At 47.2% G+C, this 63,361-nt stretch overlaps 1 protein-coding gene and 3 long non-coding RNA genes across 8 annotated transcripts; 1 reads left to right on the top strand and 3 right to left on the bottom strand.

The window, feature by feature from the left end:
- Positions 1-5,149: 5,149 nt before the first annotated feature.
- On the bottom strand, positions 5,150-7,917 carry LOC117088649. Its single transcript, XR_004439260.1, has 3 exons — positions 7,518-7,917; positions 6,098-6,184; positions 5,150-5,638 (listed from the first exon to the last, which is right to left on the bottom strand). It is a non-coding gene; the product is annotated as an uncharacterized LOC117088649 (long non-coding RNA).
- Positions 7,918-14,152: 6,235 nt separating this feature from the next.
- TFAP2A (transcription factor AP-2 alpha) lies at positions 14,153-37,444 on the top strand. Of its 5 annotated transcripts, XR_004438544.1 has the most exons (8): positions 18,757-19,265; positions 23,853-23,906; positions 24,050-24,287; positions 27,324-27,375; positions 29,421-29,652; positions 31,554-31,672; positions 33,552-33,693; positions 35,413-37,444. XR_004438544.1 is itself a non-coding variant. In XM_033216182.1 (7 exons), the coding sequence occupies exons 1-7, from the start codon at positions 14,763-14,765 to the stop codon at positions 35,699-35,701; spliced, it is 1,302 nt and encodes a 433-aa protein (XP_033072073.1). In that variant the 5' UTR covers positions 14,153-14,762; the 3' UTR covers positions 35,702-37,444. The 5 variants fall into 5 exon arrangements, 4 of the variants coding, with proteins under 4 accessions (XP_033072073.1, XP_033072072.1, XP_033072071.1 ...); XM_033216182.1 differs by lacking the exon at positions 18,757-19,265 and adding an exon at positions 14,153-14,795 and having other exon boundaries at positions 23,853-24,287; XM_033216181.1 differs by having other exon boundaries at positions 18,758-19,265; positions 23,853-24,287.
- LOC117086713 lies at positions 18,101-21,600 on the bottom strand. The gene is made up of 3 exons (XR_004438546.1): positions 19,155-21,600; positions 18,832-18,925; positions 18,101-18,664 (listed from the first exon to the last, which is right to left on the bottom strand). It is a non-coding gene; the product is annotated as an uncharacterized LOC117086713 (long non-coding RNA).
- LOC117086712 lies at positions 32,045-35,881 on the bottom strand. Its single transcript, XR_004438545.1, has 3 exons — positions 35,758-35,881; positions 33,707-33,837; positions 32,045-33,390 (listed from the first exon to the last, which is right to left on the bottom strand). It is a non-coding gene; the product is annotated as an uncharacterized LOC117086712 (long non-coding RNA).
- Positions 37,445-63,361: the final 25,917 nt, after the last annotated feature.

Here is a 63,361-nt window from a genome sequence, read left to right as displayed (position 1 = left end):
TCCTTGCGGGCTTCATGAGATGGATTCCTGACTACTTTGCTGTGAATTGAATAACTCATACAGTAATGTAGTTTCACAAACAGCTTGAGAAGCACGTAGGCATCGAAGCACGTAGGCACGAAGGGACACTTCAGAAATGTCCCTGACTGCTGCCACCTCCACTGTTTTGGATGACGAATTTCTTAATGGCCTTGTCCTTGGGCACACATAGGGCACAGTTTGTGCAGTGAATAGGCTGCACATGGCCAAGGCACAACCGTTGTTCCTTCTTTTCTTTGTCATCTGGGAGGCACGGACCAGAGAGAGGATTATCACATTGTTTTGTTAGGCATAGTTTGCTAGTGTATGAGTATTCTGGCACAATTATATGATATTGAAAGTAGGAATCATAAACATGAGTAAGATTTGGAATCCTGTGTATCAAGCGGCAATGAGTACATTAATGATGAAAATGACAGCAAAAGCTAAAAGTAAAAAAGAAGGCCTTAAAGTGCAGTTTTCAGCTCTTTTTTTTTTTTTAAAGTAGTGACAGGGTCTTGCTGTATTGTCCAGACTGAAGTACAATGGTGCAATCATAGCTCATTGCAACCTTAAACTCCTGGGCTCAAGAGATCTTCTCGCCTCAGCCTCCCAAAGTGATGGGATTACACCATGGGTATGAACCACCATGCCTAACCAGAACATTTAAGTCACTAAAACTAAATGTTAAAAACGATCATCCGCCAGGCTCGGTGGCTCACACCTGTAATCCCAGCACTTTGGGAGGCCTAGGTAGGTGGATCACCTGAGGTCAGGAGTTCGAGACCAGCCTGGCCAACATGGTGAAACCCCGCCTCTACTAAGAGTACAAAAAATTAGCCTGGCATGGTGGCACACACCTGTAATCCCAGCTATTTGGGAGGTTGAGGCAGGAGAATTGCTGAATCTGGGAGGCAGAGATTGCAGTGAGCTGAGGTAGCACCACTGCACTCCAGCCTGGGTGACAGAGTGAGACTCTGTCTCAAAAATAAAAAATAAAAAATAAAAAAATCACAGGGAAGATGGTGGTAGTAAAAATAACATTAAGAATTATACATATTATGACAGTTTAGGGATTAAGTTTGTACATATTCTAAGAAAAATTTCCCTTCTTTTTAGGTTTAATCTTATTCAGGTAAAATAAGAAATTTTCCTGGCTGTGTGTGGTGGCTGTAATCTCAGTACTTTGGGAGGCTGAAGAGTGCAGATCACTTGAGCTCAGGAGTTTAAGACCAGCCTGGGCAACGTAGTGAAACCCCAGCTCTACAAAAAATAAAAAATAATAAAAAAAATTAAAAAGTTGGGTGTGGTCTGTAGTGCCTGTAGTCCCAGCTACTTGGGAGGCAGAGGATCACTTGAGCCTGGGAGGCAGAGGTTGTAGTGAGCCAAGATCACTCCACTGCACTCCAGCATGGGTGACAGAGTGAGACCCTCTCTCAAGAAGAAAAAAAAATTCACTTATAGGTTATCTCTGCCCCAGTCCTTATTTTATATTTACAAATAAATAATGAGCTTTAATTGGAAGACAGAAGTGAACAGAGTAATATACCGAAATTATATCCTTACACTGTTGTTTTTTTCTTTTTTTTGAGACAGAATTTCACTCTTGTTGCCCAGGCTGGCGTGATCTCGGCTCAATGCAACTTCTGCCTCCTGGGTTCAAGCAATTCTCCTGCCTCAGCCTCCTGAGTAGCTGGGATTACAGGCATGTGCCACCACACCCGGCTAATTTTTTTATTTTTAGTAGAGATGGGGTTTCTCCAGGTTGGTCAGGCTGGTCTCGAACTCTTGACCTCAGGTGATCCGCCCGCCTCAGCCTCCCAAAGTGCTGAAATCACAGGCATGAGCCACTGTGCCCGGCCATCCTCACACATTTTACTGTGGAAACATGTATACACCCACACAAAATCCCACTTATAAAACATCCCTATAGGACACTAGCAAAATCCCATGGGATCCCAGGGGTTCAGGAGCATAGTTTGAGGAACCCAATCAAAAATCTTTGTGCTGGAAAGGCGCGATGGCTCATGCCTGTAATCCCAGCACTTTGGGAGTCCAAGGTGGGCAGATCCCATGAGGTCAGGAGTTGGAGACCAGCCTGGCCAACATGGGGAAACCCCATCTCTACTAAAAATTCAAAAATTAGCCGGGTGCACGTGGTGGTGCATGGCTGTAGTTCCAGCTATTTGGGAGTCTGAGGCAGGAGAATTGCTTGAACCGAGGAGGCAGAGGTTGCAGTGAGCCGAAATTGTGCCCAGCCTGGGCAACAGAATGAGACTCTGTCTCAAAAAAAAAAAAAAAAACTTTATGCTTACTTTTTTAGAACTACCAGTGTTATCAGTTAGAATGATTTTGGCTCCAATTATATGTCTTTCTTTTTTTTTTTTTTAATTTTTAATTTTTTTTTTTTTTTGTAGGGACAAGGTCTCACTATGTTGTACAGGCTGGTTTTGAACTCCTGAGTTCACACGATCTTCCTACCTTAGCCTTCCAAAGTGCTAGGATTACTGACATAAGCCACCACACCTGGCCTTCCAACTATATGTCTTTCACTCATATTCTTTTATAATAAATCCTGAGGTAGGACAGCTATAGGGTCACTTAACTCAGCAGCTTAACAAGACCATCAAAGATGGAATTCTTCCCATCTTTCCACTTTGCCATGTGGGAGCTTCTTTTATGTGGGAGCTTCCTTCATAGTCACAAAGTGGCTGCAGCAGCTCCAGACATCACCTCCCTTATATCCCCACTTGGTAACAACCAAAGCCTGGAAGACACAGTAAGGACCCAATCTTCTGTTCCTTTGTAAGAGTGAGGAAAATGATCCAGGAGTCCCTACTTCCAGTCAGATTTCCCCTTAAATCTCATTGGCAAAAAAAGTTATATTACATACTCATTCCTAATTATCAGAGAGGAAAATGGAATTGTGATAATGACTTAGATAAGTGATTCACAACCCAGGCTGCTCACAGCAGCTGTCAAAGTCTAAACCAATTAAATCTGAATCTTTGCAGAGGGGCCTGGGCATCAGAGTTTTTTGTTTGTTTGTTTGTTTGTTTGTTTTTTCCAAGACAGAGTCTTGCTCTGTTGCCCAGGCTGGAGTGCAATGACATGATCTTGGCTCACTGACACCTCTGCCTCCCAGCCTCAAGCGATTCTCCTGCCTCAGCCTCCCAAGTAGCTAGGATTACAGGCATGTGCCATCACACCCAGCTAATTTTTGTATTCTTGGTAGAGATGGGGTTTCCCCATGTTGGCCAGGCTGGTCTCGAACTTTTGACCTTGTGATCCACCCACCTTGGCCTCCCAAAGCACTGGGATTACAGGCGTGAGCCACCATGCTTGGCCGGGGCATCAATATTTTTATAGAGCTCCCCAAAAGATTTTGATTAACAGTGAAGGGTGAGGACCAGTGACTAGTCTAATTCTTAGATGAATCAAAATTCACCCCCTTGGGCAAGGAAGGACCCAGCCTTTCTTTAAACATGTGGTTGCCTGAGAATTGAACAAATCTGAAGTAGGGAGAGAATGGCTTTGCCATGCCTATCATGGTATTGTGGAGATTTAAGAACTAGTGGCCGGGTGAGGTGCCTCATGTCTGTAATCCCAGCATTTTGAGAGGCTGAGGCAGTTGGTTCACTTGAGGCCAGGAGTTTGAGACCAGCCTGGCCAACATGATGACCTCATTTTTACTAAAAACACAAAAATTAGCTGGGTGTGGTGGTGTGTGCCTGTAGTCCCAGCTGAGGCAGGAGACTTGCTTGAACCCAGGAGGCGGGGGTTACAGTGAGCTGAGATTATGCCACTGCACTCCAGCCTGGGTGACAGAGTGAGACTCTGTCTCAAAAAAACAAAACAAAAAAAAAACTAGTCAGAGCTGTTGAGGTGTTGAGGCACCTGCTACTGATACATACTATAAACATGGAAGATGATTTTCATTTTTATAGTCATGAGCAGGATACTGTATAATGTATAATCGTTGGACATTAAAGAAAACAAATTCCTTCTTGTCTCCTTAGGCTCAGAGCCACTCAGACATTGGAAAGCAAGTTTGTCAAGATGACAGAGAACCAAGGTAATGGATTCGAGTGATGAAACAGGAAATTCATGAGTTTTTGGCCACACCTCCCAAGTGATGACTTGGCCAGAAATGGGATAACTGGATTTCTCTACTTCTCTTTTATCATCCTCAGTGAGAGTGACCAAAATATTAGAGCTAGATGGAACCTTAGTGAAAATCTGGCTACTCGCCCCGTCCCACCAGCCTGCCACCCATTTCAGATTTGAAGAGACAGAGACACATGGACCTTACGTAATTACTGGGGATTATCCCAGGAGTCTGTGGCAGAAGTCAGCTTCTTCCCTCCCTGCTTCCCCGCCCTGTCTCTGGTGCTTTCTACAAACACCAGGTTGTTTCTATGATCATACTTAAGCATACCTAACTTGTGAATGCTGTATAGAAGGTGATAATGAACATGATTTAGCTTTAACACTCAGTTTCCTAAAGGGACACGTGGGGGCAGCAAATGTTTAGGAACAAAAAATTGCAGTTCTAGTCTCTACTGTCTAATATGTGTATACATTTGGGAAACGTTTGGGAAATGAATATTTGAGATCTTCTTTTTCTTTTTTGTGGTTTACTTATTTGATGATATTGAGATTGTTTCTGAGTCATGTGCTTCAACATCGGATTGGGGATTTCAGAAAAAGTTTTAGTCACTGTGATTCAATTTAGCTTCCAAATGTACCTCTGCTAAGAGACTATTAAAAGTACTCATAAATAGGACGCGTGTCTTCTTTGCAGTGTTTGTTAATTTTGAGTCACATCTTCTTTTTAGAAATTCATGAGACTTGGTGTCACAGAGACTGGAATAAGTATAGTCAAATTTATTGGTGAAGATTTCCTTTAGCTGTTTTCATAATCCATTTCCATTGTTATGCTTATTGATGAATAAAATATTTTCTTTTGGTAGATACTTCTTTTTTTTCCCCCACCTTGATTTAATATTTCCACTCTTACTGTCAAGTTTCTTATTACTCCCCAATAACTCTCAATAAAATAATGATTCCTAGGAGATTATTCCTGCTTTCCTACTATCACCTGTTGATTTGAAAAGGCAAAACAATACTGTAGAAGCTTCACTAATGCATTGAAAGATAAAATGATAATACTAGATACTAAAATACAAAAAGTGATACTAAAAGTGGAGTCCTGGAACTAGTTTTTTTTTCTTTTTTTTTTTTGACTCTTTAAATTTTATTTATTTATTTATTTTTGAATTTTTTAAAATTATACTTTATGTTCTGGGATACATGTGCAGAACATGCAGGTTTGTTACATAGGTATATACGTCTGGCACTAGTATTTTGTTGCCACAAAATATCAAGCATGTATCCAAACCGCTGAAGACACATTAGAGACACAGGTAATTTGTAGGCATATTCAGGCTTGCAGTTTGCATTTTTTGGCTTTCTTGTGGCTTTCAGTGTAAGTTGAGGTAATTCATGGGAAACAGTCACCAAAGAAATGTCAGTATTAGAAATCCAAGAGCCATTTCTCCAGCTTCTTCCAGATTCAAGACTTTAGAGGTAATTTCTATCAACACTGGACATTTTCTGTCTACAATTAACAATGAACACATAGCATTATGTTTAACTGCAATCTGTTTAAAGCAGATTGGATGCTAAGGTTTAAGAACATTCTTCAGTCAAAAAGGTCTTTTAATCAGGTTTTTAATCCTGTGCGCAGTCTAGGACACAGCATCATAGACTAACTCATTCGAGAATAGGTGTCATCATCTAATCCTAACCACCCCCACTACCAACAAGCTGAATAGCTCTGGGCTCAGTATATACATTTGTACTGGGCTCAGTATACACACCTAAGCCAGGTTCAGTATATGCCGCTTTATAGTGAGGGGCATTTTGTAATGAGAGCTCTAAAGCTCTAAAATTCTGTGTTTCTGCTAGTTTCTTCCTCAAGATAAAACCGTGGAACTCATAGTGAATTCCCTCTCTTTGAGTGGTTTGAGCCAGGCGGCTATTTAATCACAAACATCACAAGTCAGAGTTTTCCTACCTAGTGTTGATAGTGGAACACACCAGAACTGCTAAGGCCAAGGAAATCCCATTTTTCGAAGAGGCTTTCCTTTGTTAGCTTCTCTTTCTAGTAGTAAAGGTAAAAGAAAAAAAGATGTTAAAGAAGTAAATATCTTAGGGTTTTTTTTTTTAGTATAAATATTTGAACACAATAAGAATATGTAATGTAAACTGGATATGTATTTTTTACATTTTACTTAACCTGAATTTTACACAATATTTGCTTGAATGCTCCAATAATGAAAGGAGAAAATATGTATTTAAACAATTTTTAAGTATTTATTATTTATTCAGGACACTTGAGTTTCATCGAGCTATAGTTTTAAAATGTAAAAATGCTGTGAAATTAAAAGCAGTCAAATGCTTTTGTCTGAGACTTTGTTCAAGGAAGTAGCTTAGATGACTTTGCCTTAAAAGTTCTTGAGGCAAATGAAAACCAGTTTTTCAGAATTAGAAAGACCACAATTAACTTAGTATCCTATAACTTTGGTATTTTAAAAAGTAATTCTCAAAGGGGTGAGTCAAGTCAGAAAGGGAACTGTGTGTATAAATTGTCAGGTTTTGGCATTTGTTTCCAGCCATTTCCAGAGAGAAAACTTCATTTTTATTCTTCTCAGCACCACATTTCAAAGGAAAGTTGTACAATTCTTATATTCACAATATCACAGCTAAAATTATCTAATCATAAAGACTGTACAATTTACATCATAAGATTCAGAAAGAGCACATTTTGAGTTTGAAAACAAATGAAGTGATATGTGCTATGTCATTTTCTTAAAAAAAAACCTCATATACTTGATCAGGCCTTATTAAATTGTCAACATAAGTTTCTAATGCAACTTCCTGTGTTGACATAAATACAGAAAAAACAATACCATTTAAACAGTGCCTCCCCAGGGCTCCAGAGCCTGGAACAATTTAATAAAACAATTAAGTACTGTGTTATTGGGGGCGGGGGGTTGGAGGGTAGGAATGAGCTTTTAAAACCAAACCAAAACAAAACAAAACAAAACCTCTCCAGACTGAGAATCTTTGAGTTTTGAACATGTGATTGGAAATCCAGAGGTAGCTTGTCTGTCATTTTGAGATCTTTGATAAGTAATCTTGCACAGCCTAAAAAAACTGATGGGCACGACACTTTTACTGGGGAGCTCTCCTTTCAGCAACACGTGCAAAAATGGTAAGGTTCTACTATTAAGACATTACCAGCGATTAAAACATGGAAATCTGACAAGTTTTAATAGCAATCGAAGTGTATTCTTTTCAAGTCTGTGGTTTTGAGAAAAAGCAGTGGAGTCTGGAGTCTACAGGTCCCGTTGAGCACACCAAGAGGATGTGCTTCCTTTAGGAAGGCAGGAAAGGCAAAGAGAGTGTCTCCACTTTAAAAAACACGGCCTTACCTCATATTGCAAAATTAAAGTGACAAATCCTGGAGAAAATCTCGGAGCACGCATTACAACCAGTCCCGTCATTAGTCAATTAAAACAAACTGAATGTAAACGGAGCCTTGTCCGAGTCTATCCGCGACCCTAGGCCCCTCCAGGCAGTGGGAAAACCGGGCGGACACTTCCGGGCCTGCACAAAGGGAACCAGGACCGAGCCCTGGCCACTAGCTGGGGCTTTGCGTGGCAGAAAGTTTCGAGGCTTCCCTCCCAGACTTTCAGGAGACTTGCATCCATTTAGGAGACTCTCTGTCTCCACCAGCCTCTAAATTCTGAATGGGAATAAGCCCAATCGGCTTCCCATCCCCCGGCCCGCCCGGGTTTGGCGCCAGAGCGCCCTCCCGGCAGAGGCCAGAGCGAGCGGGAACCGCCAGCCCGGCGGGGGCGCACTACACTCGGCACTGCGGTCCCCGCCTCCCGCCGCAGCCCAAGGGGGCAGGCCTCGGAGCCACCCAGCTGGGCCACCCGGGAACTGGCTGGGTCCGCAGAGCAAAGGGGCGGCGGCGGCGCTGACAGCTGGAGCGCGCTGCGAGCCAGCGGCCACCGCACTGCCGGGGAGCGACGCCCACCTGTTAGCTCAGCTATTGCCATTTCCAGGCCATGACACCTGCACCCTGAATGGTGATCAGCCTCCTTACCCGCGGCAAGACCGAGCCCCGGGGCACACATCCTCGGGTCGACTAAGTGGCTAGAGGGTCAGCAGCCCAGGCCTCCAGCTGCGTGCGGAGCCGCGAGCCCAAGGCGCGCTCGCCTGGCAGTGGTGCCTGAAGCTGGGGCTGCTGCAGCTCCCCGAGGCCCGCTCCAGGAAAAGACATCCGAGCCTCTCCACCCAGCGACTCAGGGACCTTTATGTACAAATGTAGGACACTTGCCTCTCTGGTGGAGAAAATGTTGGAGAGGGCGCTGCCATTGGGTGCGTACCTGGTCAGCGAACTTAATCTAGCGAGTTTGGGATGGAGAAGTAGGATGGAGAGGAGAGCGAAATTTCACTCTCTCTAATTTAGCAGGAAGAAGTCCATGATCGAGGATTCCTGGCTTTCCGGACTTGAGATTCAAAGAACAAGTCCCAGGCGCATGGGCTTAGCGAACGAGACTGCGAAGTCAAAGTAGAGCGCTAGGAGTTGGGAAGTGGGGAAAGAAAAGGCAGAAGTGGGGAAACTGGAGAAAAAGAAGCCCAGAGGTGGAGTGAAGTTATGCCCGGTCCAGAGTAAACTTTATTCTAACCTAGAGGCTGTCTCGATTTCTTAGATGTAAAGACACCCTATACTGTGCTTCTAAACCAGCGTCCCAGGCAAAGAGCCAATGCCGCCAAGAGATGTCAGGAAACGCTGAGTTTTTAGGCTCTTGCTTAGCAGTGCTGTTGGACTTGTTCTTAAGTTGGCTAATTCGAATGCACAGCAGTTTGAGAGGTTTAGCTTTGCATACCTAGGACTGAGACACGCCCTGTTTTTCAAAAGGGGGACTGATAAAGCCAGGGTCTCAAGTTTTTCACAAGGCCAAAGATGAGGAGTGGCTGCAGTTTAGAAAATCAGTCTCAAAACTCTGCTACAGATCGAGGCAGACTTGCCCTAAATAATTCCCAAATCTGGGTTTTACTCCCAGATATTCTAATTTCTTTGTTGTATTGAGCCGCTCAGGCATCGGGACTTTACAACCCTCCAGCTGACTCTAACACACAGCAAAGTTTAAAGGCCACCGCGCTAAGTCACCCATTATCCCCAGGAAAGGTTTTCTGGAGAAGGAGCAGAGACCTCCTTCCATTTAGCTCTTGGCGATTGTGCCAGCTTTGGAACTAGCTCCCTAGTCATTGAAAAGTACAATCCCTCATCTTACAAGGTTGTTGTTGTTGTTGTTGTTGTTTGCACAGAGACACAGCAAAACATTGACTCTCCACTGGCATCAGCCATATAGGAATGATGAAGGATGAAACCATCTCCCCCAGGCCTTTAATAAGTGCAGTGATAACTTAGCATTGAGAATTCTGCCTGCCAGTTACAAGGTTAACTGGTAGCTCTTTTCAGCCACCCTGACTCAGGATATCCCATTAGGAATCAAAGTAATCTCTCAGGGCTAGTGATTGCAGACTTTTCCAGCTGGTGTTAAGGAAACTGAGAGTCTCAAATTCAGGCTGGATCACATGCCCTTGCATCCAGACTCCCCCAAAATGGATCTGCTATATTAAGACTGGCTGCAGAAGAAGCCTGGCTGGTGTCTGGAATGTCCAAGAGTGGCGCTGGGGAACTGAGGGGCGGTATTGGATGTCCAGGATCGCTCATATACAAATCTAAAACCTGGTTATATTAAGTGGTGAATTACTGATACCAAGACTAGCAAACTAGCCTCTTTTCAGCCGACATGGAGGGGAGGATAGTTCTCTTGGCCTTTCCTAAAGGTAACTCCAGAGGCAGAGGCACCACAGAGGACCACCCCCCTCCCAAACCCACCAGGCACCCAGCTGTGCTTGGACTTGGCTGCCTAAAGCGTTTATCACCTTACTTTATACAAGGCGGGACCGGAAAACAGATAACCCCCGGTGGCTGGGTCGGGTCAGGGATCACTTATAACTTCCTAGGGTTTCATCCTCTCTCTCTCTTATTTCTGCACCATTTCTTTGCAGTGAGAACTGCCTGATACTTCCTTAACCTCCATCTCTCCAAGAACAAGTGCATAACATGGGGCTGCGGGAAGACAAGGGATTGGAGAGAGCAAAACCCCCTCCACTGGTCAGGAATTCCCTGCACACTCCAGTTGTTGAGGATGCGAAAAGGGACCTTACAGTCTTCAAGAACTAGCTTTTTCACTCCCCTACCTTCAAAGAGTATCTTCAAAGAGGCTAGGAAAGTAAACCCTGGAGTGGGGGGCTGCAGATGTGCCCATTCTAAAGATCCAAGACAGCCATTCTACACTCTTCCAGGCCCAGCCCTGGACAGGCGTCCCTGTCACATCCCAGCTCCACAGCTCATGGTACCCTCCTTCTTTCTAGGCCGGTCCCGACACGACGCGTCCCAGCGATTTACTCTGCAGAAGAGTTGGGAGAGTCCCCTTTCCTCCATCCCCCCTCCCCCAACACACACACACACACACACACACACACACGCACGCACACACCGCAGTTCTCCACTAGGGTTTCCCTCCAGGGCAGATTACTTTATGACAGGGTGTGATAAGTGGTGATTTTGTTCCTCTTTTGATAGCAGGATTGCTTTGTAAACAGAAGGGCAAACTCGTTCCGATAGTGGTTCCGCACCAGTGCTCGGCAGCCGCCCTGGCACAGCGGGCAGCAGAGACAGCTGCTGCACCTGTCGCCTAAGGCCGAGAGGACCGGGATGCCGCTCTTGGAGAGGGCGCACTGACCGGTGACGCGCTCCTCCAGTCTCCAGGGCATCTTTAGCTTCCCAGTTTGCTGCACACCTCGGGCCTGTACCCACTGCCGTCAGTTGAAAGCGTGCATTCTGGAGAGCCACAGTGAGACACGCCTAATGCACACCCTCCCTTCTTCACCTTCTCCCTGGACACCTTTGCTAAGAGATTTGGCTAATTTCTTCTCCTGTGGTTGCTGGTAATCCTACTGGTAATTCCTTTGCCCTAATCCAATTGGAGAGTCATGCCACTCAATTTCTCTCACTTTTTCCTTCGAGTAGCCCAATTTTCCTTCTTCCTGGTCCCGACTCTGACGGCCAGTTTACCATTCCAAGGGGGACCAAGAAGGAAACCAAGTTTGAGTTAGGTTTGCTCTGCCAAGGGCAGGGAAGAGCAGCCACTGTGGGAGACAGGGGAAGAGGAGAGAAGTGCAGCCAGGGGTCACCCCACCTGCCCCGGGATCTTCAACTCCCCAGCGAAAACGCGAAGCCGAGGTTATCACCCGAATGAACTCATTGCTCAGACTTGGGTACAGATATCCAAGTTCATTTAAAGAACGTTGGGCGAAATCGCTAGGGGTATGGTGCTTGATGGTAAGTGAAGCGGTGGAGTGAAAATGAGGCTCAAGCAGGGCTTAACCCTAACGCAGAGATTACTCCCTCAGAAACTTTGGGGCTGACGGCCCTGGGAGGAGGGTTGTTGGCGGAGAATGGGTTCCACCGGAGTTTCTGACACCGTAGGCCTCAGAGAGCCTGAGCTCAGCATTACCTGAAGCTGGGAGCTCTGCTCAATCCAACACCAGGTCATCCCGCCCCTTCCCGCAGCACAGGCTTCCCTCACTGAGTGGCGCACAGAAAAATTTGTGATACGGCTCAGTGTCCCAGGCCCTGTTAGCTAAGGAACCTGCTTCGTGGTGGCAGCGCCAGGAGTGGCTGGGGAACTTCCGCGGCTCTCCCTCTCCCATCCCAGGGAGAGGAGCGGGGTGCCGCTGGTCTCTGATTCAAAACAGCCCCAAGGCCGCACTTTCCGGGCCTCTTGGACGCAGAGGTGGGTCGCCAAGTGCAGTTAGTGGCCTTGGGCCTGCCCGCACTGGGAGTAGCTGGCTCTCCGGAACGATTGTCTGGAACCCGGAGAGCGGATGAAGCTGGGAGGCATCCCCCATTCCCCGCCAATCATGGCACCCCCGGAGGTGGGGCAGTCTCGCTGGTGCGGAGCTGCGGAGGAGGTACGGGTGGGGAAAAGCTCTGAGCGGTGCAGCAGGTGTTTGAGGAGCAAGGGAAGGACGTAAATCTGGTAGAACTGGGGTTGTGAGGAGAAAATTGCGGGAGGTGCAGATGACCAGTTCCTGGCTGCGGTGTGTCTAAGAAGGGCAATGCAGTTTACATCATCTTGAATTGAACAGGTCTTGGGCGCTGTGAACTCATCTTGGACGTGGGGCTATGTAGACCGTCCTGGACACGGCTCAGCAGCCTTTCTTGAAAGCACACTGTTGGCCAGGAGCTGTGCTAAGCGTTTTGCGTACAGTCTCCTATTGAATTCCCACCAATTAGCCACTTTACAAACCAGGAAACAGAAGTTCAGACAAGGTCAGTAACTTCCCCAGGATCACACAGCCCCTACACGTGTATATATCGGAGCTGAATGTGGACCCCAAGTGATCTTACTGCAAACCTAAATTCTAGCTCCTGCATTCCACGTCCCTCTGCCTCTCTCCCACATCATCCTCCCGCTAGGATGTGCACAGCTGCCGACGGTCCTCTCTCCTAAGGCCCGGAGTGCTTCGCTTCCAGCTCACCCTGTCCATTCCCACCCAACCCTATGCAGCGCCTTAGCTTCGCGCTTAACTCCGCTCTCAGCTCTGCCTCCCGCTTTCTGCACGCTCAGGTTCCCCACCCCAAAAGTACCGAGGGTGAAGACGGCGCTCCGCACTCCCCACTCTGGCCCTGGGACGCGCCCGCCAGCCCTTCCTAGGCTCGGCCCGGCCTGTCCGGCTGGGCCCGAGGTCGCCTCCAGTCAGTGTTTCCCCCGCGCTGGCGAGGCGAAGCGACGGCAGGTTGAAACCGCCGCTCACTTTTAAGAGAGCACAGCGACCTCCGCCTGAATCCCGGAGAGGTGCAGGAGCTCCTTTCGTGCGTGTCTTCCACTCTGAAAAGTTAGTCACCGCCCTATTTCCACCTTCTGGAAGCAGCCAGGGAAAGTGCACTTATTAGTTAAAAACGTCATCTAATTTATTTAAATTCTCACCAAAACAAAACAAACCAAAAAAGCTACCCACAGAAACCCCCAGAGGTGAGCAAGATTCTAAGGCAGGTCCCAGAAAGTTTTGAATCAACTAAAGGATGGGTACTGGGATGAAAGTCCTATAGTCCAGGGATGAATAAAATGCGGGAGCGATAAGAGGACTCCAGGGAGAGACCCCTCCACCCCACCCCTGGGAAAGCCCCCTGGACAGGGCCCGGGGGTCGGAGGTTCTCGGGCACGGTTAGAAAGGGGAGGCTTTGGTGCCTGGGGGACAGGTCTCTGCTCCACAGCGTGGAGCTGACCTTTTACACGTATTTGCCTGACATGTCAGAGAAGACGATTTAAAACTGGTTCTTTGTTCGTCTCCAAGTCCCAGCTACAGCAGCCTGGGAGGGTAACTGGGCCTGCCCCAGAAGCCCCAGGCCCAGACCCAGGACAATTCGATCTCATGGCCGAGGGAATGGGACTGGCACCGTCTCTGGGAGAGTGTGGCCCGAGGCCATTCTCCTCATCCTCACCTCCCTGCCGGCCAGGTGCGGCTCCTGAAGGAGGGTAGCTCCAGGAGCCCCAAATCCTGTGGCTTCTTTTAAAGCTCCCCTCTAATTAGAAGCAGCGCTGAACTCACTTCAGTGATTTTATCTGTCATGGGAAAGCAAACCCTAAACCAAACCTCAGTTGCCCATCCCAGAGCCACCAACACCCCCATTCTTCCTTTCAATAGTTCTAAATGGAAAAGAGGGAGAGGGGAAGAGAACTGTGAAAGTGGGAAGAAGCGGGTGGATCTTTGTACAGAACTGCTAAGTGTGAGTGTGTAAGAGAGTGTGTGAGTGTGTGTATGTGTGTGTAGAGTTTCTCTCTCTCTCTCTCTCTACGATGGGAGGAGACTAAACCTAGAAGCCAGAAGTGACACAGAATCTTGAACGTCTTCACCTATTGAGCAACAGTTTCACGTGGAATCTAACGCTGAAGTGGCCCCGGGGGTGGCAGAGAAGGATCCGCTAAGGCCAGTCGTGCCCTGCACCTCGTGGGCGGGTGGGGAGGCGGGGACCGCGACCCATCCCCACTGTGTCCAGGTCCGCGGGGATCATCGGGTCTGGACGCTTCCACCGGTCTAGCCCTTCCCCAACCCCCGACCCCCACCCGGGAGTGGAGACTCCCCCAACTCGAAAGTTCCGAGGGGAGGGAAGCCAGGGGTCGAGCTTGTCGATGCCCCCACCACTGGAGCGCGAAAACACACTCACACTCGCATCGCACCCAGCACATCCAGCAGTCAGTCCGCTTCGGTTCCCGGGCCCGGGACTGACCGGGAAAGCGGGTTGGGGCTGTTGGGAAAAGCTGGAGCTGATGGCAAGATTGCCGCGGCTATAAATCCATCACTTCCCAGGTCAGCTCCGTGAGGCGCTGGGACTGCAGCTGGCGGAGTGAATTCCTGGGCCAGCGCGCATGCGTCGGCAGGTAGCAACCCAGCTCTTTATGACCAGGTGAGATGTTGGTGAGCAGGTAAAAAAGGAGGATTTGCCTAAGCGATTCCAGGGAGCGGGCCCGGCCGAGCCCTCCAGCCCATGCCCGGCGGGGACCAGTCGCCAGGAGCGCCGAGCCGCGATGTCCATACTTGCCAAAATGGGGGACTGGCAGGTACGGGGGCTTTGCCTTGGCTGGGGCTGAGGTGGGCTGAGGTGGGCGGAGGTGGAGTAGGGGAGGGGGCCGGAGTGGGGAGGAGGAAAGGAAGCGCCGTGGCCCAGGGCACGGGAGTCGTAGGTGAAGCGCGCGTGGCAGCGCCCAGGAGAGCTCCCAGGAGACAGTGAAGACAGGAAAAACGAGCGCAGGCAGCGGCTGCGGTGCTGGGGGCAAAGCGCGCCGCCCGCGGGGCCAGGCGCCGGGGAAAGTCCGGCGCACGCTCCACAGGTGGCCTGGTGGGTCACTTGTGGTTTGTGCTGTGGCCGTTTCCCCCACCCCCTCCCACCTCAAGCAGAAACTTGGGAGGATGACTATTTCGGAAGGGGGGAGGACGCAGGCCTGGGGTTGCGGCGCGCGGCGGTGAAGGTTCTCAGCCCCCTGCGCCTGCGGCCTCACCCTGACCTCAGCGTTGAGTGGTGGACAGGTTCTGGTGCATCTGTCTCTCTCGGTACCCCCAGGTTTCGGAAGATGTAGAATGTATGAAGAATGGAAAGGGGGCCGGATGACTGGGTCGCGGAGGCAACATGTTTCTTTGGGAGATAAAAAGTTTGCCCGAAGTTTAGCTACCAACTCTCTCCACTTCCTGAAATGGGTTTTTGCCGCCTGGGCTACAGATGAGGGAGTGTGTGAATAGTGGGTGAGGAGGCAGGGGGATCGCGAATTTGCCAAAACCAATGCCTGCGGAACTTGGCCCTGCTAGGCCGCGAGCACCCCAAGGCGTCCAAGGTTTGGCTCCTGTCCTTCCTGGGCCCGGGATTCCGATCCCGGCCAAGGAAGCATTTGTCCCGCGGTCTCCTTCCGACTTCCAGACATTTTCCCTTCGGGAAACAGTACGGCTCTGGCCAGGTTGGTGGCGGTAAAAGGCTCTGCCTGTCGCCGATTTCATCATCAGAACAGCGAGGCCCTGTTTTCGCCCCAACCAAGAGGCCTGGTTAGGGTGAGATTCTGTGTGCCCAAAAGCCCGGGGGGACAATTTGAATCTAATGCCCCGAACTTCCCCCCTTCCCCCGCCAAAAAAAAAAAAAATCTGAGGCCTTGCTACTCCTGGTCGAGTTCTTTCTCTTGTTTCAGATTTAGGCCATTAAAAGTAAAGTTCTGAGAAGTGCAGTCTTCACTAAGCTACCTGGAGGTGGAGAAAGAAAGGCCTTTTGCATTCTGTACTTTTTTCCCTTGCATTTATTACTTTTATCCAGAGTGAACTCTTTTATATTCTTCCCCGTAGTTAATCCTCACTAATGGTATTTCATCCGCGAGGTTAGAGGAACCTGTGGTTGAAGGACGCAAATCCGGGAATCCACACCTCTCCCTCCCTGCCCCTGTGGGCTGAAGGCCCTTTCTAACTCTCTTACTTGGAGGCTGAAGACTGGGGGAGTCCTTTCGTAGCAGTCTTCGGGTTTTCTCCTCAAATTCCAGTGAATTTCGCTGGAGAACTCCTAGGCAGTGAGAAGGTGCCTGTTGAGTAGGTTTGACCTGGGACTGGGCCTTCTGTGGGTTCCACTAAGGTTTGAAAGCCGCGAGACTGCCGCAGGAGGAGGAAGGAGGGAGCCGCGGGCCTGGCTCCTGCGGGCTCAGTTAGGCAAGTGGCTGGAGGCCTGGATCTCGGGTGGGGCGAGCGAATTTGGGGCCCGGAGGGGCCGAATCTGCTGGGCTGGGCCTGTTGGGCTCCCGGCTCCCACTGGGCATTGGCAATTGGAGAAAATAGAGTCATTCTGGCCTCTCGCTGTCTCTTTCTCTTTGTGACTCTGTCTCTCACACAAATACTCCCTGTTCCCCCCGACGCCCTTTTTATGCCCCTCACATCAGGCCTGGATCTCCGACGCCCAACCCCAGGCCTGGCGCTGCTGTCCCGGGGTTCTGGCCCTGCCGGAGCATTGACATGCAATGAAGCGACTTAGTGTGGTAATGACGCTGGCACAAATGCAGCTCGGCTGGCTCCAGAGGCGACCCTGGCGCTCGCCCGGGCCTTTCATCAGCGTCTACACCGGGGGCGGCAGTCCAGAGTCGACAGGTCCCAATCTGCACCTCAATGGCGCCCTCAGCGGGAATACAACAACAGTTTAGCAACCCGGCGGGTGCGGAGCCAGAGATCTGTCCTGCGCAGGGCAGCGGGGATGTGGGAAGGGGGTTGAAATGGGGTTGCAGAGGATGGAGTGCGGCCTTCCCAAGCCCGCAGAGGGCAAGAAAGCGAAACTTGGAGTTCCCTTACGCACACCGCGGCGACGTCTACGGAGTGTAAAAACCCATGCTCTCAGGCCTAGGATTTGGCCTGCTCAGGCTGTGGCTGCTGCTGGGAGGGTGTCGCTGCCCCTGGCAGCCCAGATCCTGACTTCAAACCACTGCACTGGCGACAGGCTGGGACCGCCCTGTAGGGTCTAGCCCTGGAAAGTCGACCATTTTCTGGACGGAGGGCGGCGCCAAGCCTCCAGTCCGGTTCAGCCGAGGGATTGTGCTCAGTTCAGGTGGGGCTAGGGAGTGCCCAGAGCATGGGGAGGGCTCCCTGGGGCCTCTGAGGCCCCTTGCCAGCTCTGGCTTCTCCCTAGCTTTTTGGAGCCTTCTGCTTACTCTGCTAGGTTTGGGGAGTTCGCTGGGGTGTCTGGAGGGAGAATTCCCCTTCCGCAGCTTTGGGTGGAATGGGGCGTTCTCCCAGCTCCTGCCTGCCTTCCACCTGTGAGGAAATGCTCCCATCTGCCACAGTTCCCCTTTTAGGGACGCCCGGTGGAAACCTGGGAGACCTGGAGGTTTTCGAGAAACAAGCCCAGATGAATCAAAGGTCCTTACTAGAGCAACTCTGAGGTGGGACCTAGTGTAGTTACGAGTTTGCACATACAGCAGAGAGAAAAGACAGAGGTAACTTTCTTTGGAGGACAAACGAGGAAGCTCAGCCAGGAAAATTAATTACTCTGCATTTCATAGTGTCACACTAGGTCCTTTTCTTTTCTTTTTTCTTACTTAAAAAAAAAATCCCAAAAACGAAAGGGATAAAAGCCCCAGAGGAGCCAGCAGGCTCCTGTGAGGAATCCAAAAGCCCGGACTGACCAATCTGGACGAGGAGGTGGCTCCCAGGCCTCCAGGTTGCGCGGCAGCCGGGCTCTGCCTCGCGAGCACGCCTGCGTTAGTAGCATCACCAAATCATGAAGGAACTCTCCCTGCTTTAATTAAAAAGGGGAATCTTGGGAAAACTAGAGCAGATTAACACAGCTAAGAGTCGGTTCCCGGTGATTTATTTTGATGCATGCATGAGACGGTATCTAGACTTGCAGGCACACACATGTCTGTATTTCCGCTCAACTTTAGAAGCGGGTGTGCAGTTCCATAGGAGTTCTGTATTCGTGTCCAAGTCGCACCTAGGAAACCTTAGCCTGAACACCAAGTTGAACTGTCAGTTGGCCCTAGCTTCACACAAATGGAAGGAAAATTGTTTAACCCCCGGAGCTGTCAGGTAACCTCTTCAGGGTACAACTTTTATTTTACACGCCGCAATTAAGGGATTGCAAACCCCAGCAGAGCCACCGGAGTCGCTTGGCAGAATCTCCAACCTGAGGGAAAGCTCAAAGCCAATAAAACTCCCAAGGCGCTGCGGCCCGAGGGGGTGGCTGCCGCAAGTGGAGGCGATCCCTTGTTGGGCAAAAATTTTGGAGTGACTTCGCCGGTCTTGGTTTGGTGGTTATGTTTAATTGCGAAAGGGATAATGATTTCTAATAAAATTCCACGGGGCCAAAAGAGCAGCTCGGATCGTGGTAGTAGGGTTAAGGGAGAAGTGCTAGAAGCCGGGCCCCAGGAGTGGCGGCTTGGACTTTGAGCAGTGCCGGGCTTTGCAGAAGGCATCTCTGGAGAAAAGGAAGCGGAGATAGAAAGGAAGGGGAATGTGGCGGAACTGGGGTAAGAGAGGTGGTGCTGGGACAGGGGCTCGCGGCGGAGCTCAAGGGAGGTTTTATCAGTTCGCAGGCTGGGGTGCGCTCTAGAAGCAAGTTCGTGGGTAGAGAGGCCTTTATACCTGTGTCAGAGCGGCCGGCGGCAGATTGTGGTACTGGCGAGCAATTGGACTATTGTTGATATGCTAATGAGGCGATTAGGCTGTTGGTAAAGAGCTGGAAAAGGGAAAAGTTTCTACCATTAGAGGGAGATCTCCGAGCGCACACGGGAGCTCTTTCCCTTCTCTCCTCCTCCTCGCCCTTCTCCTCGCCCTCCTCCTCCTCGCCCTCCTCTTCCTCCTCGCCCTCCTCCTCCTCCTTGCCCTCCTCCTTCTCCTCCTCCACCTCTTCTCCCTCCTCCTCCTCCTCCTGCGCTCACCGCCGGCAGCCAGCACTTTGCGCTTACCCAGAGAGTCGCTCCACTTGCGTGCGAGACGGAGAGGGGCATATCCGTTCACGCCGATCCATGAAAATGCTTTGGAAATTGACAGATAATATCAAGTACGAGGACTGCGAGGTAAGCGCGACGCCGGCTCGATCATCCGTGCGCCCACAGGCTCCGAGCTCGACCCTCCCTCTCCTCCTCCTCTCCTTGCAACCAGCTGCGAAACGCGGGTGGGACAAACTTTCCCCAGCGCAGCGCCCGCCCCTCGGATTCGCCCGAAGAACGCGGGGGAGAAGCTGGAGAGGGAGGACGTGGATGCTCCCTTCTTTGGCTTCCCTACTTTGAAGCCCGTGTCCCACTTTACTCCCCTTTCTGACCAATTTTGGCTGTGCCTAAGAGTGGGGCGAAGAGAAGAACATGGGCTTTTGAAGCAATTGCTGGCAACTGGGCACTTGCCCGTGCACTCCTCGTGTTATCTTCATCGAGATTCTGAGGGCCCAAGTCAACAGGAACAGAAAGGAAAGAGAAAACTCTTCTCTCTTCAACTTCCTCTCCGATCTTTAATATTCCTTCTTCTTTCTATTCATTCATTCTTTCTTTCTTTCCTTTCCTCCCCCCACGCCACTTTCTAAAGCGGTTCCCTTCTCGACTTTAGAGACGGGCCCCCACACGTCGCTGTGATCTGGGCTGCGCCTTACTGTAAGCGGGTTCAACTTAAGACCACTCTTTCTAGCTGCGGGGCTCGCTCCAGATCCTCTGTGCTTCAAGAAGTTCTAAGTAGCTTCTCCCTCTAAGCTACAGGATCGACGCACCCCACGGGGGTGTGTGGGGGTGGGGTGGGGAGATGTGCCTCGCCGAGCCTGCTGGCCTCTGGGTGCTGGAGCACCAGCTTCTGCCCCAGCCCAGAACGACCGTGGGAATCCTTGCGCGGCTGCGGACCACCTCTGGTGCCGCGAGCCCGCTGGGCCGACAGAGCGCGCCGCTTTGGAACCCATTTTAAAACCTAGAGTCCCCTGAGCTCGCCTTCTTGAGGCAGCAAGGGAGACCCTAGCGCTACCGGTCCACCCGCAGGAGGCGCTGGGAACGGTTACAACCATCACTGAAATGAGCAATGAGTCCGAGAAAGGGGTTGGGGTGTGTAGGGCTGGAGATTACTTAAATAAATAGGTGGCAGTCCCAACTTTTGCTGTTTTTTTTTTCTTAGTTTTTGGCATTTGGAGCTGAGAATCTTAGGCAGAAGGTGTGCAGGCGCAGGGGCGGAGATCTTGACTTCACTGGAAACCAGAAATTGGGTTTCTGTGAACGATGTGTCACCCGCTCCCTCCTCCCTTTTCTTTCTGAAGACTATTTTAAATCTTTCTCCTTTCAGGACCCCCACCCCGGTAGATGGGGACGGGGTGACATCCCACGGGTGCCGGTTCTTCTCTGGTGGGTCCTGTCGCGCTGGGGGAGGGGCGCAGGGACCCCACGTCAGACCAGTAGCTTTGTTTTCGAGGCTGGGGGCGAGCTTTACGGGCAGGGAGGAATGAAACTAAGCCCCTCAGTCTCATAGGACAGTTCATACTGTACTGGTCTGGGCTTTGGCCGGAGGCTCGGGCATTTCACTTTCGCAGAGGCCGAAACCCAGCTCCAGGTGTGGGCGCCCTCGGCGGGCGGGGTCCGAACCTCCGCTCGGCTCTAGGCGCCGACTGGATGGGGTGGGTGGCTAGGTGGGGGATGAACTTGCACCCCTAGAGGGATCCTGTGGGGGCAAGTGTGAATGCGTGTGTAAGCGAGACAAAAAAGATAAGAAAGGAGAGAGAGAGGAGAAGAAAGTCAAAGCTGTTTCCACAACTTTGGCGGCGGCGGGCAAGCGCCGGAGCGGGGATTTCGGGTTTCGGAGTTGGCTTGGGGCAGTCTGATTGTGCCGGGGCTCTGTAGGGACACGCAGAAGACGAGGTGCCGCCTGTTCTGACAACCTGGTGGGTAGACTGGCAAAGGCAGCACGCCGGGAGAGCTAGTCGTGTCATTCGGGGGGGCGTCAGGCGGGAGTGGCCCAGCCAGTCGGACGGGTTTTTGCCGGGAGCCGCGAGCCCGTGCCAGCGGCGCCCGGGCTGGGCCGCCTAGCGTCTGTGAGCGCCCCGGCCCGCATCCCGGCTTCCGATCCGGAATCCCCGGCCCCAGAGAGCCGAAGGCAGAGCGACGGTGGCCGGGGAGCGCACGGTGCCCCTGTCCGAGGAAAGCTCAAGAGGAGGCCGAGGAGAGGGCCAGTGCAGCGAGAGGGCCGGTCCCGGGCGGGGCGCGGGGTCATGGAGGAGCCGCGCAGCAGCGGGCAGCTGAGTCCGGAGTCCCAGACTCGGCTGCGAAGCGGCAGAGCCCGCGGCCAGACAGGGCCGGGAAGCGCCTGCGGCGCGGAGAGCCCCACGAGCGCCCGGACGCGGTCCCCAGCAGCTCCTGCCCGCTACGCACGACCCTCGCTGCATCCCGAGGTCTGCCCCAGCCTTTTAGGTCTGATTGTCCTCGCTCGCTTCCTCTCCCCTTCCCCCTCCCCCGCGGCCTCCCCCTCCGCGCGCTCTGGCTGGGCCCCCTCCCCCTCCCTCCCTCCACCTCTCCCTTCCTCCCTCCCTCCCTCTTTTCCTCCCTTCCTCCTCTCGGGCTCTCCCTCCTTCCCTCCCTCCCCTCTCCCCACCCCGGGCTCGTCTCCCTCGCCCACACTTTCTTTCTCACACACGCACGCAGACACATTCTCCCTCTCTGCGCTCTCTCCTTCGGTCTCCCTCTGCCTCTTTCTCTTTCACTTTTGCATGCCCTGCAACCTTTTAAAATGTTGCCCCTTCCCTGTGATTCGCCAGACGCCGCGCCGCGGCCCCCCGCGCGCTCGCCCGCTCCCTCTCTCGCCCGCTTTTTGTCTCTCGCGCTCCCTCTCCCCACTCCGATTTGCTACACTGAGACTCCGGTCAATGGACTACATTGAGAGCAGGCTCCGGCGCGAGTTGCCTCTCCGCTTCACGCTCGATTTCCAGGCATTCTTCCCTTATTAAGTATTCGTGTAATATTAATAGTCATGAATATCTGCTATTAGGAGGCTCCAGGAACGCTGCCCAGCGCGGTTATTAGAAGCTCAAGCGAAGCCGCCGCTAAGAAAAGAGGGGGAGACACGGATTAAGGAACACGCACGCACCCACACACTTACACATACTTTTTCCTTTTTCCTTTTTTGGGGTTTTTCATTTTTAAAGAACTTTGAATCATAACCAGTCGCGGCAGGATAGAGACCGTGGGTTCGACCAGCTGAAGGCGCCGTGCGAATCGGTGGTTCAAGTTCGGATGGATCCGAGCCGGGCTCCCGCGCTCCGGGGAGCGTCGGCGCCGTGACTGGAGTCCTGGGTCGCGCGGGGCTCTCGGCGCCTTTTGTGTGGGGCGCGCTCGGGCGGCGGGGCAGCCGGGCGCTCCAGGCTTGCTTGTTTTTTTCCACCCTGACTCGTTACCCCAGACTCTTCGCAGATGTTAGTTCACAGTTTTTCAGCTATGGTGAGTCCCACCCCCACCCCGTTCCTGTTTCTTTAGGAATTCGATTCTGGAAACCTGGTGCCGTGGAGCTGCCCGAAACCTCGGGTTTCACGCCCAGCTTTCCTTCAGGACACCCCCTCCATTTGCATCCCCCACCCCACCTTCCGCCTTTCTCTCGTTCTTTTTCTTCCCTAAATCGAATGCATTACCTCCTACCCCAGCCCGCGCTCGACCTCTCCGAGCACGCAGACCTACCTCGCCGCTGTTTCCCAAGGCGTGTTTCTCCCCACGTTCATCTTGATTTCCTTGCGTCTTCACTTGTTCCCGAGATGTTCTCAACATTTGATGCTTAATCTGTCTGCAGGGAAAGTGCAGCCCGGTGTGCCCCCTACCCTCGGGGCCTGCGGCTGAACCGCCGAGGGTTCGCCGTCCCTGGAATCAACTCTGTTCGCTTGTTTTTCAAGCGAATTGCAATAGAGAAACCTACAGTCAGGCGTTTCTTCTGCCCTTTGGGGCTGAGGTGGAAGGGGCGGGGGGCCTCCGCCCCGGGGTGCACCTCTCTTTTAAACCCAATAAGGCTGAATCTTTCTATTTTAAATCTTGACTTGACCTCCCCCTTTCCTATCCAAACCATAAATCGACTCTGTCGAGAGAAAGGCTCCTAACTGAGGAAGCGGAAAAGACAGACCCCGATCCTGCAGTTAAAACCTTCTTTAAGCTGGTAATTTAAACGTGTGTTTTCGTTACAGCCCCTCTGCGAAATATGTTTCTGTTTAGTCATGAAACGGTAATAGTCTTTGAACGTTTATGTTTTTTTCTCTCCAAATAAATGCAAGATAATAAACAATAACGCAGTGGCAGACAGGTTCAAATAGGGGGAAAAGGCCGCTTCTGCTGTTTAGTATTTAGGAGGAATTTTAATTTTGCTTGAGAGGTTTCACGCTGCAGTTTAATGGGCTGTGTTCCAGGAGACCCTTTTCTAGCTCTTCCCCTCTTTGAAAGAAACGCCTGAATAGTCTCTTGTGCCCCTACATATACAGTTCCTCTGCGTTGTTGGAAGGGTCTGTTGAGGGTATTTCCTGAAAAGAACTTAGAGCTGATTTTTTCCCGGCGGCCAGCCAACGGGAACGGGGGATTTCCCACGCAGGCTTGTCAAGTGGATTTTGTGTGGATAATTGTAGCTCGACGCCTGATTCCTTGTTCTTTACCTTTCCTCTCGCTCTCTTCTAGGACCGTCACGACGGCACCAGCAACGGGACGGCACGGTTGCCCCAGCTGGGCACTGTAGGTCAATCTCCCTACACAAGCGCCCCGCCGCTGTCCCACACCCCCAATGCCGACTTCCAGCCCCCCTACTTCCCCCCACCCTACCAGCCTATCTACCCCCAGTCGCAAGATCCTTACTCCCACGTCAACGACCCCTACAGCCTGAACCCCCTGCACGCCCAGCCGCAGCCGCAGCACCCAGGCTGGCCCGGTCAGAGGCAGAGCCAGGAGTCTGGGCTCCTGCACACGCACCGGGGGCTGCCTCACCAGCTGTCGGGCCTGGATCCTCGCAGGGACTACAGGCGGCACGAGGACCTCCTGCACGGCCCACACGCGCTCAGCTCAGGACTCGGAGACCTCTCGATCCACTCCTTACCTCATGCCATCGAGGAGGTCCCGGTAAGAGGCCGCGCGACCCGCGCGGGAGAGAACACAGCCCCCTACTCACCTACCCCCCAAAAGGATACCTGGAACATACAGTCGGTGGGCCCGGGTACTCCCCAATATTTCCTTTTAAAAACATTTTATTCGGGGGCGGGGACGGGGGGACGTTTTGAGGAACCACACAAAGTAGTTGCGAGTGCTGCCCCAGAACAATGGTTCCTAGAGCTCCCTCAAACAATGCCTGCATTACCATTTCTACCAACACAGATAAATCAGACGAATGTCACCATTAACAATATCTTCCTCTCGACGACAGTAAACTGTCTCAATTGCTAAAAGATCTACTTCCACCCCTGAGTCTGGCGTGGAGATCTCTCCCTGTCCTGGGAATGATGTTAAATGCAACCAAAAGAGCTCATTAAATGTCCTCAAAATGTAAAAGGAAGTGTAAAAAACCTACTAAGATCATTTTAACCGGATTTTATAAACACAAGTGAAACCTAAAAGTTATGTGTACACCCTATCCTGATTAAAGAAAAACTAAGTAGCAAATCCAAGTAGAGGGACATTAAAATGCAGCCTTCTTCTCTTCCTAGGGGTGCTAAGTGGTGACCTCATAAATCATTAGCTGGGTTCCCAACGCCTATCAGAACCTGCTACACCCCATATTAAATTAAATGTTTTGAGACTATTGGGTAATACATTGAGTTCTAATTTAGTTATCAATAAATGCAGTTTAAAATGATTTCTAAATAAGCATGGCATTAGCACATTTACTACTTACAATGCAAACCAGGCTATTGATAATTCGAAAATACTTTCTGGAATTAAACTTAAACCAGTACCTCTGCTTCAATTCTATGTATTTATGGTTTCCTCACAACCTTCCTGAAATGGAATTAGAGCAAGCCAATAATTTTATTAAAGCTGTAAAGGCTTCTGTTAAAGCTGCTTTTCTTTGGAGAGGAAATGTATCTGGATGTGATTTTTGCTAAAATGCTATTTCAAATTACTGCATCAAATATTGCAGCAGTATGTCCGTTGACAGTTTAATGATTACTACATTAGATTGTAAGGAAAATGGTCAGATGAACTTACCTGCTTGCTTGGTGAATTTAAAACATTATTTAAGTTCCATAGGAAAATAGAAAATTTATTACATCTCTCATTTGGCCCAGTTAGTCACTGAAATTTGTTGGTTATGTTTAGCAGCCCTTGCATGGAAGGCAGGAAAGTAGGCACTTGATCTAGTATAAGGTTTAGTGAACATTGTATGTCTGTATGTGTGTGTTCATACTTACATGTTTTTAGAAACTGATACTTAACTGCATTTTTTGGAAGTGAGAGGAGCACTAATTTATATAAGAGCAATTTAAACATGAAATGGGAGTTATGATCGTTTTAGTTCCCTTTCCCAAAGCACTCTGAATCTTTTCCTTGCTTATTCTTTGAAAAGATATGAATTGCAAAATAATGTTGCAAGCTTTTGGAACTACTGTGAATTAGAATTGCTCTACTTTGCAAAAATTTCAAGGTGAATTCTTAACACCTGTATACTCACTCTTTGTGGCAAAATTGGTCAGTACGAGAAATTAACGAAAAGACAAGATAAAAACAAGGAAACCCAGTTGGTGTTCTTCCCTCTTCCTCCCCCATCTTTTAAGAAAAAAATTCTTTCAAAGGAATTTGGGTCAAGAAAAAGCTTGTTTTCATTTTTTTCCCATTGCTGCAACAGTTAACCTTTAGTAAGTATAACTGCTAAATATTTAAGAAAATCTAATCGATGGTGAAAATTATTTAATCATTAATATCTCAGTGGGGTTTTAAACTTAACAGTCTTCCCTGTATGGACAAGGTCTAGAAATAACACAAATAAAAGTATTATGCCACACTACATTTACTTTATGGGTTTAGGGTGCATGCATAAAGGGATCATATTTCCCCATATAGTTAAAAACACAAGAACTGCAGCAGTAGTCATTTCTGAACATTTCTCAATTTAATTATACTTAAATCCAGAAGCACTTTAGGCAAGTTACAAATGAGAGCATTGAGTATAATAAAACCTGTAATAAAGCAACTTAGTACCATCCACCCGGAATCATTGCGATCAGGCACAATTAACAGGAGCATAAATCCAAGACAGAATGGAAAATGTTCGAATCAGTATTATTGTTGGACAAAGACTAGAGAAGGAAGTAATAGTTTTTTAAATGGTAATGCCTGTGTTTGGTAATGATTGCAGAATCTTCTATCTCAGCAGCCCTGGTGCTAATTTGTAAACACAGCCAGACATTATATTGGCTGTCAGTTTCTGCATTAGAAAACATGATTTCATTTTACTTTCTAATCACGTTTTGACTCTAGCGCACACACGTATACCCATCCATCTGTAAAAAAAAAAAAAGAAAAAGAAAAACACCCCACACTAACGACAAACCTGCTGCTCTACAACAGGAAAGGAAGCTCAAAGGTTTTTTGTTTTTAATCATTTTCATATTCCTGTCACATCCAGGCTCAGGCAGTAGTCTTTCTAAAAATTTGGAGTTTTCCATAAAGGTGTGTATGTGTGTTTGCTGTTTATTATACTACCTAAACCTTTTCCAACACTCCTGTTACTTCCGCCCCTGTCATTTCTATTGTGTTTCCCTGGCTTTCACTGCCTGAACACTGGAATTGCTCAATTCAGAAGCCGCTGAGGCGCCAATCTAAAGCTAGGTACATTTCTAAATGTTGAACTGACTGAGAATGATTAGGTGCTCCAACACTTGATTTAATTTCCAAAGAAAGTTTTATTCCTCATCTCCACGCCTTTTAAACGTGGATCATTTGCTGGAGGAGGAGAAATTGGCCATGGGCGTGCAGTGAAACCTCTTGAGTTGCAAAGCCCCAAATTCCAATAAGCCAAGATGAGATGTTTACATATAAATGTCATTATACGGGAGGGGGAATTTTGATTCTGCACCTTCCCCTCCTCCCATCTTGGAGGGAATATTCATTTCCTTTTGTTTTGATTATACACTTACATCCATGTGTATCCTTTTGTTGCAGCATGTAGAAGACCCGGGTATTAACATCCCAGATCAAACTGTAATTAAGAAAGGTAAGCCATTTCCTTCTGCATTCCAAGCATGTCCTTACAGGCAGAGTGCTATTTAAAAGAACTTGCAGAGCTGTGTTTATTTTTTCCAAAGAGGATTTCCTAAAGGCTCAGAATTAGCAAATAGATAGGCATAGAACAGCAATGCTTAAATAATCAGCTTTCAGTATGTTGGTAATGCCAACAGGCTAGCTTTGTTCTGACTCATGATTTGACCATTTAATTTAGTTTAATGATATTTGGACAAACACACAAAATGTACAGTAGTGGAACTGATTTGGAAGTGGCATTTCAATTTTGACACAGTTTAATAGTTTAATCCATTGCGTTGATGAGGGTTAAGAAGTGTAAAATGCTAAAACAGTACAAATAATTGAACATTAACGTTAAGGACAGATGATAAAAAGCACTCTTTAGCAGAGGGGAAAAAAAATTCATGTTCTTCAATTTAGTTTCTTGTTAGATGTTTAAGGGTCTTAGAACTTTGTGAATTAGGTTAACAAAATTTTAGCTTTTGGTTAAAATTAGTATCTTGAAGATGTGAGGATTATTACCATACTTGTTCAGAGCAGAAATTGTTAGAAAAGTGTCAAGTGATTTGAATGGATTTGTAATTTGTATTGTGTTTAGTGAGTAGAAATAAAGTTTACTGAATTAAATGCTATTCACTCTTGGTAGCAGCTTTTTTTTGGTTATGGTGGCAATGTTACATTTCAGGATTCTAGGCACCACCAGAGGACGATGCTATATAAAACTGTTCTCATTTCTAACCCCAATCAGTATATTGTTAGCTAGTTTAAAGTTTCATTTTTGCATCTGTGAAGTCTTTGTCACGTCAAATTAGATGTGCAAGGGATAAATCTTAAGAGATGCTCTTTCCAAGTCGACATGATAATTGGCTCTTTTATTAGTAATCTCTCAAGAGTTCGTTTAACTCCTATTGTCTCTATTAGCCTCCCCAGAGCTATTAATGTCACAAGTGATCTATCCAAAACCTAGAGCCCCCCACCTCCCTATACGTCTAGCATATCCCCATTAAAGAACGCGTAAGGAACACTGATGAGACTGTGTGCACATTATGTCTCCAAATGGAATTTTAAAATACAATGCATACTGTACTGAAATGACTGTGAATGCATCTGAATTACATTGATGCTGAGAAACGTAATGGATTAGTATACTTTCTGCAGGTCTTCTATTTTTTTCCTAACAATGGTAGTCCAACAATAAAGAGCTTATGGTTTTAACTAGGAAGTATATATATCCACTTTGCCCATAAAGGCGCTTTAGCAGAGAGAGACTATTAATATTTACTTAACAAAAGGGCACACTGCTAGTATTCCACTGTAGGCCTCTTCTTCCCTCCCCACTCCGCAGTTCAAAACGGGCCTTGGAATGGATCTCCAAAACAGACGTTTTCAAAATTGAACATAGGAAAGGGCCTATTTACCAAAAAGACGGGACGTGTGGTGTGGACAACAAAATCCACCACTTCCCAGCGTGGTGCCTCAATTAAAACGCTCGTTTACAGCGTTTAGCCATCTAAATTCTCGGCTGATTTTAATAATAGGTCTTTGAAGCAGTTTTTCCCCGACACTAAACCTCTCACCCAGCAAAACCCCTAAAGTACAAGTAACTTGCTCTCGGTTTGCAAATGTAACTGCCTCTCCTGCACCCTGAACCCGTGCTCCTGGACCTCATCTGGGGCCCACTCCGCTAGGATGCTCAGAGCCTCAGGGGTCACCAATTTCACCACCCATCTCTAGAGAGCACCCTTGACGGCGAAGGGGAAAGGGTCAAGGCAGAAACGCAGGCCAGGCTGGCTGGGGGAGGGCAGGGCCGCCTCCAGGCCGCCGCGTGAGGCAGGGAGGGGGTCGAGGCCGAGGAAGGGAAGTAGCAGAGCCACAGAATTTCAGAGGCGGACGGAAAAGCGGGGACTGTGGCCCAAAGCCTGGGAGCCGACCTTGGCCGGGATGAAGGCCGGGGTCGGGCAGGATTTGGGGGTGATCCATGACGCCCAACACGCGGCCTCCCCTCTGTCTCCGCAGGCCCCGTGTCCCTGTCCAAGTCCAACAGCAATGCAGTCTCCGCCATCCCTATTAACAAGGACAACCTCTTCGGCGGCGTGGTGAACCCCAACGAAGTCTTCTGTTCAGTTCCGGGTCGCCTCTCGCTCCTCAGCTCCACCTCGAAGTACAAGGTCACGGTGGCGGAAGTACAGCGGCGGCTCTCACCACCCGAGTGTCTCAACGCGTCGCTGCTGGGCGGAGTGCTCCGGAGGTGAGGCCCGGCACGGCCCCGCCCGCCCCGCCCTGCGGCCGGGGGAACCACTGCGCTTGCGCCGGCAGCGGCGGCGACGCAAACCGGCCTCGCGCCGCGGCCCTCCCTACGCGGGAAAGGAAAAGGGGCGGAGAGAAGAGCGTAGAGCCAAGTGGGCGGGATGCGGGGGGGGCCGGCGGGCGTTCGGCGCGCGCCTGCGCTCTCCGCTGCCTTCTCGCGAGCGTGTTCTGGTGCGCGCCTCGTTCGCTGCCGCGCGCTCGCAGGGTCTTACGCCCCGCCCGCCTCCTTGCGCAAGCGCAGCTCGCTCCTCCGCGGGCTCAGTCCCGGCCGCTGCAGCCGCGGGGCGCCGTGCAGCCACCTTTTCCCTCTTCGCGCGCACCTTGGCAAGCCCAGGAAAAGTTCCTCTCAGGCTCCTCGCTTTGCCTTACCTCTCTGAGTAGGGACTCCGAGGGTAACCAGTCGTGCCTTGTATAGGGTTTTAATAGAATGGTTTTTAACTAAAGGAAGAGAATGGTGTCCTCTTGAGTCCACACGCCATGCCCCCCTTTCGCTCTCACCTCCCGACCCCCCGTACTATAGGCGTTTGCATATGATGATGATTCCATCCTACTGGGGCCCTGATGTGTGCCAGGCTGCGTGCGAGCATGTTTACGTGCATTGTGTGTAGTCACCACCAAGGAATGCATCTGTTACATACATGGCCAGGGATTCTTACCTCACCCCTGCGAGGTCTGAGGGATTCCTTTAGTAGATAAGGTTCTATAAGGGTCAGCAAGGTAAAGCACCTTCCCTCAGGGCAGGTTTCTCCCAGCTGTGGGCTTCCTACCCCAAGGATTCCACCGCACGTTGTGAGTTGTGGGGCTTGTGTTGAACTTACTCGGATAATGGGTTTCTTCTCTTTCTCCTCCTTTAATAATACTGAGAACTTCATTGTTTTGACGGTTATTCATTTACCTATCTGTTTATGGACCAGCAGTTCCGTTCTAGTGGCTATATCCCACACAAAGCCTATAAAGATCATTTTCTGGAAGGTTTTAACATCAGCCATTCTAGTATTTTCTTCCTCCTGCACAGTCATTTTGCTTTCCCTTTGTAATCTTTCACTCACACAGATCTTTTCCTTGCCCTCTGCTTTTTCCTTCCCTTCCCCCATCCCCAGTATTGGAGACTGTTTACCTAGGGGAGTATAATCTAATCCACACAATTAAAGAGCACTTGAGTAGGGAATAAAATCTGAAATTAATTAATTTGCTGTTTTATTTAAACAATTTATCTTAACCACTTTCTGATTATGGGATTCTATTTAGACATCTGTTTAGAACTGCCTCCATTGTCTCTGAAATCAGTGAAACTTTTAAGGGCTGATATCAGCCTTTGACATTTCCAGTTAGGCTGGTGACATGGCACGTAAACAGTTGGCGAAATGAATTTCCCTTTGGGGCTAGAGCTAGAGCAAGAAACCGAGTGATGATAACTTTGGTTACTTGGAACAACCTAACAGCATATCTTGCAAAGACAATTTTAAAGACCCCATTGGGATTTGTGTGATTGTAACAGCAGGGAAAATATACAGTAATCAGTTGAACTCAAGAATACCTCATACCCTAGAGATGGGGCTGTGTTTTGTTTGTGGTTCTTCTTTAGAGAGTTGGGAAATCAAACCTTCCAACCTGTCACAAGAGTTGCAATAATAACTGAACATAGGGGGTGCTTTACAGTTTAACAGTCGTTGATCTCCTATGAACTTTCTGTACTATTCCTAGGTTTCCCCCCTTTAAATGTCTTGGGGCCAAGCTCAGTTTTTGAAAGCACATTTTAGGAAGCTTTCACAATGATTTTAATGTGGTGCACAGCAACCCAATGTTTTCTAAATCCCTTTCTCGCATATATTTGTGAAACAGGGCGAAGTCTAAAAATGGAGGAAGATCTTTAAGAGAAAAACTGGACAAAATAGGATTAAATCTGCCTGCAGGGAGACGTAAAGCTGCCAACGTTACCCTGCTCACATCACTAGTAGAGGGTAAGCGAATCCACTTGCTAACTAGAAGGAACTTCCTTCTTGGAAAATGGATAATATTTAGTGGCCAGGTGTTTGGTTGTATTTTGTGTCAGTTGGGCAGTTTCATCTTTGCAGAGAATATAGCCAGATGTGAACGGAATTCTTTCATGGCAAAAAGAAACATTTGCATATACTCCTATCCCTTCATCCTTCTCCCTTCTTTTCCTCTACCATAAAGTTACACCTCCCCAGTCTAATTCTGAGCTAAACAATGCACAAGTTTAAGAACTGCACATTCTCCAAGTTTCTCTCTCTTTTAAAGGGCTCAGCAGTAAATCACTTAAGTTATTCTGACATCTGCGTTTGAGAAATGCGTGACCATTACTTCCTGAATTAATTTGGGAATCTTTGACCTGCGTCCTGATTTAAGACCATCCTGAAAGCTCAGGGTTATGTGCCCTTTCAGGTTTTTGTTTTCCAAACATATGCTCCCTTATCTCTTTAATTGTGCTTTTCTCTTGGAGAAGAAGAAAAGTGAGCAATTTTTGATTCTGGATTGTGTGGATATGGAAAGATAAAAGAAATATAAGCATTGCAAAAAGTTTCTCCTGGTAGCTTTAAACACACATATACCCTTCCAAATGCCTCAAAACAAAAAGCCAACCCTTATCCTCACTCCTGCTCTAGATAACTGTCACCAGAAGCCACTTACATTCCTGCTGCCTCTAGATTAAGTTTTTCTGATACAAGAGTGGCCTAGGTTTTGGTGTACTGGAATGAATCTATAGCTGTCCTGTGTTTGTCTTTGTGTCCTAGTGTAAATGTCTCATGCTAACAGGGGAAAAAAAAGTTACTTTAATTACCAGAAACTAGCATGTATATTTAAAGAAGTCATTTTATTCACATCTTGTATTTGAGGAGCTATATTACAATTCAATTTTTCTAGCTTTGTAAATTATGTTTTAAAATGTTTAAAACCGTATTATTTGAGGAAGAATTCCTTTTGTTGATGATGTCAGAGATTGGTAGTAATATAACTGTTTAGGAAATCAGCAGTTGTTCAGTGCCAGAAACTCAACTACAGTAGCATTACATTAAAAATCCTAACAGTCCACAGAGAACCCACTATTCATACTCCAAAAGAATTATAAGCCAAGAAAATGGTAGTGGTGGCTTAGGGTGTAGCGTGGAGTTCGTCTGGGTTTGGGGGTTGAGTTCTGTAGCAGGGAGGCAGTTTCTGGAGAACTGTTATTGTTTGTGATCCGCTCCATTTTATGGAAACAAACTCTGCGGAGAGGGCTTTGATGCTCTAATTGGCGCATGCGTTCTTCCGGAGCTGGAGCTAATGGCAGGAAGCCCTGCAGTAAAAACCAACTGGTTCAGGAAATTAAAACCAAAGATTCGAAAATCAACAACACAGACAGACTCAGTGGAGTGACCCTCAAATCCTCTTGGTTAATCGGTTTGGATGAACAGATAATTTATGTGATCAAGTTAAAATGTAACCCCTCAGTTGTTCCCTTGCAGAAAAGCTCAAGGAGTAAGTATGAATATCATTTGTGAACGTATTGATAGGTGTGAAGGTGGAATACAATAAGCATTTTAAAAGAGAATTTGGAGACGTGTCATTTAGGGTGGGGGGTGGGACTGGAGGTTGGTGGATGGGATTTACATTTTCAAGTCTTCTTGGCCCTCTAGGAGAAGTGGTCATTTTTCCTGATAAATGCATCCACCAGATCCTACAGAGAAGGAAATAAAATGCCTGAAATGAGAAAACAAGTAGTTTGTGTTTCCTGCAACATCTGGGGTGAAGGGAATTAGGGAGTTGGTAGTGGGGAGGAAGTTGGGATCCCCACTCTTCATTCTCTCACACTGGCTCCCTCCTCTCCCCTCTTGCCAGGAGAAGCTGTCCACCTAGCCAGGGACTTTGGGTATGTGTGTGAAACCGAATTTCCTGCCAAAGCAGTAGCTGAATTTCTCAACCGACAACATTCCGATCCCAATGAGCAAGTGACAAGAAAAAACATGCTCCTGGCTACAAAGTAAGGCATTTACCTCTGCAGGGTCTCTGTGTCTGGTTGTCAGGAGAAACAAAAATCGTTTTTGCTCTTCCTTCTCCCTGTTTTCCTTTGGTGTTAATCAGCTTTGTTGCAGTGGTAACACTGTCTTATAAACAGTGGTCTATGCTAAGGAAGAAATACAGGTGGGATTGTTAGGATGCTCCCATCTTTTTCCTCTCATCTGTCCCATTTTCTCTTTTTTTTTTTTTTTTAAATGATTGTGTGTGGGAGTGGGTTGTAGGAGAGGTTTGATTGAAGTTGAGGGTGGATTTGTAACTATGTTGTTTCAGAAAGACCAGAATCAAATCCTCAAAGGTGTAACAGGCTTACCTATATCAGTTTTGTCTCCTATCAATATGTTCTCCAAGGGCAAAGATTAAACAGTGGCCTGCAAAATGTGCAAGCCAGAAGCTGTCCTAGTTTCAACCTTAATCCGTTATTCCATTTCTTACCTTCCTTTCACAACCGCTTCTCGAAAGTGCCACACACAGAGAGAGACCCACACCCCACAGAAGTTTTAGCCCACAGGCGAGAAGTCAAATAGATTTCAAAATGGCCCAAGTTATATTCCCTTAGGTGCCTGGGCTGAATAGGCTTCTCCAGGTGGTGTGTGAAAAGAAAATGACTGTTTTGCTATGTTTTCTGGAAATTAAAAGGCTTGTTTGGAAGCCCTTAATTATCAAAGTTGATGTCACAGGAGGGCATGGAAGCAGAGGGCAGAAGCTGAGGCCTTGGGTGGGACCCTGTTTCTGGCCTGGGGACATCAGCTGGCCTTGGAGAAGGGAGCCAGCCTAGGCTCCTCATTCATCCCCTCCCCAGCCCCCAGGCCAGGCTGCTTCTGCCCCTGGAAGGCCCCAGCTAGCCCTTGCTTCCCAGATTCAGGGGCAGAGCTTCCTGAGTGCAGGCCTCATCTACCTCTGTGAAATTTCAACTTGTCCTCTTCCCCAGGCTTCCTAAGCACACCCATCTTCAGTTTCCCTGCAGTATTTTTATTTTGAGCTATGTGGGGAAAGAGGAGGAATGGGAAATTGAAATGTCTGTTTCTTCTTCCCAAACACTACTTTGAATTATCTCCAAGTAACAGGGTTTTTTTGTGTTGGCCTGTTTTGTTTTTTGTTATTGTTGTTTTTTACAGGCAAAATAATCCTAAGTAAAGTTTTGTCTTTCTATCCAAATTCACCTGAATTTGATTTGAAAGTGAATGAGTGGGAACTTCATTCTACAAACTGCTGCTGAGGTCTCTAGAGGAGCAGGGAAGAGGGTCTTTATGGCATTTTGAATAGGAAGGCTGATGGCTGCAGCATAATGTTGGCAAGATGCTACTGTTTCTGACTTCCGGTCTGCCTGACTTCTTTCTTTCTCTTCCAATGTTTGAAATGGTTTCCTATGTCTTGGATGTTTGGTGTGAGGGAGAAAGGTGAGACTAGAAGTTTAACATATCTGAGAGGAGAGAGAGAGAGAGTCATTTGTGAAGGTAGGAAGGGCTTGCAGTTAAATAAAGAGAGATGGTTTAGTGGTCACTGAAAGGTGGCTGGGTCTCCCAACATGTGGCCACCCTGTCTGTCTCTGGGGCCTTGGGTCATGTCAGGTGCTGCCTGGATCCCGGCAGAAGTGGCTGCAGGGAGAGAGGTTTTCTCTTCGCTGCTGGTGCTGCCCAAAGTGGAGCCTTATGTCTCTCTCTCTGCTCCACTTGTGCTGCAGACAGATATGCAAAGAGTTCACCGACCTGCTGGCTCAGGACCGATCTCCCCTGGGGAACTCACGTCCCAACCCCATCCTGGAACCCGGCATCCAGAGCTGCTTGACCCACTTCAACCTCATCTCCCACGGCTTCGGCAGCCCCGCGGTGTGTGCTGCGGTCACGGCCCTGCAGAACTATCTCACCGAGGCCCTCAAGGCCATGGACAAAATGTACCTCAGCAACAACCCCAACAGCCACACGGACAACAACGCCAAAAGCAGTGACAAAGAGGAGAAGCACAGAAAGTGAGGCCTCCTCCCGACCTGCCCCTCCCACGCCTCACCAGTCCCCGCGCGCCTACCCACCTGCGGGTGACAGCTCCAGGATCAGCAACCCTTCCTGCTGCTGCTGCTACTGCTGCTGCTGCTGCTGCTGCCGCCGCTGCCGCCGCCGCCGCTGCCCTTGGGTCCAAGCCTCCGGAACTGCTCTCTCGACTGTCAAGTGGGGTAGCCGCTCCGACTCTGCGCCCGCCTCGACTTCCCCACCCGCTCCCACACCCCTGTGCCCTCATGTGGAGCCTAAGAGAACAGAACAGGCCGTGAAGCCAGCAGAGAAAAGTTCTGCCAAGTTTGTGAACCCCCCCTTTTTTTTTTTTAAACAAAACAACAAATCAACAGCAACAACAAAAATTAAAAACTTTTTTCTAAAAAAAAGTAAAAATAAAAAAAATTATATGCGCTTCATGGGACTGAGTCACCACCTTCCCTTACATACTTCAGTTCAGATTGTAGCCATACTTTAAAAAAAAAAAAACCAAAAGGATGATGACAACATTTTTATCAGTATTGTGAATAAACTTGAACACAAATACACGAAGTTCCATGTCATGTCTTCAGTTGTAGAAGTTTTTCCTCTTTAAGGTAAAGCGACCAACTTGAAGTTTCTCTGGCAACACGATTCGCAGTTATATAAGGGAATCAGTGTTCACGTCTCTGTATATATTTATTTATGTGTAATTTAATGGGAATTGTAAATACGGTGAATCTGTTTTAAGCCTTTTTTTTTTTATTTATCTGATCTTGTTTACCTCTTGTTTAGTGGGTTTTGAATCTTCCCTATTAGTTCTTCATGTGGTTCATGGTACTGATTTAGAAATCCAATGTTTGGGGGATTTTGTTCTCTGGGATTCATGAATTTAGCCCTGTTGTAGCATGTTAAAGATGACAAACAGCTGGACAAATTTTTAAAAGGTAAAATAAAATTTTATCTGTAATTAGTGTTATTACATTTAGCTTTTCATTGAATTGAAAGAAAAAAGTGATATTGGACCCTGGAAAGATTTTTAAACTTGAGTGGTTTGATAACCCTTCTATGTATTGTAGGGAGAAAAAAAAAAGTTTATTTTATTCCACTGTCCTCCCTTAAAGGCATCATTTGAGCAATAAATGAATATTGTCTTTAAACCAAGGGTTAGGGAATTTTCCTCTCTCTCTCTATCGCTGTCTCTCTCTCCTCTCTCTTTTTGTTCAAAGAACTTCAAACATTTGGGACCACCTGGTATTCTGTATTTTCACTGGCCATATTGGAAGCAGTTCTAGTTGCATTGTATTGAGTTGTGCTGGCAGTAGTTTCCATGCCTGTCAATGTATCATAGTCCTTTGTTGCCCAGATAAATAAATATTTGATACGCTTTATGTCGATTTTTTTTTATTCAGTGGCTGTCTTTACCCAGGCGTATTTTTGTTCTTGGCAGTATTTTTTATTCAGTATGGTTACAGTAATTGAGTTTAACTCTCCCTTGGCAATTGCTCCTTGCAATAAGCAGCTGAACCCATTGTTTCCCTCAAGTATAATAAAAACTTACTTTCAACTTGGAGTTCAGAGCAGGGTATCATTTAGATATTCCACTGAGTCTGTATTCAGACAAATGACACAATAAAACCCAATGTATTCTTTTGGATAAAAGATTGTACTGCTAAAGGAATGACATACTGTCTTTTCCTTACTAGAAACATTAATTTTATTATTAAAAATAAAGTTTTATTTTATTTATGTTGATCCTTTAGGTTTTCATTTGTGTTTTGGAAACCAAAATATAAAATCTCCAGGACCAAATGTTAAGGATGACAAGGAAGATGGAGAAGAGAAGAACAGAAGAACCTTCCCACCAGCAGGCCCCCCGCCTAACAGCGCCCCCCTTCCCCTCATAACTGCTTTGGAATTTGTCTCAGAGGATAACTGAGATTTAAATTGTTAGTTCATTAGCACAAAGGAAATACCGACTTCAACCTTCACTTGCTTGCTCAGGCTACTCGGTGGCTATGACAGGCAAATGAGCTCAGACCAGCTCTAGTTTTCTGGCGGGAGAAAAGGAATAGTGGCAGAAATATGCATGGAGCAGGGAAAGAGAGAGCAAATTGTCTCCCATTTATTTTCATATTTTATTTAGAGATGAATTTACTACTGTGCTGTTCTTCAGTAGCTCTCGAGGTAGAAAGGGGAGTGGGAAATGATGTTGATCCCTGGAATCTTTCTTGCTTGCCCCCTAAATGCCAGCCCACCCCTTCCTATCACCACAGGGCTCCTCTTAGGACCTTTTAGAAATACAAAACGTTCTCTGAGGTGGGGTGGGGAGGATGGGGGAGGGCTGTGAAGCCTGCCTCTCCAGACCTCTCCTATCTGTCTTCTACAATAAGAGGACTGTGTGCTGAGCTCTGAGAGAAGGAAGGACTTCCTGTGCATAAAGATGGCGAATCCAGAGCTTTTGTAAACTGACTTGGAAATTCTTTGCTTTGGAAGTGAAGAGGATTTTTAACAAGCAAAAGGAGGTGGTTAACTGAAAGGTTTAGAGGAAAGGTCACAGAACAAGTGTCTAGGTAGACAGACTGGTGGAGATTTCACTTTTGTGCTGTGCGCTGACATTCCGAAGGACCAAGGAAGCAAAGCATTAGAGAGTGTCCATTTTGCAGCCTTTTGCTTTCTAATCTCCTTATGGAAGGCAGTGTAAAATCAATCTCGACAAACGAACGAGAGTTGGTGGAGTCTAAATTCTATTTTCCGAAGCCAGAGAATTCATAACCATGGTGGGTTTAAAAAAGAATTCAAATGGAAAGTGTATTCTCAGAACGCAATGCGGCAATTGTTTTTTAAAGCGGTTATTTATTATTTCCTAGAGAGACTGGTTAACTGTAACGTAGATGTAACAAAATAATGAGGCGAATGAACCCTAACTGTACATACTCTTGACAGAAATGAAATGCACACAGCATTGTAGCAGGTGAAGTGAAGCATTGTCTATCAGGGCTGTTTTTCTTGGCTGCATCTCAGATTGTGTGGGGGATCCTAACCTCAGGCACAATAGCATTCATAAACAGCCATACATTGCTGCTCTGTCTCCAACGACACATAAATACTCATTTTAAAACGAAAACAATCTTATTAAATACCATTCATTCATATCTGGATTTACAGATGCTTGTTATGTTGGAAAACCTGAACCCAATATAATCCTTGCATCCTGAGAAAGACAGAAAGGAAATAGTGGGTTAGAACATTACAAGGTCATAATAAACAGTGGTTTCCAAATGCAGAGAATTAGTTATTTTTATTCAGTAGTTGGACATTTTGAGGATCATGATATTGTCACGCTGTCTTTTTCTTTTTCTTTAAACAAAAAATTTAAAAGAAGTTATGTATATTTTTAAGAAATGGGAGGATTAGAGAGATTGTATTTAAAAAAACTTTTATTGGGCTAACCAAAGGCTATGTGGATTTTGGCTTTCTCTGTGGTGACCAATGTATACTTTCTAAAACACATGGTGACTAGTTGACAGGACAGGTGTTTATAAACTAACAACAGTGATTTTTTTTGGACTAAACTAAATTAGGATACATAGTTGAATTCTAACGATGCTTGCCAGGATATGCTAATTACCACACCCAATTTTTATGGAAACACAATGCGCCTTGGAGTTTGGTAGTCATCATTACCCCCTCTATTCTCTAACACCCTTTAAAAATTACAATCCCATCCATTCCTCCCCAAAACCGAATATTAATATAATTTGCGTTCTTGATGGAACTACCATCAGGACTGCAATGCCCCGCAGCTGAAATAATATTTAAAATAGAAGGGATTTGACATTTGAGAAGTCAGTGGCTTGAAATACCCAGTTGTACTTAGCTAATTCAGTCCTTAACCTCTGGTTTCAAATAAATCAATTACAGTCGATTCCACTTCAGTTCAGAAGTGCACAGGGTTTTAGTTAATTGAATACATTTTATTCACTTGCTAGGAATATTCATTTATCAAAATTCCAAATTTAATGTACATTTCTTTACAACCCAGGTTATGTTAGACTGCACAATCAGATCAAATTTGCCCTGGTTTCCCCAAATCCTGCTTAACATATACATTTTACCACTCTCTGAAAGAGACAATGTCTCCCCATTCCTTTTGTCAGCCAAGAGTAAATTCACAATAATTCCATGTCAGGCAGGAGATCTACTTTCCCCCACAAAGAAAAAAATCATCTGTGGTCATCAGCCTTGCGTTAAGTTTAAATAGGTTAAGAACAAAGCTGGATTAATTAAGTTTTTTTAAAGTATAGACTTGAAATAAAAAAAAATTATGCATGGTTTCCATTAGAGCTTAACTTTGCTGCAGCTGACAGGTATGACAGCATTTTGTGGTCTTAAAGCCACAGGCTCCTTTTCTTAACCCTCTTTCTTCCTCTGCCTCCCCCTTTGGCTTTTGGAGAAGTACTTGAATAAATACCCAATTGTTAACTGAAAGAGCAGTACAGTTAAATGTGCCCAAATGAAGTTGTGCTTTAAACAGATATTGATGTATGCAGTGTTTTATATTTATTGTTTGTAGCATCCTGCTGGCAGCAGTTTACTGTTTGGAAAGGAAAGGGGTTAATTAGCGTCATTATCAATCACTAATGCTTGCCTAACGTGTCCAAAGAATAATCAAGTTAGAGGACGGCATGAAGCCAACAGCTGCTTCATCCCAGTTACAGATCTCCTAAGCCACTCAGTTATAGGGTTGTGGGGGGAGGTAGAGTTGGGAAGAATCCTCATTGCTTGGGTAAAAGGGCTGTAAAAATCGGGTCAACTCACTAGAGATCTGAGAGGCAGAAAGTACAAAATAAATAACCAGCGTTTTCACTGTCTGCATTACAGGTGCAGAGATGGCAGTGGTTCTGAGGCAAGAGTACTGAAATTTGCTCTTTAATTTACTTGATTATCCAAGTTGTGCATTTGAAGAAATGCATCCATGTTTCCCTATTGCTTAGTGCTATGGGGGAAAGAAATCTAAAAGTCAAGCAGAGAAGAAAAAAATAAAACCCACGCATACCACAGACAATCCCAATTCAACTCCTAACATCACCTAACCACCCCATCCCAGAATGAAACCATGGAGCACAACAGGTAGCATCAGTTCTCACACCTCTGCATCCTCTTTTAGGATGCTCCGGGATATTTTTCCTCGTGAATTTCAGTGAACGATTCTTTTCTATATCAAACTTGGTTTACTACCTGAGTTGCACAGGTATGTCATCTCAGCTTCCCATTATTATTACTACTCCCTCCCCACCCCCAAGACAGAGCCTTGCTCTGTCACCTAGGCTGGAGTGCTGTGGTGCAATCTTGGCTCACTGCAACCTCCCCCTCCTGGGTTCAAGCAATTCTCCTGCCTCAACCTCCTGAGTAGCTGGGATTACAGGCACACACCACCGCGCTTGGCTACTTTGTGTATTCTTAGAAGAGACAAGGTTTCACCATGTTGGGCAGGCTGGTCTGGAACTCCTGACCTGGTGATCCACCCACCTTGGCCTCCCAAAGTGCTAGGATTACAGATGTGAGCCACCACGCCCGGCCTATTACTGTCCTCCCTGTGACCCACCTCAGGTGGGAAATTGAAAAAGTTTGACCCTGTTATGGGTCCTTCTTTCAATGTCTTTAAAAACATTATTTGCCAGGTTAGCCATGAGTTCAAACTGATGATCCCATTAATGATCAGAATTTGGTCAACTGTTTTTCTGAAGGCAAGGATGAACTTGTCTGAGGTGAAGTATTTATTCACAGTGAGCCCTTGTTTGATTGAACAAGACATTGATTTCTTTCTACAAAACCAGTAGCCCAAACTCATCTTTGCCTTTGTGGACACAGATGAGAAATATTCAGAATTACATTATGCACTGAGTCTTACCCTCAAAGAAGTAACTGGATGTTTCCCATGGAAAGCATGAGAGTGGAAAGAGAGAATGTTGGGATGGAAAACTAGATAATTCATGTATATGGGAAGTTCCTGTGTTTAAAAAATAAGGAAAGGAGGAAAGAAAAGTGATTTCAGGCTGAATTTGGGAGGTCTAAAACTAAACTTTGTTATTCAAGTGTAAAATTTTATTTCTTTTTCTTTTCTTTTCTTTTTTTTTTTGAGACAGAGTCTCGCTGTGTCTCCCAGACTGGAGTGCAGTGGCGCGATCTCGGCTCACTGCAAGCTCCACCTCCCAGGTTCAGGCCATTTTCCTGCCTCAGCCTCCCGAGTAGCTGGGACTACAGGCGCCCGCCACCACGCCCGGCTAATTTTTTGTATTTTTAGTAGAGACGGGGTTTCACCGTGTTAGCCAGGATGGTCTCGATCTCCTGACCTCGTGATCCACCCGCCTCGGCCTCCCAAAGTGCTGGCATTACAGGCGTGAGCCACCACGCCCAGCCTTCTTTTTCATCTTTGATGCCCGAAAAGGACAGTGCAGAACCAACTTAGTTTTCACAGAAATATTTATTTCTTAACAAAAAAGCAATATTTAGTATATTGCTGGAGAAGTCTGTAGAGAAGTAGTGAGTGGCCCAGGGAGATGGCCTCTCCACACTGGACACTTGCAACAGGGATCACCCTTTTTCTCTCACCAAAAAAAAAAAAAAAAAAAAGGGGGTGTCTATAGGACTGTGAGGAAACTTCCTAGTCTTACTAATTGACTTTCCTTTAACACCCACGTAAAGGGGTGGGAATGTTTTCATCAGCACGGCGGGAGCTTTGAAAAGTGACCCAACCCATGCTATGCTTTTACTGCACATAATTTTTCTATGGCAATAAAATCACATCCTTTAAATTTCAATAACAAACCTAAACACACACCCTCAACTGAAGGTGGTCCACAGCCCCTGGATGAGCGATCGATCTTGGCGTGTCCATCATGACTCTCGAGTTTTACAAGTCAAAAAACCCAGGCCCTCCGGGTTTTTGTTTTGTTTTTGGACTGGGAACAAATCTCTCCAAACTCTCTCTAAGTTGGTCTCATCACCGTTTTAAAATCCAGCCTATCCTCAGGATATGGATATACACATACTTGTGGTGTGTGTGTGCGTGTGTGTGTGTGTGTTTGATCAAACTAAATTTAGTTAATATACCTTAAGATAATTTTTCCTCCTGGGGCACCGAGTTAAGGCTAGAATCAAATTTCCTTTTGCTTTGTCAGCTACCAAATGCTATTTCAGGATTTCCCCCCAGTCTTTTTGGAGTCCCCAAGTCTGATTTGCGCCTTTGTCCACAGCATGGAGTCAGTCCCCAGCGCCAGAGAGCTCAGCTCCGGTCTCCTGGACCCCTGCCTGGGAGGAGGCGGCGCGGTGCGCACCCCCTCACTGGGTCCCACCCGACCCACCCAGGACCCCACCCGCTGGCAGGGCGCTGCCCTAGCTGAATTCCCCGAAAAAATCCTCCCGCGCGCCCCTTTGTGTTAGGAGCTATTCCCTACTTGATTTTGACGGTCTGGCGTTGGGCGTGGGAGGAGGGGGATGGTAGAGGTTAGGTGGGACGGGAGGTTCGAGTCTTGCCTGGGCTTGGGCGGCGGGGAGAGGAAAGACTGGCAGGGGCTGGAAGGACAACCAGGGAGGGAAATGCGGACGGCCTGGGCGGCGGCCACCGGCACTCGCGTCCAGGTTAGACCCAATTAAACTGCAGTAAAATCCCGAGAAAGAGGTTTGGGACTTGCTTGTGCCTCCCGTTTCCCTTAGCGCGCTTGCGGGTGCAGTGACCAAGAGCCGGGAGGCTCCAGGTCGGAGTTGTAAGGGCTTTTTTTTTTTTTCCACGGGAAGGGCGCTTTAATTAATGACTGGAGGCAGGATCTGGGAAACTTTCTGGCCCCAAACTCCCAAAGCAGCGCGAAGTTTCAGCATCCCTCGCCCGGGTGTCTAAGCAGATAGAGAGCTGCGTGGGGATCCGACTGCGTAACCCGCACCCTTTCTCTCCCACGCGGCCTGTCGGAGCTTTCCAGCCTCGACCCATTTCATCAAATATCTCACGGTGGGACTCGTCTCCCGAGGCCTTCCCCGACCTGGACCCAAGGCATGGCTGGGAACCCGCGCCGCCCTCCCAGGGCTTCCTGCCCAGCGCAGCCTTGACCATTAGTTACTTGCATCTTTACAGTCACTAAAACCTCGTTTCATTGCAGCAATTCGGTTGACCTTCCAATACGCGTTCGAGCGGGCATCCCGGACTGAACTACCTTAGTAGTGGGAAATTCCACAGGGGAGCATTTATTTGACCCCGTCTGGGTTTCCACACCCAAGCACGGACGCCCTCCTCGGCATCGCCGGAGAGGAGAGCTTGGAGGGCCGCTGCTGGGGGAATCCCAGGGCCATTTGCACCTCTGGGCACCTACTCCCCTCCTTGCCCGCTCCTCCCCCAGCCCTCTCTTCTCCTCTCCTCTTTGTAAAAATGCACTCCGACTTTTCCGGGGCGGGGGCGGGGAGGCTGGCGGGGTTGGGCTAGAAGGGGGGGCTTTGCAGATAGTTGATATTCCGGGTCCAGCCGCTCTCCGCGCTCCCATTCTCTAAGCTCAGCCGGGGGGAAGTGTCGCCCCGGGCCAAACATATGCTTCTTTCCAGCGCGCTAATCCACCTTCAGCGTGGAGGCATAATTGCTCGAGTGTCCATGGATTCTCGGCGCTTTGTCCCTCGCTGGCTCCCATCAGCCCTGGCACACGCCTTTTCAATCAAATCTTTTCAGAAAACTGTCTCCTTTTATCAAGTCCCAGCCCCTGCGAACGACGGGAGCATTTAACAAAACACCCTCCGTGTTCCGCCCGCTTCCCTCGGCCCTGGCGGAGCAGAGAGCTGCGATTATTGCAACAACTTTTCACCGAGTTCAGTCTCCGAGAAAGGGGGTGAGGGGGATGCAGAGAGAGCGAGCCAACGGGAGCGCAAACGAACAACAAAAAAGCCACATCCGCACCCCATACCCCAAACGGGTCTTTTCGAAGCCATTTGTGTCAGGTGTATTGGAAAGAAAGGTCAAAGGTCACCCTCAAAGAGAAACCATGTTTCATCTGTTATTCTTTTTTCTTTGAAACCACAGAAGTCGACTGCTTCTGTGGAGTGTTTGGGCAGTCCAGTGGGATAAAAAGACAGGCAGAAACAAGCTCTGTGAAATGGGCCTAGCACCCGGAAGGGTTCTGTCTAAAGGATACTATTGGTGGTCTTTGACTCAAAATGCTATGATAAAAAATCCCCAGCGCTGATTTCCATGTACATATCCAATCTCTCTTTTCTTGTTGGTGACAGGCGTAAATAAAAGTTGAATCTGAAGATTTCTGCCTCGGTTAATGTGGACGTCTCACACACTCCTGATTTGGTATTTTGGCTGAATTCCTAGATTCAGGAGAAAAAGCTTTTCATTGATTAGGAGAAAAGGAAAGGAGGAATGACAGTGAAAAGATGAATTTTCAAAAAGATCTTAGAAGCAGATAGGAAATATTTTTAACGCTGGAGGAAAAAAAAGTCAAATGCAAAAGACTGGGCATGAGGTTTGATTTTGTGTAGCAATTATTATGCAAATACACAAACAGAAGAGATTGTAGTTCCATTATGAGAACACAGTCTTGCTGCTTGTTTATAAAATGAGAACGTCAGGGTAATACACAGTTTTCTTCAAATCCACAAACACTCCATATTGAGACTGATGTAAATGACTTACATAGTTCCTTTTGCAGCATTTTTTTATTTTCTATGATGATCAAGGGGAGGAAGGCAATGTAAATGGACATGGTTCCTTGTTTTACAGTCTTAGAGCATAGTGGGCCTTTATGGCATAAAGTTCCAAGTGGCTTCTTAGTGATTCCCCTCCCTCCTCATATGTCCAGGCTAAGGAAGACTGTGAAGGGCTTGAAAGTGATCAGTTGTTTCCTGCTCAAATGGACCCTTTAGTGCCAACCCTACCAGCCTTCGTCCATTTTCAGATTCAGATGAAATCATTGCGGTCTCCCAGATTAACTAAATGGATGAGCCAAATTCACTGTTAACGTTGACGTCCAGGTGTTCAAGTCAAACCTCCACAATCAATTTTAAGATGTGGTTGGCAACACGCTGCCTTAAGTCCTCTAAAGTGTTTAGGCTGTGGGATGAGAAGTGATAGGACTTTAAAGCAAAGGCTGTCCTGACTCATCCTGAAAACTGGAAAATGGGGTACATTTCATAGCTTAGTAGCTTCATGTCTTAAGAACGAGAAACCAGTTTGTTATGGTTATAAAACAGTGAAGGATGGATAACATCCTTCAAAACCCCAACCACAAGAATTGCCAAGAGAAAGAGAGATTTTTAAATTTTTATTACTTTGCTTCTATTATGATCATTTGTAATTACAGAACAAAAGAAAGACCCAGTAACACCAAGACCTCCTCCAGCCCTCATTTCCACATCCCTATAGTTACTTGGGGGTGAGGGTGGGAGTGGGCAATGGATTCAGAAGGAGACAGTAATCTCCAAAGGAAAAAAGAAGTTAGATACTAACCACCAGAATGGCAAGGGCTCTGAGAACCCTCTGCTGGGGGAGACTATACTCAATAAACATAGTTGTTGCATATTCTGTTTCCTACCCCCACCCTCCATAGCCAGTTGAATGGAAGCACCCAAGATAATGGTTCCAAAAAGGGTAACTATTTCCATGGAATATCAGGGAGCATGGGAGTGTTGAGTCTTGAGGATGTTTCTTCAAGTCAGAATGGTCTTGGAGATTCCCATCAAGTTCAGAGACTGGGACACTGAGTGGGTTTCTCTTCTTGTGACATGAGATGTAATCAGGTGGTTCCAGCTTCTTGGATCCCTGAGAACAAGGTGGGCTTGGGGGAGACCCATTATTAGGAGATAATGAGTTATAGGGAACCTCTAGCCAGTCATGGGACTGCACCTATTAAACCGTAGGCTAAAGTTCTGACGAGAAACTTCTAAAATTAAACCAGCCTCATTATTAAATGAGACCGTTCTTGGAAGGCTTTTTCTTTTCAAACACTCAAAGAGATCAAGGTATCTCCAAACTTCACCTCCACCACTGCTTTCCATCTCTGCGCTCTATAAGGTTCTGCAGCATCTTGCTAGTTTAGCTCAGGAAAGCCAGGGGGAGGGCTGGGAGGGAAGGCTGGAGTGGGACTCCCTTATACGCTCTGGGAAAGCCTATATTCCTCAGTGACATAGCTTAGAAGTGGGGAGAATCCACCTGCCTGTTCCTGCAGGGGCCTTTTGCAACTAACTTGATCAGGAGATTTGAAAGGAAGGCTGGTGCTAACTGAACAGGGAGGTACCTCGGGGAATCCTAGGACTGGAAAATCCCTTGCTATTCCCTCTAGTATAACTCCGAGCCCTTGGAAATTAGTGCCATATCAAGAGAATCAAGTCACTGGTCTGTGACTGGGATGCTGGACTCCTTAGGAAAACCATATCAATTGGTGTTACTAAGTTTGAAGAAAGCTCTTCTAAGGAGAGGAATCTAGAAACAAGAGTTTAGAGAGCCCTCTTGAATTTCCCTCCTACCCATCATCTCTCCTTCTCCCCTTACTGAGCAGTTTGGCTGAACTTACTGTTTCTTTGTTTTTCCCTCTTTGCTGAGAAAACTTTAAGAACCTTCCACTCGGCTTAAATTTAACCACAACCTTTACTGAATCTGGCTTATGAAAACCAGACTTCTCTAAGAGACGGGTCTTCTGGCAGCAATTAGTCTGACTTTTCTTTAACAAAATTCTTTGTAATGCCATTCAGAAAACAGGTCGGTTGGTAGGAGTTTGTGGCAGGGAGTGCGTATGTGTGTGGGTGAGTACAGGAGGGAGTAGTTGGGGCAGGAGGATGATGTTACAGAGGGCCAATTTGTATGATTTGGTGGGAAAAAAGTCCCAATGTTAACACATTAACTTTGGGAGCTGTGAAATATTTAATTAGTGCACGGGTTGGGATCCTATTAAAACTGGCTCTATTTCTGAAGGCTGCCCTGAAAATCTGCTTGTTCCTTTTCCTATGTGCAAAGTGTAAAACAGCATTGCCATCTCTCCTTGCTACGCAATTATTTCAAACAGTTTATTTACTACAGCAGTTTGTCTTTAAAAGCAGAGCTGCCTAGAACAAACAAAAGAAAGATCCAATGAGTGAATTTTCGAATGTAGAGGATTCCAGGGGTAGATATGAGGGAAGGGAGAGAGAACTTGGAGGAGTAAGGAAACAATACTCTAATCAGCCCAGAAGCAGATTCTCAGTTTCTCACTCCTGGGGCAGCAGCATAGCGCTAGAGATGCCCTCCTCCTCCCCACATATATTTAAAATCCAACCCCACAACACACACACAACAAACAAGAGACCTATTCATTGAGTCTGCAAAGCCACCTTCTTCTCGTGGTTATGCAAATACTAAATTGAATCAACCCCAGCTATAACTGTTCAGTCCGCTGCTGAAATATGATAGAAAAAAAAGTTGAGTATTCCCAGGAAATTGATTCCAACAGTTCATTTTCAGTTGGTGTGGATGTCTGTGTGTCTGAAGGTGGAGACACAAACACATTTTGTTAAAGTTGAGGCTGCCATTCTGAAAAGCAGCCTACAATTTTCGATTCCCCCTCTGCCTTCTCTCCTGGGGAGATAAGAATTTGAGCCATTTGAGATGCAATGCAGCAAACTCTGGGCAGCCCATCCCTCGGGGAGAGGACTCCTCTCTGAACTCCCTCCTCCTCCTCCTGGTTTCCCTTCCTTGACAGGACCCGAGGTCCAATTGAATTGAGAGCCCACCCCAGGCGGGAAGACAGCCAGCTCCTGCATTCAGTTCTGCCTGCAGGAAGGAAGGGTTGTGGAGACGGCCGGCGACCCCGCTAGGAGCAAACACAGGCTCTCCTTCGCGTTCAGACCTGGGGCGCAGGGGCTTTCTTTAGGCTACGGAGAGAACTGGGTCTTGCTCTGGAAAACCAGGGGACACCCAGGGCGTTCCCTCCCTTCTCTAGGCCTCTAGAGTAGCTGATTTAGCAAACGTATGGACGGCCATGCCAGCAGTACCTCAGTTTCCCTAATGCGGAGACCAAGGCGGGAAGTTTTTGAGAAGACCTGGGACACGCTTGTTTCTAGGGAAATCAACGTGGGGACCGGCAGGAGGGAGATTAGTCTCTCCCCTGTAGTCCAAGGTGGTGTTTCCTGGCGCGGGACCCTGGGCAGTCTCAGTAATCCAATCCCAGCCCAGAACAATCAGGGCAAGATGCGGCGCAAGCTCTCCGCCACCATCTCCATTTTACACATTGTCAAAAAAAAAAAAAAAAAAAAAATCCAATCTTTCTGCACACCCAATACATCATTTCAATAAGAATGACTTCACTTTAATAAAGATTTAATACGTTAAATCTGTCTTTGTCGCTGATTGATGCTCCTTTGTCTTGAAAACGATTTGGGTTTTACTGATCAGGAATTCTGGGGGAAATGCTATAATTCAGAGTCGCGGGTTGCTATTATTGTTTGATAACACTTGCCGAAGAGGAAAACACCCCCATGTGCGCGCTAACACGCACACGCGCTCACACGCTCAGAGGCCTGCTGGCTCCTTCTCCTTTGACTCTCCGGCGTGGAAACCTAGCAAGCTTTCCTGAACTGCCCGGGACGTGGGGGCCGGGGAGCGCGAGGACAGTAAGGGGCGCGGGTTGGGAGCGGTGGGATGTGGAGCCGAGCGTCTGTTGGAGAATCATTTGCCCTGAATCGCAAATTTTCACGGCTTAAAAAGAAAAGGTAAAGCTAATGTCTGGCTCAATTAATAAACATGGTAATTTCACACCCGGAGAAGGACATAATTTCATCCGAGCGCTATCGGCGCCATCACAAAGGGTCAGGGCGCAGCTGCGGCGAACCCGGGTCATTACGGAGTCGCGGAGCGGCTCCAGCGCCCCGGCCCGGCGCGCGCCTCGAGGCGAGGAATGGCTGCGGGCGAGGCTGGGGCTTCCCCCGATAAAGGACTTACCCACCGTGCGGGAAATGGAGCCGCTTTCAGAGGAGGAGTAATCAGCCTGCAGACGTAGCGCCCGCCACGGCTCCCCCTCCTTCCCCCTTTCCTATTTACTTTTAAAAATAAAAGATGAAACAAGCAAATACCCTCTCCTCCTCATCTCAGTCTTTCTCTTCCCTTCTTACGTCTTTTCAAACAAAACCACAACCAACACAATATGCAGACGCACACATACCTATTTTTATTTTTTAGAGGTGGTCTTTGATTCGCTGTCAATAGAAACCTATTGTATTTGTAAATTTCAGGACAGTTGTAGTTGATAAATTTCTGGTGTCAAGACTTGGGGCCAGGAGCTGGTAGACAAGATATTAGCTTCAATCTCATAATCTCTTAATCACATTACACTTTAAGTGAGAATGTGTAATTTCACCCATCAATGATTTATTTAAGCATTTGGAGCACAATTACTTGTCTCATACACAAATAGTGACTGGAGCATTGTTTGCTAGAAAGACACCCCGAGAGTTGGGAAAGAGATCATATCTTTTCCGTTCCATACGTGCCCCACCTCGGAATCAAAATTCATCTGTAATCGAGACCCGCAGGGCCAGTCTTCTCAAAGGAAAGGGTCCCAAAGGCAAACCCACCCGAACCACAAGAGGGGCGCCCCTCCCCCGTTCTCTGGGTTTAGATTTTTAAGCAGATCTTCAAAGCTAAAATAAATGCCCGTTAAATAGCCACATGCAAATGGAATAGAGCCGGGCAGCTAAACACACAAAGCCCATCTCACATAAAACAAAAGCATGATTGATGGCAACCCGGATACTCGTGTGTTTAGAAAAAAAATTGTACTTGTCCAGTCTCCCAGTTGTCTAAATTATTGAAGAGCGATGTGCATATTTCAACGGGAGAAGGTGGCCGAGGTTAGGGACCCATGGTCAGCGCGAGGAACGCCACAGTGTGGTATATTTGGGCTGGGAAAGGCTCCTGTGCAAAGAATTTTAACACATTCTTCTCTGGGCGGCCGAGGAGGCCACGCTAACCTGACAGCTCTGGGGCAAATGGTTAGAGAAAATGGATCGCTTTTCTCGGCCCAGGATCCCCCACAGCCCCACCCTGTCCCGGCCCGGGGCAGCGGGTCCCTCGGTAAGGGTGACCGCGACGTCTCACATCCCGCCTAGGCTGCAGAGGGCGGCGGGCAGGGCCTGGGTGGTGCAGCCTCTGGGCGGGGCCTGCGCAGCAACCGGTGCGGATTCCGCGGTGCCCAGCACAGGCGAGAACATCCACCCGCGACGTGACTGGGAGCCTGGGGAGCTGAGCTGAGTCCGGGGTCTGCTTCTTCAGCAGGGCCCAGGGTGCTCAGCGCCCGAGGGAGGCGCTCGGGGAGTCGGCCTTTGTTCTGGCACTTTCAGGCCCTAGGAGTTAGGCAACTCTGGGGAGGTGCGAGGGGACGCCCAGTTGGGCGGGGGAGGTCTGTACAGTGGGGGCCACGCTCTGAGCCCGAGGCAAGGCTTGGGGAGCAAGTGCAGGAACCTGGCAGCTCTTGGGGATTTACTGAAGCAGAGTGTGGTAAAGTAAGTGGAAATGGAGGGAACTTTGCAGTATCTAACTTTAAATCTAAAAGGAAACATTTGAAAATAAACAATAATCTGGTCTCTTATTCTCTCTTCATGTTTGTCTTTTTTTCTGCGCTCTTCCTTGTCCCTCTAATTCCGTTTCTCTATTTCTGTCTATTCTCAACTCTCCAGCCCATCTCTCTCTGTGTATTTTTCTTCTCTCCCTTCCTTTCTCCGCCCCCTCTCTCTGCTTTTATAAATCTGCTAGAGAGGAAAACAAGCTCGGCAATTCATGCTTGTAGCCACACGGAGAGTAGATCTGTTCTGCGGGGATCAGGCGTGACCGTCTGTTGTCCGCGAGGGAATCCCCGGCGCCCCCTTTCTTTCTGGGCTGCGGGGAAGAGACGCGTGGGCCCCTATATTGTCCTACGAGTGAGGGAGAAGCCAGTGTTTCCCACACATCAAATTCTAACTTCAAACTTGAATCCGTCTTGCTGCTCAAGAGTCAAGCTCGGTGGATTCATAATAGCAACGACAAAGAGTAATTACATATTAGAAAACAAAACAATAATTACACCACCAAGTTGACACACTAGTCAGAGAAGCACAGTCGCTTGGGTTGGAAACAGCAAAGCCCGCAGCGCCCGCGGCTGACTCAGCAAATCAGAAAAGCCCCCAGCCCACGTCCATGCCGGCCCAAGCTGGACAGCAGACGCGCCCCTGCCCCTGCCGCAGTCACCTGCTAACAGGCCTTAGAGGTCTCCCTTAATAAGATCTGATTTGGAAGCTGTCTGGCAGAAAAGCATGTCACAAGTATCATAGAACAGGTTTCTTGGAGAGATGTTTTGTTTTTTAATCAAAATGGACACACAGATTCTTGAGTTTGAATTCTTGTTTTATATATTCACATTTAGAATAGAAAAAGCTGGTCTTTGCATGTTAATTTCTCCCAGCACCTGTCACTCGGTTCCTGGTTACTTTATAGCGCCCTCAGGCAGGAGTCCTCGGGTGTCCTCTTTCTCCCCCTAAGAGTCAAGGCAGCAGGGGCGTTTTTTAACTTCCTGGGTGGGGGTGGGGGGGGGGAGGTTAGAGGCTGGTGATTGGCCTGGGCTTGGGAACAAGCGAGAGGAGCGTGTCCCTAACCTAGGCCCCCCGCAATCGCTGCCACATCCCCAGTTCCTTTGGACCGGAGGTCGGGGAGGCTCCTTTTTCGGGCATTGTTCTCCCTGACTCCCTTGAGGGGCTCCAGCGCGTCCTCTGGGTCTTCCCGGGGCCCGGACCTGGACGGTGGATTCGAGATGGGGACCGCTGGGGAGTGTGTGGGGGCGGCACCCGTCCGGACCGCCGCAACTCGCTGCTTACTGAGGCAGACTCCGCTTGCCGTCCGGGTGTGAAAGCAACCACATTCTGTTTGGGCCAGGAGCCCGCGGCTGGAAGATGCAACTGAGCTGGAAACACCAGGCCTCCGTCTGGGAAAGACTGCGCCAGAGAATTCAGGCCTCTCCTCTCGCTTCCCCCAGGGTTGAAGCCCTCCTCAAAGGCAAGGGGGGTTGGGCGGAGGGCGTCAGTGCGCTTGTGCCAAGGGGGCGTCGAAGGACAAGAGCTTATGTTGAGACCGTGCCTCGAAAGGCACTAGCATGTCGCGCACCCTGGGTCTGGGAAAAAGCCCAGAGCGTCCTCTTTGGCCCCAGATGGGAGGAGTGCTCAGGCCCGGGGACCTGCCGCAGGCTGCCCTCAGCTAGGCGATGCCATCCGCAGGCGGCGAGGTAGTAGGATTTGGCCAAGGAGGGGAAAGGCCGCAGCTACCCACGGTGGGCAACTGGGCCTTGGGGAGGGTGGAAAGTCGGCGGGTACAGCCCGGAAAGCGCGCGGGGGCCCAGCGCCCTCTAGGGCGCACAAGCCCCGCGCTGGATGGACGGTTCTCCTTTCATCCCCCAGGGCTCAGGGAAGGACAAAGGACCTATAAAAAAATCTAACAACAAAAAAATATCAGCTTGACCCCCAAAAGAACACTGTTTAATGAGGTGGAAAATTCTTCCACACAAATTGCTTTTTCTACTACTTTATGAGAGTTCATAAATGTTAATGAAATCCAGTTACCAAAAAGTAACATACATCATTGCAGCTGAAGGGAGGCAGAGGAAGGAAGGTGGTGGTTAACGTACAATCATAATTAAAATAACAGCAGCGGCAGCAACAATGCTGCCTATGGCTAATGTGGTTGGAGACTCAGTCCAGAGCTGCACCATTGTATCCGATCTGGGTTGGCCACTGGTGTTTCCCTGGACAGGAACAACAGTGGCAGCAATGGCACAACCACAAATGTAGAAGTGCAGGAGCCGGTGGGTCAGAGTGGAAATAAAATCACAAAACGCTCCTGTTTCTTTTCTTTTGAAATAGAAAGCTTGTTACAAACTCAAACTTCTTCAAAATCTATGCAGAAAGAAGATCCCAAGGCAATGCCCAGGAGAAGTGGAGGGGAGAGGCAAGCTCATTGTCCTCCACACCTGCCCTACATGTTTGCTTTTTCCTTCCTCTCTTCATATCAGAGGTATGCTCCTATAGCAGGTGATCTTCTGGCACTTTTTTTTTTTTATTTTTTTGAGACAGAGTTTCACTCTGTTGCCCAGGCTGGAGTGCAGGAGCATGATCTTGGCTCACCACAATCTCCACCTCCCAGATTCCATCAATTCTCCCACCTCAGCCTCCTAGTAGCTGGGATTACAGATGACTGCCACCACACCCAGCTAATTTTTGTATTTTCAGTAGAGATGGGGTTTCGCCATGTTGGCCAGGCTGGTCTTGAACTCCTGACCTCAGGTGATTCACCTGCCTTGGCCTCCCTAAAGTACTGGGATTACAGACATGAGCCACTACACCTGGCCTTCTTCTGTCATTTTTATGCCCGGCACCCAGCCCAGAGTTTGGCACATAGTAGGTGCTATATAGGTGTGTATTGAATAAGTGAATGACTGAATGGCCCAACAGCAGAAAGTTAAATAACTCAATGAACAATCTCCTTGATAATATCTGAAGATGAATTAAGATGCTCAAGCACTGGGCTGAGTGTGGCGGCTCACACCTGTAATCCCAGCACTTTGGGAGGCCTGGGTGGGCAGATCACGAGGCCAGGAGATGGAGACCATCCTGGCTAACATCGTGAAACTCCGTCTCTCCTAAAAATACAAAAAATTAGCCGGGCGAGGTGGCGGGCGCCTGTAGTCCCAGCTACTCGGGAGGCTGAGGCAGGAGAATGGCGGGAACCCGGGAGACGGAGCTTGCAGTGAGCCGAGATCACGCCACTGCACTCCAACCTGGGTGACAGAGCGAGACTCAGTCTCAAAAAAAAAAAAAAAAAAAGATGCTCAGGCACTCAATATTTTCAATATTCACCAAATATTTTCTGATAACATACTATGTGTCAGGAACTATTCCAGGCCCTGAGGATACAGTAAGCAAACAAAACAGACAGAAACCCATCTTCTTATGAAGCTAATATTTTGAATTGGCCTGTTTTGGCTGATGTATTATTTTACATGGCTGGGCAAATGGCCTCCTGTCTAACTTTGGGAAAATAACTGTTACTCTCCAGATTCTTCTTTATGAAATGGAGTTGTGGAAAGGGGATGTGAAGTCTATTGATGAAAGTCATATAAAGAATATGGTTTTAAGGAAGACGTCTTATATTTCCTTAATGGGATCATTTTTCTATGTCTTATTTGTTAGCAGTCAAAAATACTTTTTTTTTTTTGTAAATAGCTAGGACAATTTGAATATTTTTCTGTTCCCCTTGAGAGCTGCTGGAATCATATCATTTTAGCTTTGCACATATTGCTTAATATTTTATGTAATCTAAATACAAGTGCTTTTTTTTTTTGAGATGGGGTCTCCCTTTGTCACCCAGGCTGGAGTGCGATGGCACGATCTCAGCTCACTGCAACCTCCGCCTCCTGGGTTCAAGAGATTCTCCTGCTTCAGCCTCCTGAGTAGCTGAGATTACAGGCAAACACCACCACGCCTGGCTACTTTTAGTATTTTTAGTAGATACAGGGTTTCACCATGTTGGTCAGGCTGGTTTCAAACTCCTGACTTCAGGTGATCCACCAGCCTCGGCCTCCCAAAGTGCTGGGATTACAGGCGTGAGCCACCGCGCCCGGCCACAAGTACTTTCTTAACAAAATAGGGAATAAAATAAATAAATACAAGTACTAATACTAATAACTATTTTTTTTTTTTTTGCCATTTTCTTTTGTCAGTTACCACGCTCAGTGCCACATAGACTTTACCTCATTTAAATTCTCGGCAACCCTTTGAGATAGGTGCTGTTGCTCCTGTCTTTATTTTTTAAATGAGGGAAACAAGGCTGAGAGCAGGTAAGTGAAGGGACTTAGGCCACCAGTGAGTAATCGGCAGTGCCTCATCTGGAACTCAGGAATCTGTTACACTAGAATGAAGAGACTACTATCCTAGGAGTTCCCATCATTTGCCCTCAGCTTTCTTGTCTATAAAATGCAGTTAATACCCATCTAGTCTATACTGTTCACAGTGTGGTGAAGATAAAATTCCATCTATTTATGAAAACACTTCATAAATGTTGGAATGCTCCATGAATATACTGTTGTTTCTGTTATTATTATTATTATTATTATTATATGCTGTTTCTTATCTGTAATTGTTAGTAGCTACAATAACCTACTCTGCAGCAGCAACCGCTGAAATTGATTGAAACTTTGGCTGAGTGTTTTGGAATGTGAACGGTGATGGATCTGTTGAGAATGAGATAGAGACTCCTGGTTTGATGGAGGAACTACTGTTGGAGAAGATTTGGCTTCTTCTTCTTTAGGGATATCCTTCCTCCTAATTGCAGGGTGCCCTGTTCTGCCTTGCCTGGGCCATTAGCCCTGCTGTTGGCCATCACTCTAGGCAACCAGTCCAGGCACAACAGTGAGAAAGGTTAAGTGTTCATTTTTGTAAGTAAACTTGCAATGCTGCTTTGAGACAACATAATTACTACTTCCTACACCCTATTGTATGTAGTAGAGAAATGGTCACAAAGACATGAAACAAACATCAAGTCTCTGTCACTGCCTCCTGCACCTGTTATCCTCCAAAAAGTGGCCAAGACTTTGTAGGTGTTTGGAAACCTAGTGCCTTTTCACAGTAGTCACTTGTCTGAGGCAACACCTGGAGATGCCTTTACTGTTTGAACCTCGGGTCTGTTAGTCAAGGAATGAAGAGGCAGAGCTATTAAGAACATACTGGCTTCTGGATTGTGCCAACCAATCTTTATATTTCATTTATTCATCTGTTCGTTCATTTATTCAACACTTTTGAGCTCTTTTCTAGGAAGTAAAAAAAATCCCATTGAGAATTTTATTGCCTGGTGAGAGGCAGATGAATACAAATATAATTACAGAACAGTGAAGTAAGTTCCAATAAAGATTTATACACAGAGTGGGGCTGGACTGATTACTCACTTTAATATATGGAATTAGGCTACAGCATGCATTCTCAACTGGGGTGATACTATCTTCAAAGGGGCAAAAATTGGTTCCTGGGAGATGAAACAAATCTCGGATGTTACAATGGTCTGTGGTCCTTCAAACTAACCCTACCTGACAAAATGTAACTCCTTCATATTCAATTTCTCTTGTTAGACTTTATATTGAGGGAGTGATAATAGTGAGAAATTGAGAACCACTGGGCTAGGTAGGAAAACTTGACTCACTAACTCAGGCTGTGTGTTTAAGACTACTAGTTTAGGCCAGGCATCGTGGCACACGCCTGTAATTCTGGCACTTTGGGAGGCCGAGGCGGGTGGATCACTTGAGGTCAGGGGTTCGAGACCAGCCTGGTTAACATGGTGAAACCTGGTCTCTATTAAAAATATAAAAATTAGACGGGCGTGGTTGTGTATGCCTGTAATCCTAGCTACCCAGGAGACTGAGGCAGGAGAATTGCTGGAACCAGGGAGGCAGAGGCTGCAGTAAGCTGAGATCTCGCCACCTAGTTTAGCTATTGTGGCTGACTTGTCCAGTTGGTTAAAAAGCAGCAACTGGCCGGGTGCGGTGGGTCACGCCTGTAGTCCCAGCGCTTTGGGAGGCCGAGATGGGCGGGTCACGAGGTCAGGAGATCAAGACCATCCTGGCTAACACGGCGAAACCCCATCTCTACTAAAAATACAAAAAGTTAGCCGGGCATGGTGGAGGGCGCCTGTAGTCCCAGCTACGTGGGAGGCTGAGGCAGGAGAATGGTATGAACCCAGAAGGTGGAGGTTGCAGTGAGCCAAGATCACGCCACTGCACTCCAGCCTGGGGGACAGAGTGAGACTCCATCTCAGGAAAAAAAAAAAAAAGCGCAACTACTCTGGCTGCTTTATCCAAAAATCTGTTGTTATTTCACCAATTAAAAAAATCCCCCTTATTCATGGCTTGATGTAGGGAAACCCCTCACTCTGTGCCTCATAAATTGGGAAGTGAATTCTCATATATTCCTTTAGTTCCCTCAGAAATTAGTTAACCCTGGAGGAGCACAGAAAACCAACGTTTGGCCTCAGTTTCCCTGCTGCAAAACAAAGCTGCTAGACAAAACAACACCTCTAGAAGGGTGAGCTTTTGACGGATGAATTTCCATATTATTAATTACAAGTTAATAATATGTTGATTTATTGTTGAATTTGCAATCATGTTTGCTTTTATTTATGTAGAGGTTAAGATATCAACTTTTAAAACACAGAGAAAGCAATAAAATCCCTTCACAAGGTTGTTCATAATTTATTATTTTGGTTTGCAGTTTTTATCCTTTGGACTAACTGTGATTACCACTTCTGTATCTTGCCCAAAGCTTAACCTAAGAAACTGTTGAGTCCAAGATCTGAAAATTTAGAGACAGCTTTGGAAGGAATTTTTCACTATATAAAGACATTTAAACAGTAGAACATAAGATAAGTTGGAAAATGTACTAATAGACTAACAATCGAGAAAGTAGAAATGATCACAATTACTAAAGAAGTGAGTTAAGAGGGGGAGGAAAGGTGGCTTGAGGGAGAAAAGGGGATGAAAATGGTCACAAAAATAGCTTTACCTGAAATGGCCTCATTTACAAAGAATAGTAGAGCCCCCTTTTCCCCCTTCCAACAAAATTCAAAAAATAAAAAGCCCTGCCACCCACAAAGACATCCTGGGTAGTCCTAAGGAGCCAATGAACACATTAGGGTGTGCTAGCAGAAAATCTGGCTTGGGACTCATTGCCAACAAAGGGCAAAGCCCAGTCAACTGGAGTTAGTGACTTCCCAAAACAGGGCTAAGGGGGCGGGGGTGGGAACCAAACCACAGTACTTCTCAAATCACATTTCAATCCATCTGGGCCAGAAGGCTCTGTCTGGGGCCATGGGTAGATATAAACCTTGATACATAAACCCTTCTTGTGTGAAGTAGCCGCTTGTCCAGTTACATACCATAGTCACATAGACAGGGACACAAAAGCCATTTGTGAATGCTTCAGACAAGGCTGTAGGGGAAGCATGAGAAGGTTGACCCACATTCCTGAGAGAATGTAACAAACAATTCTTCTCATTCACACCATAGGAGTATTGACTGTTTTATTGTAGTCTTGTGATTGTGGTTGTTATTCCTTTAATGACACCATTTCCAAAAGTTTAAAAGTTGACTGCTAACATTTGCTTCGCTCTAAATCGTTGTGCTCAAGTTTTGGGGGGGGTGTGTGTGTGTGCGCAGGTGTGTAAAGAGGCAATTTTTGTTCAGAGGAAACTAGTTTTTAACTCCCAAATATTTCTATCTTTTTATCGACAACATTAGATATCTTCAAGGAAATAACCTCCACTCTAAAGTAAAGATGGACATGCTTGGAGTTGGCTGTGGTTTTGTGGAAAGAGGAGTGGATTTGGAGGCTGAGGAATTGGCAGTTTTGGGCTGTGGGTGAGCCACTTACAATGGGGTTTACTTCCATTTCCTCATCTGTAAAATTACCATTGTTTTATATACACACACACACACACACACACACACACAGAGATCATAGGGATTTTGGGTGGATTAGGTGAAATAAACGCTACCATAAAACTGCAGAGTGCTTTGACAATGTAAAGTGGTTGTATAATCAGGCTGGGAATGAGCTAACACCAAGACTTTCCCTCTGAGAGCCTCGTATCCAGGTATTCTTCACTCCAGTCCATTGGCCACACTGGGTTAATGCTGAGTATTTCACTGTAGCCTAGAATTATATTGCTAAACATGGGTCCACTTACATAAATTGCGTCCTCGAAAAACTGCAGCAGTCTTTCTTTTGTAAAAATTAACCTCCTCTTAGCCTGGCAGGTAAGCTTTTCCCCAACCCTACCCCAAACTGCCCTTCTAGACTTTTGTTCCATTAAATGCCTGCAAACACCCTGTGCTTTGGCTGCTCCAGGCTTCCTGCGTTGCCTTGAATATGTCAGGAACTTACAGGACTCCTCCTGACCTTTGCTCAGCCTACAATGCCATCCCTCTCACTCAGAAAACAACAACAAAAACACTTTCCTACCCTCCAAATCCCAGCTTACGAATTCATCTCATAAAGCATCTCTAATCTCCCCAGTCAGAAGCAATTGTCTCTTCTCCTGACTTTTTATCGCATATTTCTTGTAACTTTATTTAACCCTGCTTTAACTCTGTTTAACCTCTGTGATCCTGGCATCATCATCATTATTTATCCAACATCCTTTATAATAAAGTTAATAAATGCAATGCTGCTCATGCTTCAGCTACAATGAGGCCCTGTTTAATAAAGCATGGGGGAAATTCTCATTCTGTTTTGTGTTGGGTTAGTTGTTGATGTCTGTTTCCTTTACTGGGTGGGTTGACAAGTTTATTGAGGGTAGGGCCTATGTTTTATTTATATCTGTGTTCTTCATAGTGACTGGCAGGGGATCTTGCATCTAAAGTAACTAAAATAAAATTAAGTTAATCGGATACATTTTGTGAAGGTTTAGATCTCTTGGCTGGAAAAATGTTAAACAAGAGACAGTAATCAAAGGAGATTTGGAAATGGGTGCATTTAGAGAGAAAAATGTGTTCTTAAAAAGCAGTGAGACTAAATTCGGTTTCCTAATTTTTCAGTTGAATAGATCTTTTTAAAGAAAACCAAGTGTTGAATTTCTCTGTCAGTGAAGACTTTGTGCTGAGTTTTCACGCTGGGTTTTCTGTGAGCAGAGAGTCCTCATCAGCCTTCCCACTTCCCTGAAACCCCCCAAAACTCTGAATTTTTGCCAGCAAACACATTAACTGTTTTTTCATTCTGACAAAACAAATCCTCCAGAATATTGCAGTAAAAATATCAGCCACTTTGTGTATGATGGTTCTTTAGCCCTGAAATCTCCCATGGTTTTCTAAGTGAATGGGTGTCATCTGAATTAATGATGATGCCGTTAGGTTTTATTGAGTAATTCATAAATGCTGGGGAGGGGAATCCTGGGTGATACATATTTGCTCCTTCCTGTATTTACTGGAGAGAAACTAAACCCAAAATGAAGTATACTTTGTGCCAGTTGTGTTAAACTGACCGTGTCAGTGGGATCCCACTATGACTGTCCTAAGGTAATAAAAATATCAAGGCTTGGGCCAAATTGGTGGCTCACGCCTGTAATCTCAGCACTTTGGGAGGCCGAGGCAGGCGGATCACGAGGTCAGGAGATCAAGACCATCCTGGCCAATATGGTGAAACCTCGTCTCTATTAAAAATACAAAAAAAAAAAAAAAAAAAAAGCTGGGCGTGATGGTGTGCGCCTGTAATCCCAGCTATTTGGGAGGTTGAAGCAGGAGAATTGCTTGAACCTGGGAGGCGGAGGTTGTACCCCTGCACTCCAACCTGGCGACAGAGTGAGACTCCGTCTCAAAAAAAAAAAAAAAGATCAGGGCTTGTGTAAACATGCATATAATTATCGTGTGTATTTTTTACTTTTCTTTTGTATACTGGGAATGTGCTAAAAGTAAAGTCAACCCCAAAGAAAGCACACCCAAGTGCAGACAGAATTTTCCTACAATAAGATTTCAGAATACAGCCTAAACACAGAACATCCCTTTTCCAACCACACACTAATTTGTGATGTCAGTCTTTTAAAATTGTAAGTGTTATGCATTTCTTTTTTGCACATGGCATGAAAAAATAAAACATTGTAAAAGGAAACACTGCAAAAAATTTCCCTACCCTGTTTATTACAAGTTGGATGGTGTCTCCCCAAAAGATAGGTTGAAGTCCTAACCCCCAGTGCCTCAGAATGCAGCCTGATTTGGAAATTAGGTTGTTGCAGATTGAATTAGTTAAGCTGGGGTCACACTTGAGTTTGGGGGCCCTTGATGCAATACCACTAGTGTCCTTACAGGAAGGAAGAGGAAAAATTGGGCACAGACACAGATAGGGAGAACATCTGCAGCGTTCAAGTAGCCAGTAGAGTGGTGCATCTGCAAGTCAAGGAACCCCAGTGACTGCCAGCCCCCTCCACCCCCAGAAGTTAGGGAGAGGTAAGGAAGAATTCCACCCATAGTTTTGGAGGGAGCATGGCACCTTGTTTTTGGTCTTGTAGGCTCTAGAACTGTAAAACAGTAATTCCTGTGTGTGTGTGTGTGTGTGTGTGTGTGTGTGTTTTGTTTAGAGACAGGGTCTTGTTTAGAGACAGGTCCAGGCCTGTTGCCCAGGCTGGAGTACAGGGGTGGGATCATAGCTCAGTGCACTTATTTTTTTGAGACAGAGTTTCGCTTTTGTTGCCAAGGCTAGAATGCAATGGCACAATTTCGGCTCACTGCAACCACTGCCTCCCGGGTTCAAGTGATTATCCTGCCTCAGCCTCCCAGGTAGCTGGGATTATATATGCCCACCATCATGCCCAGGTAATTTTTGTGTTTTTGGTAGAGACCAGGTTTCACCATGTTGGCCAGGCTGGTCTTGAACTCTTAACATCAGGTGATCCACCTACCGTGGCCTCCCAAAGTGCTGGGATTGCAGTCATGACTCCCCAGGCCCACTTTTGAACTCCTGGCTGAAGCATTCCTCCTGCCTCGGCCTCCAAGTAGCTGGGACTACAGGTGCATGCCACCATGCCTGACTAATTTTTCTATTTTTTAGTTTTGTAGAGATGAGGCCTTGTCATGTTGCCCAGGCTGGTCTTGAACTCTTGGCCTCAAGTTAGCCTTTTGCCTTGGCCTTCCAAAGCACTGGAATTACAGGCATGAGCCACCACTGCCTCTAGCCTAAATTTCTGTTGTTTTTAGTCACGTGATTTGTGGCACTTGGTTATGGCAGCTGTAAGAAACAAATACATCATTTTTCTACCTTGTGGTTTCTTTGTTCAGAGGCAATCAATGTTAATACTTCTCACGGTCATATATACATTTTAAATTTAAAAATCAACCTGTTAGTTTTTGTTTTTGTTTTTTTTTTTTTTTGAGTCTCGCTCTATCACCCAGGCTGGAGTGCAGTGGCTTGATCTCGGCTCACTGCAACCTCTGCCTCCTGAGTTCAAGCAATTCTCTGCCTCAGCCTCCCGAGTACCTGGGATTACAGGCAACTGCCACCACCCCTGGCTAGATTTTTTTGTATTTTTAGTAGAGACAGGGTTTCACCATCTTGGCCAGGCTGGTCTTAAACTCCTGACCTCATGATCTTCCTGCCTTGGTCTCCCAAAGTGCTGGGATTACAGGCGTGAGCCACCGTGCCGGCCTAGATTTTTGAATAGATGATATATTCACATGGGTCAAAAATGAAAATATACAAAACATTATACAGTCAAAAGTCTCTCTTAGTCCATCATTTATCTGCCGATTTATTTATTTATAGAGACACAGTCTCGCTTTGTCACCCAGGCTAGAGTGCAGTGGTGCAATTACAGCTCATTAAATCTCAGTTTCAAGTGATCCTCCCACCTCAGCCTCTGGAGTAGCTGGGACCACAGGCGTGTGCCACCATGCACAGCTAATATTTGTATTTTTTGTAGATACAGGGTTTCACCATGGTGGCCAGGCTGGTCTTGAACTCCTGACCTCAAGCAATTCTCCTGCCTTGGCCTCCTGGTGTGCTGGGATTACAGGCATCAGCCACCACACCCGGGCTTACTGTAACTTTCTTACTACACAAACTAAAAAACCTTTTTAACCTTTTGGTCCCTTTGCAATGATACTT

Source organism: Trachypithecus francoisi, unplaced genomic scaffold (genome assembly GCF_009764315.1).
Source record: "Trachypithecus francoisi isolate TF-2019V2 unplaced genomic scaffold, Tfra_2.0 Lachesis_group10, whole genome shotgun sequence".
Lineage (NCBI taxonomy): Eukaryota > Metazoa > Chordata > Mammalia > Primates > Cercopithecidae > Trachypithecus > Trachypithecus francoisi.
This window is presented reverse-complemented; position numbering and strand designations above follow the sequence as displayed.

Coding starts and splice junctions, on each gene's coding strand:
- TFAP2A (XM_033216180.1), top strand. CDS start 21,422: ATGGAGGAGCCGCGCAGCAGCGGGCAGCTGAGTCCGGAGTCCCAGACT. Junction 31,673..33,551: donor GCTCACATCACTAGTAGAGG/GTAAGCGAATCC, acceptor CCCTCTTGCCAG/GAGAAGCTGTCCACCTAGCC. Junction 33,694..35,412: donor AACATGCTCCTGGCTACAAA/GTAAGGCATTTA, acceptor CTTGTGCTGCAG/ACAGATATGCAAAGAGTTCA.